This window comes from Agelaius phoeniceus, chromosome 24 (genome assembly GCF_051311805.1).
Source record: "Agelaius phoeniceus isolate bAgePho1 chromosome 24, bAgePho1.hap1, whole genome shotgun sequence".
Taxonomy (NCBI): domain Eukaryota; kingdom Metazoa; phylum Chordata; class Aves; order Passeriformes; family Icteridae; genus Agelaius; species Agelaius phoeniceus.
The window spans coordinates 6,843,474-6,914,955 of NC_135288.1; positions in this window are offsets into that span (position 1 = coordinate 6,843,474).

Consider the following 71,482-nt stretch of genomic DNA (forward strand, 5'->3'; position numbering starts at 1 on the left):
GCGTAGTAGGAGAGGAGGGAGGTGCAGAGCTCGAAGCAGCTTGCACATTTTACAGTTAACATTATCTTTTATTGGCATCCTAAAAAGAATGTCAGGCACTAGAGTGGAGGATTTTTTTTTTCTCAAATTTCTGCTTCGCTGCTATTCCATTGCAAGATTTTTATCACATCTGTGATGCCAGGAGGGGCAGGCAGTGCTCAGTGACAGAACTGGCCATTCACAAGATTTCTGGAGACCTTTTGTCACATCCTCTGGAACAAATGATGAAGATCTCAATAAAATTTCTGTTCTAAAACTGGAAATACTCTGAGAATGAACAAGGCACAGGCTTTTCCAGCTGACTCTGTAGCAGGAAGGTGCTCTCTGCTAGTCAGCCAGACCTACCAAGAGAGATCTTCCTATTGGTTTACAATCTGAAACAACTTCTGCAGTAGTTTACCAAGACTGATATTTTTAGGAGTCATCCAGGCCATGGAGTGCTACTGCTCTCCCTAAAAGGCAGTAAAGACATTTCTATTGATGTCTGGGTCAGCAGGAACGTTTTCAGTGTCCAGGCACTGCTGTCTGACCAAGGTTATTTCTCAGAGTCCAGGTAACTCTTCTCACTGACACATTTCATGTGAGAGTTGACATTGCTTCTCATTTTCACAGTGGCTCAGTTCTCTCTGGCCAAAGTTTGTGGTAAGATAAGACCTTCTAGACCAGCAGCATGAACTCTTATACCAGTAGACTGGCCTTACAGTATGTCTTCTCTTTCCTTCCATCCACCTGATTTTCCTTATGCCTCTCTTGCAGTGTGCAATAAAAATACAAAAGTACAATCACTGCCTTTGCCAAACCCACTGTAGATTAGGTAAGGACAGTTGTTCTCTAAGGACAGTTGTATTGTTCCCTCAGAAAGCAAGGGTGAGAAAGTCTACCAGGTTTTGGATGGCTTGGCTTTTCTCAATTGTGAAAAACAGTAGAGAAAACACAGCATTGTGACTTCCAGAAAAAAGCACTGATGATACCACAGTCTCAGCTTTTCAGGACACCAAAGGCAGGTTAAAATCTGTTCAGCTGATGTTGAAAGTTGTAGGGAAGAATGTTTCAGCTGGTTCTGGCAAAAAAAAAAAAGGACACAATGGGTAGCCATATCCCAGCTTTGAGAATTTAGGTGACTTGTTCTGAATCTTCTCCTTGGCTTTGGGACTTTGCATGGTCACAAGCTGGGTGTGTGGTGTAGCTGATGGAGGATTGCACCCCCAGTGCATGCAAAGAGAATAAATGTGGCTGGTCACAAAGCCAGGATGAGAGAGCAGCCACACAACGTGCCCCAGTGTCAGATAATGGCTCAACTGCAGTGGCAACACCCTGCAAAGGCCTGGTCTGGATAGGAATCTGTGCACAGGTAGCCAATCTCCTCAGACAGGTATACACCCTGTTCTGGAAGCATTGTTGGGATCTGCTGCTGATCCAGACTGCCTAGAAAGCTGGATCTGGAGGGATGGGAAACTGCAAAAGTCAGGGTTTTGGTGGGGCTTTTTTTGGTTTTTTGGGGGATTTTTTTTTGTTTGTTTTTTAAATTTTGGTTTGTGGGGGGACTTTTTGTTTTGTTTTGTTTCCATTTGGTTTGGTTTGGTTTCAGGTAGTCTGATTTTAACCCTGTAAATTCATATAATTATATTCTGATGATCTAAACACTGTGGGTCTGAAACAAGTACTGGAATTCCTTTCCAAAATAAATCCCAACAGCACTGAGAGGTCAGATCTTTCTTCTGCAGCTATCACACTGTGTTTGCATTTTGTGCTTTGTGTGTGTGTGTGCACAAATGAGAGTGCCATTGCAGTGCAGAAAAATGTGTAGAAATGTGAATGGGGGCAAGTGCCTGTACATAAGAACATGGACAGGAGGTTTTGTGTGTGTGTGCAAGAGAGGACATACACATGTCTACAAACTTCTGTTTATGTGGGAGTATATACGTGTGGTAATGTGTACATGCATGTAATTTTGTGCTTGTGTGGGACAGAGAAAGGGAAAACATGGTAAAGTCATTTGAACCTGTTTGAAGGTCGGGTCTCCCCAAGGTTATCTGCTTTTTTTCCCTTGAATCTGTAAAGTAATGGTATTCACACTCACTACTTGAGAAGTGTTTCTTTTTATAGCTCTTCCAGATGACAAATAATGCCTGTTTTTGAAGTCCTTTTTAAGTCATTGTTCCCTGGATGCAGATACCATGTTTGGGTGCAGGAGGGGAACAGAGCACAGAGCTATTTCCCCTTTCTGTCTGCAGGGAGCTTTAGTGGGACTAGTGAAATTCCAGTCAAATCATCCAAGGGGCTGCGAACTCGCAGCGTGTGAGCTGACAGGACACCCTCTCCTTCAGGCCCCACGATGCAGGCAGAGGAAAGCAGACACCCACCACAGTCCACCACAAGCTGTGATGCTCTGGGCTATGGAAGCTGGAAAATCCAGCTGAAATCAGTCATAGATTTCCTGAAGGAAACCTCCCCAAGCTGACCCATTGAGAGTAAGCTGAACTGAGACTTGTGAGTGGACAGGTGTCTGGATCAGAGCTGTCCCTTACTGGGGGCTAGGGTTGAATAAATTTTGCCCATCTTGAAATATTTTGGGCACTGTTGCCCTCTGTGGGCAGCGTGGGTGTGTGGGCAGCACACGCAGCTTTCCCCACTTCCCAGAGAGGTGCCTGATTCCCACTGGGTTTCCCAGCAGACTGACAGTGCTGCAGGCACCTGATGATACTGTTCTCTCACCACTGAGTCAGCCTATGCTCTTTTTAAAACTAGCATCCTTTTCCTTGCCTTTCCTAAGTGTTTTGGTTATTGTCTCTGTGTTCACACAACACCCAACACAGCTGTCCTGTGCCTAGAAGTTGTTGGGTGTTGTATGAGCACAGGAGTTTAGCAGGAAACAGAATTTAGTGCTGCTTCACCCAGGGACAGACAAGTTGTGCATTCCACGGAGCACTCCTGCTCCTCCCTCCTTGTGGAAGAGGTTTTGTGTGCTCATCACCAATGGACAGTGAGCTGACCCCTGTCTCTGCAATCTGGCCACTGATTTCCCCTCCTCCCTGCCCATGGGACAGCTGAGCTTTTTCTGCTGGTCAGATCCCAAGGTGTGCTAGAAGCTCAGTGTGCCTAGTGGCTATGACAGGGATTTTCTGGAATGAAAACAGAATGGGTGTCTCAGGATTTGGGCCAAAGCAAATTGCAGATACCTATGAAGATGTTCAGCTTCATATTAGAAAAAGCTCAGGAGAAATGTTTTTTGGGAAAAACAGTGAGCACATTGGAAACACAGAGAACAGAAAGGGGACAGAAAGATTCAGGAAGTAATCCAGGAGAGGACAGGGAGAAAGCTTGGTTGAATGGATAAATGGGCTGTGAGCAGGAAACGATATCTGACTTAATGTCTTAGTCAGACAGAAAAATTAGATGGTGTAAACTGATCCTTCCTGCAAGGGGTGCTGAACTTTTTTGGTGACTTTAGAAGGCCATGTTTACAGTAACTCCATCTCGTGACCATGCTATAAAGCCAGGCTCTTGGGGCAGGGAGGAAGGAGCATTTAATGAACTCACACACACACACACACACACCTGCCTACACGGGCAACCTGGCCTTGTACTTACTGGGCTTTTTTTATTATAAGATTGTACTTTGCTTTTTAACATAGAAATATAAAATATGCATGCATATGGCTTATCAAAGATGATAACATTCACAGGTAAGGGAACATAAGTCCACTTTATAGCAATAAATTATCCTCCCCACCCTTCTGGACTGATTAGCAGCTGTGTCTCACCAAAGCTTTCTAGAATTTTCCTTTTAATTTTTTACCTGAATTGTTTTCTCCATTTTAGTTGCACTCATAGGGGTATTTTTATGGAAGTGCCTGCAAGGATTCCTGACTGTTGTTCCCACTGAGCCCCTAAAATTACTGAGTCCATTTTGAGTCTGTTTGATTATCAGAGAGTGTAATTTTAATAACAAGAGGCAAAGTTTGCACTAGATTTCCATTCATCTACAGGAAGTTACCCCAGTTTGCTCTTAGGGAGTCTGAAGTTTAACATTTAGGGCTCTTCAAGTAAAGTTAGGATATGAAAATCTGGCTATAAGTCTGCTGGGCACAGTTTGATATGTGCCATTATATAACCTAAACCATTGAAACCAATAAACTATTTCAATCCATGGAAAAGCAGTGTGTCTCCAAGAGCACCAAACCAAATTTATTGGTATAGGGGTATGATTCAAGTCAAACCTTAGTTTAATAGGTAACCAGTAAAGTTGCTACAGTAATTATCAGTGCAGTTCCAGAGTAAAATTTGCCTGGTTGAACCATGCTGGTATTTATGTTGGTTCAGACAAATGTATTTTACTTTGCCATTTCAAATGCTCAGAAGTATGGTCAGGTCCTGTGTCTCAGCTGGGGAGAGGGGAACAATGAGCTGTAATAATTCAACCACTTGGGATAATCTGTACATACCCTTAGTGTACTGGAAAGCTCCAAACCTTTTCTACACATTTTCATGATGTTATTATCTACTTTTTTAAGTACATGAATCAATTGTGGACACTCAGATTACTTCATAATGGTCCCAGAGAGAAACAGTGTAATCACAGAGGATAAGTACAGTTTGCATAGAACCAAAAATCCATAGTTTTCTCCTAAATACACTGAAAGGATTATCTGGGTTTGTGAATCATGATTCAGATCTTAAGAATGTGAGATACACCCCCGAAAGCAGATGGTTCAACAGTTACTCAAAACTCTTTGATACCACTTGGGACCTTTCCAGTACTTCTGGTTAAGCAAGTGCTTGAGCTACTCCTCTGCTCTGGGGCTGCCATGTGCACTAGAGCCAAGGGACACATAAAAACGTCAGACACTTCCCACTTTAAATACCCCGCTGACTTGGCCAATATAAATGGCCCAGTCTTTTTACATCCAAAGGCTATTCCCTGATTCCTTTGGTCAAGTTTTGTATGCATTTAACTTTATCACCTTCCCTGATATCTGAATTAGAGCAAGGACTTTGGGACTGGGCCTGGGACCATTCCTGAGCTGTGGATGATGGTGGCTCCAGCATGCAGAAGGAGCTGGACTGAGCTGGGGTCACTGGGGACCTGCTGTCAGCTTCCCCCAGGACTGAGTGCATCTCATGGAGGCCGCATGGAGGCAGGTCCTTGGGTGTGCTGGGTGTGTCTGGGGCTCGGAACAAGCCCTGCACTCACACACAGTGGTGCAGTGACCTTTGTATTTCCATAGGTGTCTCAGGTACAGCTTGTTTGTGACGTTGGAGCAGGAAGGAGAGCTACCTGGAACCAGACCAAAGCAGAAACAAGCAAAGTCTGCCCAGGTCTAGTATCCTGAGAGTGCACTGAGGTGGCTGCTCTCTGCATGGCATTCCCAGGTGGAGTTAGGATGTGGAGTTGGGTGGGGTTTCCCCCCAAACTCACATAGGACCTGTAGTTCCACATACCAGCCAGCCTGGGATCCAGTACTATTCCCTCTGCTTCCTTGTTTCCTGCTGCTCTCAGATGTGTCTTTCACAAGGAAATTGAACTTACAGAGCCAGATGACACTGTCAGATCTGGGTGGCAGAAATGTGTGGCAAAGTCAGAAGTCTGGATCTGGGAACTGAGAGTGGGAGGGTGGGACATGAGCTTTTATGAAGGATCATTTTATGAAGGTGAGGAGGTTCTGCTGATATTGGTAGCATACTAGAGGACAAATGTTTCTTCCCTTTGATCTAGAGCCTGCTTCACCCTGTAGGATTTTCACAAGAGGATTTATCAGCCTGTACGTTTGTTAAGTTGAAGCCAGAAAGGGAAAATAGTCCCTTCAGTCTTTGCTAGGGGAAATTGCTCTGTGTGAAAACCCAGAGCACAATGAGAAATAAATAAATTGAAACCCAGAGCTGAGAAATAAACAATCCCAGTGGGAATAGTGTGATCACAGGAAAATAAGAACAATAAATTGCCCTTCTCTGAGGTTTCAGGGCTCTTAAAAAACATCAAATAAGTCTCATAGCTCCTTCCGAATATAGCAGCAGTGATCTTCTCCCCCCTGCCCCTTCATCCAATTTTACAGATTAGGATGTTGAGGTACAGTGACAAAACAGTTGAAATGGCAGTTGCAGTGTTTAGTACACACGTACAGCTCACAGTTTTAGAGATACCTGAGTAGCTCGATATCAGAAGAGTTTGGCTGTATTAGTACAGTGATCTGTCTGGTATAATTTTCCACTGCTTGCTGAACTTACTCAGCAGTAGCTTAGGTATCTTTAACCAGCATTGTTCTGTGCAGTGTCGTCATACTCTGTAATCCTATTCATTTATTCCTAGGACCAGTGTGATTTTCTCTCTGACCTCTTTAATATCATGGACTGAAGAATTGCCCCAGCCTCTGTTCCAGTCTGAGCAAATCAATCCAGATGGGAACTGGCCATATTTTCCTCTCTTCAAGTTCTAGATTCATTTTTCTAGAGAAAATGTTCCAGGCTCATTCTCTAATCCAGCTTCAGAGTGATGCTTCTTGGCTTTGCTACGCTGTGTAACCCCAAGCATGGCCTGTTTTTCATAAGAGTTCAGAATACGAGAAAAAATCTTCTGAAGGAGAGAGAGAAGAGATGCTATCAGCTAAAGGGAGAGGGGAGGCAGGTCCTCCTGTCCCTGGGGCCTCTGGGAGCTCAGTGTGGCTGCAGAGAAATGGGCTGGGAGGTGCATGAACCAGGCAGCAGGGAGAGTACACCTCGAATGTAGCATTGCCAAAAAGCGTGTCTGGTCTGGACTTGACGTGTGCATCAAGGGCACTGGCCTTAACCAGATTATAAACAGCCCTTGTGAAGTGCAGGTTTTACTGTTGAGACAAGCGTGTGCCGTGGTTGCAGGAGGGGGCTGTGAGCTCCTCAGAGGGCAATGGTTTGTAAGCAAACTAGCCATAAATACATCAGCCAGTGGATTAGTAAGTGGCGTGGGTGGGTGTAGGACATGTGCATACATATACATACAGACATGCATACACATGCATTTCTGTCTCTGCCAAGCTTATGCTAAGTGGTATCATTGAAACAAACTGCCAGATGAGTTAGGATCTTTGGGTGAAAGTGTGTATGTTTGAAAATATGGCAATAACAACATTTCCTTTGAACAGACCACTGGGTAAAGCTACCATTGCATTGCAGACGCTCACCGAAGAGCGGCTTCGATCAATCTGTGGGCTGAATCTGGTGGAACAAGTCTACAAATGGAATTTGTTGGTGAACCCATGGTAATTACGTTGCAGCTGAAGGCAGCTTGCAGACTTGAGGCTCAACTCAAAAGTCTGAAGCAGATTTACTTATCATTACTGCTGCAAAGCCCCCCTTGCTTTGAGTTGGTTCCTCACTGCTCTGAGAAGAGGGAAGAGGTAAATTTGGAAACAGAGGGATAAAGTTTATTGCCTAAAAATCAGCATTTTAGGTTCCCTCATTACTTGCGAGCAGTGACTTTCATTTTTGAACACAGATTATAGAGAAATGCTGTTCTAATAGAAAAGAAATCACAGATTTCAAAGGGAGAGGAAGACCCTGGGTGTACTACAGAAGAGCAGCATGCAAAGATGTGATGCAGAGATACAATACTTAAAGAAAAAAGTAGTGAGCGTCTATGGGCTTGATCCAAATGCCTACTCAAACTGATTAGAGTCCTTCCCCAGACTTCAATGGGATCAGGCCCCTGATATTTCATAAACACAGATATATATTTAAAATTATTTGAGAAAGTTAAGATGATAGAGAGATTGTCAACTTCCAGCAGTGGTGGTTAGATAGTGTAACACCCTCCTCCTAGGAGATGCTACATCAAGATGATCAGGGAATTATGTGCATAAAATAAATCCTCAGGCTTCAAGATAAGAACACACTGCAGTTTCTTGCCATATGGTTCAGACTAAAATTCCTTGCTAGCCCAGCTCAGATTCTCTTCCTTCTCCTTCCTGATATGTTCCAGCTGAGCTCAGCTATTCCTGGGCTGGTTCTAAGCATATTAAGAAAAATCTATGTCAGCGCCCACTGTATTTTATTTTCTGTAACCTGAGCTACGCAGGCAACCAAACCCTGGTGCTGCTTGCTGTTACACTCTGCTGGTGTCCCGGTGTCCCCGTCAGCACCTTGGCTCTGCCCATGTGCAGCCAGGAGCAGAAGAGGGAACCTCACACTGCTCTCTGGGGGACATCAGCAAAAGCTGAGCCTCCACATACAGGCAGAGCTTTGTTGTATGGGAGGTTTAATATTGACTTCAGCAGAACGCTGGAAAAACCTCAGAGGAAATAGCTGATTAGAGAAAAGTAGTAGTTTCGGTCAAAGTGAAGAGAAATCTTCTCATCCCATTGGGATAGATGATTTTGATCAATTTTTTGCAGTATGGTGTGTCTCTATTTTACACGAATGAGGGAGAACGAGGTGAGGGCGGGGGTGCGGGAAGGGAAAGAGAAAGCAGTTAATTTGACTGACTAAAGATAAAAGAATGCAAGCACCACCGAGTTTGCTGTTTATCTGGACATTGTGTAATGTTGCAGAATCAGATGTGGCTCTCTGGCTTTTGCACAGAAATGCCCAGGGAGAAATCCAGCCTTACTCCTATGAATAATGAGTTTTTTAGAGGGGACTTCCTGATGTCTTCTCCTCCCCACAAGGTATCCACTTTGCAAGCAAATTTGTGGCACTCTGGGCTTCCTAAATATTTTCCTTTGATCTGAGGAATTAATTTTTGTTTCCACCCCACCGCAGGGGCAAAAAAAGGGCATGGAAATGCCCGGGTGCCTTAGCATAGAGCCTGTCCTTTCAGGGGAGAGTATGGGTTTTTGGCAGAGGCCAGAGCCCAAAAATTCCTCCAAAGTTAACTTAATCCTTTTTGGTTGGGATGGAGGTCTGTCGTTGAGAAACAAAGGAGGGAGGAGAAAGCTGCAGAGGTTATAAGGAAGAGCAAAACCCTGGGATTGTAGAAGGTCTGTGAGGTCCCACCAGGTCTGAATTGATTAGTATTCAGTATTTATAATATCTCCATAATGGTAAAACAAAAGAAAACAAGCCCAGAGAATGCATTTTTAATCATCAATCACTGCTCTTTGTTTGTCATGAATGAGCAGCGAGGGGAAATAGTCTCCCATAATCACCTCCCTTCACATCTCCTGCCACACAGGCCTTGCTGGGTGTGCTAAAAGGGAAATAAATAAACAAGCAGCAGATCTCAAAATAAATCCCAGAGACATGGGTGCTACGTGGGTTATCAGACCCACACACAGGGGTCTTGTTGAGGATACAAAGTGAGGGAAGGACATTTACAAAGCATAAAAACAAAGACAAAGCATACTATGGCATTAAATGCAAGGAAAAAAAGGAGAATTGGAGTTACAGAGGGGCAGCAGGTGAAGGAGGAAGCTTTTCAGAGAACGATCAGTGGTGAAACAGTGAGCAATAGCATGTCAGAATAGGGATTTCTCATGGGAAATGCAATATTAGAATGGAAAGCTTGAAAAGCATCAAATCTAAAAGAATTTCAGCCTTTTCAGTATCTAAGGATCATATAAGTTTAGGATTTTCAAATGAAAAAATTATTTTTCTCAAGAATAACATTTGTGCTAGGAAAAAAATATTGAAAAGCCCATTGTTTCCATTAGGAGCCCCCAAATCCTTGTCTTATCAGGGACAGCACTGTGCTGAACTTCTCCAATGGGATCCCTGCTTTGATCTTGCAGCAGTTCTCACAGGGCCTTTATTGTAGTCCCAAACGCCTCTCGGGAGGAAGGGAAACATTATAATTCTCCCCTAATAAGTGAGATAACAGGCTTCTGGGAGGGTATAGCCCAAATTTTCTAAAGCATGGCTGGTGACTCCACACCCACTTGGCACGTTTGGATGAGCGCTCCCAGCGTGACAGGAGACCAGAGCCATCAGATCAGCCTGTAAGGAACAGACACGCTACATCTGAATCCTATTGAAAAATAATAAAAAGGTAATGACTTTGTCATTACTGGACATGGGTTTGTCTGTTGGTGAGGGGGGAGGAAGGGGAGGTTTTCTGCATTCAGGCTATAAATAACGTTTCCCATTATCCTGTGCAGTTCTCCTGCATTCCTTACACAGCCCTTGGTTTGCCTCCATCTCGCTGGGGCAGTGAGAACTCCCACACCATCCTGCCAGGCTGGCACACGCTGCTGGGAAAGGGACAGGGCCCAGAGCCCTTGTGTCTGTGTCCCAGGGCCAGCGTGACCCACGGAGACACCGAGCAAGACAGAGATAATCAAATCACCTCCTCTTGGCCGGGCACAGGTGCAGGTGGCCAAATGGAAGGGGCTCAGTTTCAGAAAAGTCCATCAATAGATGTTCCCTGATGGAAGTGTCCTGTGGTAGCTGAGAGAGGGAGTGTGGAAGGGTCATTGTCTTGTAATCGACTCAGCTCCGAGCACCAACAGCATCACCTTAAGCAATTGAGACTCGGCAGCAAACCCTGACTTTGAAGAATTTTAAACCATTTATTTAAAGGCCAAACTAAATTGCACGAGCTCTGTCTTTAACCAAATCCAGGGCCAATATTTGCACTGTTTAGTTGGAGACACTCAAAATTGCACATCTCAGTTCAGCAGGTGAGGTTTGCTGTGAAATACTGAAGGGAGGGACCTCAAGAACTGCTGTGACTTGGGACCTATCAGGAAAATTGCAGCATTTAAACTAAAGGTGTGTTTTTAAGTCAATAGCCCAAAATGTAGATGCCTACAAGGATATTTTTAAAACTGCCTTTATATAACTAGCTTGATATAATTAAGAACTGATTTAAGCTCAAACAAAATAACTCCATCTTGCACCCAAATTGAAGTCCCCACACTGAGAATTGCATCTGCTGAACTAAATTAGTCAGAAAATCAGGGCAACTTTATGCTGTAAACAGACATAGAGCTGTGGAGGATATTCCAGTTCTGTGTCCAGCTCTGCCACTGATTCACTGTGTCCCTAGGCAAGACTCTTAAGTTTTCCATCTATAAAGTGTAATAAAATCTATGTAGGTACCAGGTGATGTAGTGCCTAATTAATTAGTAAATTAATATAATGAACTTGAAGGTCTGTATCAGCACAAATGAATTGTTAATATAAATTTTTATTATTTATTGCTATTTAGTTGATTATTTTCTAACACAGACAGACAATTACAAACATACGTCACACTTGAATTCCAGTTTTATTATTGTTGTTGATTATTTATTATTGTTTCCTCCTGTATTTATTTGTTACCTTTAGTAGTCCCTCTTAGGACTAAGCCCTAAACCAGTGAATGTTACTCAGACATGGAATAGTGAAGTCACTGGGAAATTTTGGGGCAGAACCTGGGTTAAATGCAGGATGTTTCTTGTTAAGTGCCAAGCCTTTTGCTTGAACCTTCATATATATTTGAGGCAAATAAAACAGGTAAGGACAAATTCTGAGCAGGGTAAATTCTTGTTCACACTCATTTATACCAACCAAAAGCCAGTATCAGTCTGTAGACCTTTAATTAGGTCCACAAGGTTTCAATATTTATATAACATACTTGCATGCTGATATTAATCATATGTATTTCTAAGCAAAGACGTTTCAAAATGCAGAGCCTGATCCTCTTCAATATAAATAATTCTTGCCCCAGTAGTGCCAGTGTGAAGCAATGCCTTCTCTGCACAGAGGATTTGGAGCAGGGCACAATGGGGATCTAACCAATTTCTTCTTCTGAAATGGGCACATGCAAAGAAATAGTTGCCTGTGATGAAAAGGCACTTGACAAAAATGACCACATGATACTCCTTGATTACTTGTGCAACTCCAATGATAAAATATGGAAGTGGACAATATTGCACTTGCAACTGAAAAAATGCCTCCTCCTCCTCTGCAATTAGTTTTCATTTTCCATTATGAAACTAAGTAAATACACAGGCTTTTTATAGTGCATGTCTGAGTGATTTCTTCATTCTTCCAGTGAGTTGTGAAGCAGGATCAGAGGTCCTGGACAGCACCCTGCTCTGTGCTGGTTTGGAAAATGTCACTCCTGACGCCTTATGGCTCTTGGGTAGTCCACATGGGATATGAGTGACTGAGTCAGTCCAGTTTGGTAGTTTGGTGAGTCTAGACCTCATCCAGCTCCTCATTTACTAGAGATCAAGTGCCTCTTTGAGGAATTAACGTGGCATGTAGGCCCATGGAGAGCATGTCACCTGCTCCGAGTGGGCGGAACAGGGCATCTCAGCCTGAGCATTGCCATGAGCCCCAGAGCCACAGGAACTACCTCTGCATTCCTTCCTCTTCCCTTCTACTGAAAGCAGGGTGACCTGAGGACAAAGTTAGAACACTCAGCATGTATTTCTCTGCTTAAGGCATTTTAATCCATGCCCTTCTCATGTTGTTTTAGCATCATTTTTCTTGTGTGAGTAATTTTTTAAGGGTATGTAGTTTTCTCAGGCTGCACTTGCACAGCATAGCCAGATGGAGTGTTCTGGGGTATGGTGCAGGGTGTGAATAAAATACATTAACCTCTACTCTGCAGTCAAGACACAGCCTGTATGCTTGACCCACAGCTGTCCTGCATCAGTCTACATGTTGTGCTCACTTCTGTGCTGAATGACTTGTGTTACCTCCTCATGCTCACATCTCACTGCTGCCCAGCAGCTCACAAGGGGGTTTGACAGACACCATGTCCTGCCTGCCTACACAGCTACACCCACCCCACTCCACAGTGGAAATGAGGGCTTTGAGCAAAAGCAAAGCAACTTCTAGGAAGTTAGGCTTAAGAGAAATTTCTGGGTTTAACCAAGAGTTGTGGACAGCAGACAACCTAACAATGAGTTTGGATTGCTACCATTGCTAATTGCTGAATGATAAACAGCAAAAATGTGTCCTGCAAGTTCAGTCCATCGAAATTCATTTGAAATATGTAGCTCAATAGAACCAATATCTTATGGGCACTAAGCTTGCAGTGTGCAGGATGTCCTCTCCCCAAGGACAGCAACTAATGGCATCACTACATGCTATGGCAGCTAAAGAAAGGCTGGGAATGGATGAAACCTCTTTGGAGATGGAGGAGCGTGTGGAACCTGAGCTGCCAATGATCTTGTGCAACTGAACTGTTTGTTAAATGCTCGGGCAAGCAGGAACTACTGAAGATGGGAACCATAACTGTGTAGGGCTCATAGGTTTGGTAAACGCCAGCAAAGACAACCATAAGAGGAAAGGAAATGAAAGTAATGTCCAAGATTCCTTTTGGAATTTTTTTCCCACTGTTGTGTTGTATGCTTGAAACAGAAAAGAGCAAAACTGAGAGACGTTTTCCTGAGAGGTCTTTGGTTAAGGATCTTCAATCCCATGATCTGGTTCAAGTGGAATCCTGAGCAGTGGGCAAGGAACCCCCATGGGCAAGAACAAAACTGAATCTGTACTGAAGCATTCTGGCTCGCCAGATACATCTCAGTCAGCTTCTGTTTGAGGCTTATTGTTGAATTTTACATTACTGTTAGACCATACCATGGTCTTGCTGAGAAAGTAAATCGCATTTTGGAGGAAATCGGAATGAAATTGGGTGTTCAGAATTAGCAAAAGGCTTTTGAGATCGTCCTGCTGATGGCCATATTGCTCCACTGATGGGCATGTTGCTCCTTTCTTGGTCTGTGTTTCAGACCCACTTTTCTGACAGATGCAGATGCCAGCACTTTTGGTTTGGGGGCAGTATTGACACAAGAACACAAAGGACTTGTGAGGGTGGTGCCTTATTACAACGCTAAATTAGCTGGAGAGAGATTACTGCACCACTTAAAAGGAACTCCCGCAATGGTTAAATCTATAGAACATTTTCATCCACTGTTCAACACGGAAGTAAAATTGCTTTGGGTTGATGACAGGAAGATGCTGCATAAATAGTTAAGTATGCATCATTTGCAATTTGCTAAATTATATTCTTTCTATCTAGAACAGGCTGTGTAAGGTGTCATTACCTCCTGCTCTATCTGGCTGAGGAGCTGAGCACTCTGGGGCTCGTGTAGTGAACATCAGAGGGGCTTTGAGGGAGCTGTGGTCTGGAAGGAGAGGCAAAGCTGTCAGAGGCACAGCTCACAAGGGTGTCCGAGCCTCCCACCACATCCAGGGGAGCACAGGCAGAAGAGGATCTGTGGTGATCAACAGGACCACCTCAAAAACACTTGCCCAAGTGCTCCTCCTAACTAGGACAGCTCTACAGCACTTCAAAATTAGGAAACTTCCAAACAGAGGGAAGACCATTCAGTCTGCGTTCAACACCCTAGATGAGAGAAATGCAAAAACATGAACAAGAGAAAATAGTAAGTAAATGCAATTAAAAGTAACTATGCAGGTTTAATTAAAGAGCCCTATTCTCCCAACCCTTCATTCTTCAGGGATGCCTCATAAGCAAGAATTCATAGCTTGGGACCTGCTCTCTTTTACTTTTGTAAGAAGAAGTTGGGACATTTACTTTCATAAGTACATGGGTTTTAACCTGGCAGCGTGTCTCCAGCATACCAAACTCAAGAAGCTTGCTGGTTGTATTTTCAGCAATTTATAAATACTTGCCACAGTTATTAGAACAGTTTCACACAGTCCTATTTACTTTAATAATCCCACTTTCATGTCTTTTTTCTTACTGTGAACAGGTAAAAATAAATAACTACAGAATGAGAAATCCCAAACAATATGCAAATATACAAAAACTCAGATTTTGCAAAGACACCGGCACTATAAACATTATTTCCACAAAATATGTCTTTGCACTATAAGTTTGGCCTGGTTAGTAGAAGTCTAGTCTTTACAGGGACCTAAATATTTAACTCAATTGATGCATATTCCTAAACTTGACTGCTCAAAATTCATGAGTCAGACTCCACTCCTCCCTGAGCTGCCAAATCACAGGAATTTCACAAAAGCCGTTAAAAATTTATTTCTTTGGAAGTTTCCTATTTGTTCGCTGGCTTCTGAGGCTTTTGACAGCACTAGGCCACATTTCCAAGTGTCCTTGTGTAAAGGCAAGTGCTAGAAACAAATCATTCCAGGAGCTCGGAATCAAAAGAGAACACCAAATATTGGAAGACTCACAATAAAAGCTCAAGACCTGGCAGTGGTCCCACACACGCTCATGTATGTGAGTCACTTTTACTCACATGAGTAGTCACATCAAAATCAGAGGAATTAGCCTATTATTATTAGTTATTATTATTTATGTGTGTAGCAATAGCACACAGGAGTTGTGGTTATGGAGCTGGGCCACATTGTGCAAGGCACTGACAAATCCAGAGCAAAACCATGGTTTCTGCCCCAAAGAGCTGATGGTGTAAACACCAGACAAGAGGCAACAGGTGGAGACAGACACAGACAGGGAAGCACATGGGAAGAGCAAGACGCTCCTGCAAGGGCTTCTGTGTGGGTGTGCTGATGCGGAGCTCCCTGCTGCCAATGAGCAAAATTATCCAAGAGTGTTCAGGTTTGCCTTAGCTGTGGCCTAGAGCCCAAATCCTGCAAGCCCTACAGTGGAGGCAGATCCACCCCACAGACCTACTGTCTGGGCAGGCAGGCAGCTGTACCTCCAAACCCCTGTGCCGAGTGCACGGTGCCAGTGAGCCCAGGCTCCTGTAGAGGCAACCAGGGCACCACAGAAAAGATCTCTGTGGATGCTTCTGCGGAATCACCACCAGAAAATGTGCACATGCAACTGTAATGTATACTCACTGTCTCAGTGAAATGAAAGGTGGAGCTGGGGAAAGTAGTTGAACACAGAAATGTGATGCCTGCCTGTTGGAAATTCAGGTGTGTGAGAACTCTTGTCTCTGATCCTGCAAAGACATCTCCCAAAACCAGCCTAGTCTACAACGCTGCTCATAGCTTGCACATTTGTTCCTTGGCATTTTTGCTAGGATCCAGACCCGCAAAAGTTAGTCCTGTGTGCAACTGCCAGCAAAGCCAGCACAGCCAAACTGCGAAATACTACAGTTGTAGATCTGAGACAACAGTTAGCTCTAAACTTGAGGGAAATCCAGACAAAGAACATTAGCAAAAGAAAAATACTGAAGTTTAGAAGTTTGTAAAATAGCAACTGAATATCATGCCTACAAAAACCAGCCGGAGAAGGAAGCGGTACACACAACCTAGTTATTTGTCATCTCCATGGAGTTTAGTGTCAGGGAACTAAGGTGAACGGGGTCAGCAGGCTGCAAAATAGAAAATTATATAAAATTTACAGTGGTTCTCTGGGAAGGAGGACGGATGGGTAAGAGGAACCGCTGGTGCAGGAGCAGGGTAGGGGACAGGCAGCTGCGCGCGCGGGCAGGGAAATGGGGACACTTTCTCGCCTTTTCCCTTGCCAGGGGAGGGTGATCCAGTCCGTGTTTTGCAGGTGCCTCTCCCTTGACTGCCTGCCCTGCCTGCCTGGAGACCGAGTCCGCTCCGTGCCCGCTCCCTCCCGCCGCTCCCCCCTTCCCCACCCCGGGCGGGCCGGGGCGGGCGGCGGCGGGCTCCAGGCCGGGTTTTGCGCGACGCCCGCCCTCCTGTTAGAAATAGGAAAATTCAATAATCAAAGCAAAGGGGAGCGCGAGGAGGAAAAATCCGGGATCAGGGCAAGTTTGATGGCGCATGCGCGCTGCTGCCTCCATCCCAAACACACACACATTTCCCTTGACTTGGAAAGTCAACCAAAGCAGCCCCAAGTGCAGGTAAGCCCGTCCGCTCCCGCCCGGCCCCGGCCCCGCCGCCGGCAGCCCCGGGGCCGGGGCACTGCGCGGGCGGGCGGCGCTGCCCGGCAGGTGGGCAGCGCTCCGCGCTCCGAGCCGGTTCCCGTGGGGCAGTGCCCACCTCCGCGGGCAGCGGGCAGCCTCTGCGGGCACCGGCCGACAGCGGGGGCAGCGGCGGCCGCCCGGCCCCGCCGGAGGAGGGAGGTGCCGTGGGGGGCCGGCGGCGGCGGCGGCGGGGTAGCGCCGTGCCCGCTCGGCGGCGGAGCCGCGGCCGCGGCGGCGCCCGTCAATTTCCAAGACTTTGGCAGGAGCCCGGGCAGGGGACGGGGGAACACGTGCTCCCGCTCCGCGCCGAGGGCAGGTAACCGCAGCCCCGCCGCGCCGCACCACCCGAGGGTCCCGGCGAGGCACTGAGAGGTGGGAGGGGAGAGGCGGCAGCAAAGTTGGGCGAGCGGCAGCTGGAGCGCTCCGTGGACAGGGCCGGGTGCGGCGGGGCGAGCGGTGCCGGGGAACTTTCTGCAAAGTGGCCGGGCCGGGGTCGGCAGCGCTTCTCCCGGTGCCCGCAGCGGCACGGCCGCAGCCCCCCCAAGCAGGGTCGCGGTGGGCAGGGGCCGCGGCGGCCGGGAGCGCGGGTCGGGGCAGCCGGTGCCCGGCCCCCCGGGCGAAGCAGCAGGTTATTTTTACCCGGTGGTATTTGCAGAATGTGCAGCTGATTTGCCATCCGGAGCCAGGAAGTTTCCCCCTTCCGCCTCCTTCCCCTTTCCCCCTTTCTTTCCCCCGTGCGCGGCGGGGTAGTGGCGGGCGGGGGGACGGCCGACCGGGGTGGCGGCGGGTGGGGGGCACGGGCCGGGACTCCCGGGGGAGCGGCTGCCCGCGCTGGAGGCTCTGAGGACGGGGAACAGGTGTCCGAGCCGTCACTCATAAGCCGGGCCGGTGGTGGGGGGGCACGGGGAAGGCGAGGAGCGGTGGCGTGCTGGGGCCCCGGGCGCCGCCGGCCGCGGAGCAGCAGTCCCGGGGAGCAGAGGAGCAGCGAGGGGCAGCCGGGGCGCAGAGCAGAGGCGGGCTCGGCGGCGGCCCGGAGCGGCCAGCGAGCTGTCAAGGAGCTCGGGCGGGCGCGGGACTGGCGCTGCCGCTCGCCTCGGGGCCGGCGCCGTGAGCGCCTGGCCGTGCGGCGGGCAACTTGTGCGGCAAACTTTGAGGGGTGGTCTGCGGCCGGAGGCCGCTCCGAATCACGGCAGGTCGGATCGATCGACTCGAGCCCTCCTGCTCTTTCGGGTCGGAAAGGTGAAACTTCTCAGGAGCTGCACGTCCACCTTCTGTGTGCCCCCTCCCGTCCGCGCTGCACTGCACAGCGGGTCCTGGCAGCTCGCTCCCTGGAAGAGTGGCTGTCTCTCCCCAAACTTCATTGATGAATTTATTTCCTCTATTGATTTGCTGACTGTCAGGCTGGTATAATTTCTTGCGAAGGTTTCGGACCTCTCATTTCAGAAGTCCTGCCTGCTTCCCATCTACCTTTTATCTGTGTGTCGCTGCCACCTTGTTAGCTACCCTAAAGGTGGCTTGGAAGAGTTTATGGGAGAATATTGTTGAACTTCAGTAATCAAGTTTCCAGATCTTATGCCTCCTGTTTAATTTATTAGACTAGTTATTTATTCTGTTGATGATAATCTGTTGCTGGTTTCTATGGAGATGTTAAACTGATCTCTTTCAGAAATCAAACTCCATATGCACTAAAACGTTTAAAGGAGCAGCGTCCCCTTTTGTTTTCAGACTTTGTACCTTTTCAGCGCTTTTACTGGGCTCCTGTATATTTTATATATTAAAGCCTGAAGTTGAAGCTTTGAGTAAGACAGAACTTATTATGGCTAACAGAAAGTCAGGGCTTTGATCCTTTTTTTTGCATCATCATTTAAAACAGATCATTTTTCCCCCCTCATCACACAAGATAGCAGAACCCTTTCAAGATCAAAGCGTCCAGCTAAAAACTATTGTTTAAAAAAAAAAAAAAAAAACAGTAAAAGAGACAGTTAAATTAGGGGGATGTTTCCTTAATCTGCTTATTTTGTTCTAAAGATTTTTTTTTTAGCTTTGTCAACACAACAACAACAGAAACTTGTGGCAACTATATTGTTATTTTTATACCTTCCAAGTCTTTTTAAAGTTAAAATAAGTTCAAAGTCAAATATCTCCAAAGATAAAGTGCTTGTTAGGGTGTTTTTATTACTTGGTTTCTAAATGTGGAAGGTCAGAATCCAGAAAGCTACTGCATTAGAGAAGGTTTTAATAGTCTTTGTCTCATCTTAATGAGAGAGCAATCTAAAAAACATTTTCCCTGCAACGTTTATAAATTATTTCAAAGAAGTCTCTCTGCATATAACTCAGTTTTCATTATTTCTTAACTTGTCCATTGCATTATTACATGTGATTCAGTGTGATATCACTTTAGAACTGAAGTAATTGAGGTGAGAATTTTTTTTTTATGCTTAAAATTTGAGAAGTCCTGGTAAGCTGGTGTGTTGGTTAGGTTGATGCAGAGTGCACACCAGTTGTGGGGTTTTGCTCATCTTTTAGAGAAAAGTTAAAAGATTTGCAGAAAATATACTGCCAACACAATGCATGTTTAACACAGTACAAGAACCCCTTGTTGTACTTTCTTTTAGTGTATCTTCAAAATGTTTCCACTCCCTAAATGAGAGCTATTTTTCTTCTTGGTGTCCTTCTATACTGATCCTAAAAATAAAAGAATAATTCTAGAGGAAATAGTGTATGTAACCCTTATAACTCACATATATTTGTGTGTGTATATACATTAAGATTTCTCATATATATATACACATACATAAATACATACATACACATATACGGAAAACATCAAGTGGTTTATGATCTGTCCATACTAGACTTAAATATTTTTTCCTTGTAAATTGTTTCCTTTTTTTTTTTTCTCTGTGTGTGTGTGTGTGTTTGTGTGTGTGATTTGATGTGTGGGAGATCATTTAAAATTTTTTGTAAGTATTCTGTTTATTTGTTTGATTTGAATTGCAAACAGAATTGACTCTGACAAGTAAAAAGAGGAGGGGGAAAAAAGGAAACACTATGGCTTTAAACTCAGGAGTTTGCATATTCTCCTTGTATCTTTCCCCTTTGCTAATTATTGTGTTGTTTTCAGAGCAAATATGTCATATCCATGGCGACCAGGCAGGTTTATTGTCTTTCAGAAGCAATAGCTCACATAAGTAATTAATGACTTCTTTTTTTTTCCTCTGGCTTAGGTTAAACAGATCATTCAAGGAAAGTCATATCTCTCTCTCTCCTTCTCTCTCTTTTTTTTTTAGCCCAGTGACATAAGAACATGAGTTAGAACAAGAAAATACTTTAACCAAGAAGTCAACAGCTTATTTTTCCTCATTTCTTTTTAAAAGATCTAAGTGTCAGCTTTCCACACACATGACATTGTCATTCTTGCAGTTTCAGAGCGAAGCCTTTTGTACAGGGAAAAGCCACTGAAATCTGGAGTTAAGTTGGTGTTGTACAGCTGAGCAAAGTGTCTCTGGGTACATGTGGCGGGATGTTATTCTTGCTTAAGGGTTTTGCTGTGTACTGGGATTAAAAACATTTCCCTCACTTTCCCCCCCCTCCCTCCAATTCTATCTGTATTAAAATCAGTGTTAAAATAAAGGTGTGTTTTTGTATCTTGCAGATTGTAATTCAAACAGTTTCCAGGAAAGAATTAGTAATTCATTTTTATATACAGCATATATACACACATGCTTGAGCTCCACCCAAAACAATCAAGCGAACTGGAAAAAAAACCTTATTTCCTTTTTCTTTTCAAGCCCAAGCAAACTTGCACAGTAACTTTCAAAAGCTTATTAAAAATAGCCCCCCATTTTTGCAAGGAGTTTGCTGCAGGTATGAATCTTGTTCTTTCCCTTTCCAACTATGTTTCTTCCTATTAAAGCTGAATTTGCTATCTGTCCAAGCCAGAGGCTGGTTATCCACTATGATTTACTGAGGTGATGGTTGCCCCCTCCCACACTCCCCCCAGCACCTTCACCCCCGTTTTGTTTTTGCTAATTTCATTTTCAGAAGGATTTATACACAGTCCAGCTATATAAATTCCTTGGGAGATAAAAGCGACACACACTTCCATAAACAAAGGCTTTTACTTGCATCCTGTCTTCCTTTTTTTCTTAAAGTAAAAAGGAAAAAACCCTAAAAACAAAACCCCAAGCCATCTGATTGAAGCAGGTATCATAAATGCATGCTGATAATGATTCTGTATTCCACAATGCTGCAACTTTAACTTTTAAAATATGTTTCCTTTCTGGTTTGTAACATTAATCAAAGAGCCGCTTCCTTCCAAATTTCCACAGACTGGGGCTAATTAGAACCACTCGAATCATATTTTGTAAATTCCATGTGGATGTTACTTTAGGTTTCAAGATTGCGAGTGCTTCAGGTTTCGTCTGGCTAGGTACTCTTAAGGTTATTTTTATTAATGTTTCTGTCTCCCAAACCAATTCAGGGTTTCTCTCCATTTATCCCAAATAGATTTGTGGGTTCACACACAGGGGTATGTCGGAAATAGACGTTACAAGTAGGAAAAAGAAAAGCCAAGAAGGAAGGAGATTTTGCAGTGTAGTTCCAAAGAGCAACAGAGAACCTCCTAAGTAACGTGAAGCTGAGGATTCAACAGACTTGATAATTGAGCCCTTAACCTTCTGATGTCTGTATCAGAAAAACAGAGTCTAGAAGAGGGAGACAAAGAATAAAAGCAAATACTGGGTAGGAGGAAGCTGAGGAGATGACTGAAATACTGAGGTATAGTTCAGGATATGTATAGATCAGTATTACGATGTTTCCTTAGGCTCAGTTTTTCCCTCTGGTGAAATGTAGCTGGTTTAAAGGTGGCTTCGGGAGAACCTGATGTTTCCAGTGCAGCCGAGAGCCTGGCATTTCTGTGGTGTGTGCAGATGTAACTTGGAGACACTTCTCTTGGAATTTGTGTTTACGTTTCCCTCTTTCCTTTTGTTTTTGAAAGACTCACTAGTGATTTTTTTATTTTAGTCTTTATGGGAAGTTAAATATCTAGAAGTTGGAAGTTTTCAGGTTGTGATTACCAGGCTGTGCTATAGGGGTTTGAATCGAACCGCTTCGAACATCCGACAGGGTGACTGTTTCCATGCTCTGGTGTAGCATTTCTCTCCCGTACATTTGTTGTACCTAAATAGGGTATCTAAGAATTAGGGGGCAGTTGGCTTGCACAGACATCTCAAAGTTAACTTGCTTTTGGTATACAAGACTGCAGCTTCAAAGAAAAGCGAGGGTGCATCATAAATTTTGCTAAAATTAATCAACCGTTTAAGAGCTCCACATTAACGAGGTCTTCCAGGCAAGCAGCTTTCTTTTCTTCTTCTTCTTCTTTTTCATTCAAAGTCTGAGAGGTTTGAGGTAGAGGAGGGGGGAACATGAGTAGGAAGAGGAAAGGAATGGAATTTGAGGAGAAATAATAAAAACAAAAAAGGCTGGATTTGTAGAATATAAATCCTCATGTGTCCTTGATCCATATTGTCAGGGGGGTTTTTTTGGTTTTTCTTTTTTTTTTTTTCTTTTTTTTTCTTTTTTTTTTTTTTTTGGTCGGATTTGTCCTGTGTGCCTTTGACGGAAAAGGCACGTAGAGAGAGAGAGAGAGAGAGAGCGCGACAGAGGGGGAGAGAGAGACGTGTCACTGCTTTGGAGCTCATTATCATTCTTAATAAGTCTTAAGGAATAAAGAGGAGCATTGAGTGTAAATGCTGGGTAATCCTAACACTCCTCAAGGTGAGAGGAGTCTCGAGGACACAGAGAAAGAGAGTGAGGAGGAGGGGGCCACTGTGGGAGCAGGAGAGGAGATGTGGATGAAGGTGGTTTTAGGGGAGGGGGCACAGGTTAGCAGGGCTCGCGCCTCTGGGACACTTTGGATTCGTTCCACAGGGCCTATGCTGGGGCAAGTTGTCTCCAAGTTTGCGTCCCAGAGATCTCTCAGGTTTGCACGCCAGCTGGCCCTTGGGGCTGGCTTGTTGGCCTGTGAAGGCGCCGTTCTCTGTCGGAGGCCAGTTTGAGAGGAGCCGGCTGCCCACGCCGCTCGGCCGCTGCTGCTGCGGCCGCCAGCCCCGGGCCGGAGCCGTGCCCGGCCCAGGCCGGGTGCTGGCTCTGCCGTGCTGCCTCTGCCGTGCCCCGCTTTGCCGCCTGCTGCCTTGGCTCGGGGTCGCTTCTCAGTCTCAGATGCACCCCTATGCTCTGCTCCTTTCCGCGTCGGTCTGGTTGGATGTCTCAACTCCTTCTCTTCGCCTGAATTTCCTGAAGCATCTCCCTGCGCGGCTCGGACACTAGGTGGCTTAAAGCACAGGCTCGGCTCCGCGCTGCTGGCAGCTGCCAGCGTTCATTCACTCTTTCTGGTGGGCTCCCTTATTCAGACTTCAGGCTGACAGCAAAACATGGAGATGTCTTTGAGTCCGTTGTGGATTCAGATATCGCCCGACCTCCTTGGCAGTGTGTTTGCAGTCGCGTTCGGGGATCTGAGCCCTTGGAGAAGGAAGAAAGAGGGCATTGATGAAATTAAGTCAGAGGCTGGGCTTCTTGCTTTGATGATAAGGAGTCAGGAACCTGCTGGTATTGCTGAGTCCTTCCCTCTCCAGGCATATTTCACCATACCCATTCTAAAGGGTGTGTGCGTGTTCCTTTTGGAAAAAACATTTCAGGGTTGGCATCGCCCTTTTTACGGTGCTGATGTGTAATGGAAGATGCTGAGCTTCCAGTGATGCCCACTGGCCCTTCTTTCTGGTCTCTTATCTCAACTCCAGTCGCAGGCAGAAGGGATTGCTGTAATTGGGAATTTGCCTAATGCATCCAAAGCCTAAAGAAGGGGAGTGGAATAGCACTTGAATATTTTTTATCCCTCCTGCAATCTGTGTTGTCTCTCTGGTTCAGCCCTTAGCTTCTGGCTGAAGTAGGAGCTTTGCCTTCTAAAAAATTATTCAAAATACCTTGGAGCAGGTGGGAAGGAGTTTTGATCTGGTGGATGCTGAGTTTTGATCAGTTGGCAGAAGCCAAATGCACCAAGGTGGAAGTCTTGCTAAGAGCTGATTTTTCTCGGTCCAGGTGCTTGGCATCAAGTTAAAGTATTACATTGGTAATATTATTAGGTTTTCAGTTATTGTAATATTATTAGGTATTAAGTTATTAGTAATGGAACTGTGGAGCTTGCCTGTACTTGACAGAGAACTGCTAAGGAACTGTATTAGAACTGAATTCATCCTGGTTTCTCCGGTAATGTCCTTCCAGCATGCCTCAGCCCTGATCTGGAAGGAGCAGGAGGAAACTTGAATGCAGTTTTTGTGCATCATCCGTCTTTTGAACTCTTTCCTGAGACAGCTCATGAATTGTAGCAAGGAGGCTCCATTTCTTGTACAGAGGTATCTGCCTGCAATCCCTCTCACTCACTCTGTTGATGAGGTGTCAGCAATTCCCTTTCACGCGTGATTGAGCTGGTCTAGAATAGGACCTGGAGATACGAGAGTCTGTGCTCACGGGGTGAGCTCTAGAGCCATCCAGCTGCCAAGGCCTCGTGCATAATAACTGCTGCAGGAAAAGGCATAGCAGAACTGTCAGTTCTCAGGGGCCTTTGGCTCCTTGCCCGCCATGGCATTTTGGGGTGGTTTTCTCTCCAGAAGGTATCCTATTTTTGTTCTGCCACCAGTGATGCTGTTTTGAAACAGCATTGGAAACAACTCCCAGATTCTAAGCCATAGGGCTTGTCATTTCAATGACAATACAACAAGTCACCTCAGAGTTGGTCTCTGAGGCTGCTCCTGATCCTTTTGTGTGTGAACTCAGCTGGCAAGGTTGGTCTCAGTGCTGGGAGGGCAGCGCATTGTCACACGTACCATCATCCATCAGACTCAGGAAGGAACGAGGTAGATGAACTCTGCAGGTTTTTCACGGAGTTTTTTGTTTTGAATGCTATCCTTTGGAGGAACAGTGGGAACTGGAAGACTTAGGAGAGACAGTCCTTTGATGGTCTGTTTGGAGCTGTGAAGAGGGGTCTGGTTTCAGCTGTCTATTAAAATGTGTTATGTAGTGACACTTGGGAGGGGCCTGAGGAACAAGTGCTAAGAGTGTGACCCAAGAGTAAGTTTGACTGCTGGGCTTGGAGAATAGTTGACTGGAAAATGCATCCTAGAAGTACAAGATAGCTTGGTTCTGATCCCTGCTTGTCTATGAAGGTGCTGGTGGCAGCTGACTTTCACTTATGAGCCAGTTCTTTTCTTTCCTGGTTTTGCTTCTGCTTCCAATAGCAAAGGTACTGGGACATTTTATTCCTAAGCAGTATGAACTGCCAGCCCTACACCTTTCGCAGTGTGGATAGGCAGAGTTTTCTAAATAAGAAGACGTGAATGTACCAGGCATAAATGCAAACTGAGCGATGTGATCACAGCCCGTGGCCTCGAGGTATCTCCCCCCTGCCCCACTCAGCCCATGCCCATGCCAGGAAGAGAGAGGGCTGCACAGAGTCACGCTTGCCTGCGTGGTGCATGATGAGGCTGGCAAGCAGCTCCCAGCCTGGCTGCCTCCCCATGGGAGCTGTGTCTGCAGAACATCCTCTCCAGAGGGCTGCTGGTGATGAGCCCCTCCCTCCAACAGTGCCTCGGGCTGGTCCAACTTTATACCAGGGGAGCAGTGTCCTTTCACACCAGTGAGCCAGCAGAATCTCTCCCAGGGGTTATTGTAACCTCTCAGCAGCGATTTGCAAACAGGCATTCGGAGATAAAGTCTTGCTGCCGAGCTCAGGGCCAGTAGGGCAGATAAGAAATGCGGCAGGTTTATGAAAGGGAAGGTGTATGAAATGCAGCCTGCATCTCCCATTTCACTGCACTATGCCAAAACACACAGTTTCTTATTTCAGTCACTGTGATCTTTCAAGGAGGTTAATTTCCATGACGAACTCTGGGCCACGTGCTTGGAGGATTTATCTAATTAGACTGACACTTTTCTTTTTTAAAAAAGAAAATTAAGCTGCACCTTGGAGGACTTAAGTATTTTAAACTGTGGGAGCAGCAGTAGGTAGTGTGATCTCTGCTCACAGAGCAGGGAGAGAGGAAATTTCCCCTTTTCCAGTCTTCTGTTTAAGACTTCACCAAAGGTCCCCATTTACCTAATTTTCTTACTTGGTGGCTGGGTCCTAAAGAGTATTTTATCCTGCCTGAGTCCCTAAAGCCTTAGCTGGCTGTTTAACTCATGTTCTGGGCTGTTACGTATTCAGGATGGAGCAGAGGGTGAAGGAGAGACCTACTTATGCTCCTTAGCCATGTCCTAGAAAAACTGCCTCCTCCCAGGACAGTGAATGGTGTGCCTGCAGCCATGTAATGACTGAGGTAGGTGTACGTCCCTCTCACCATGCTTGGGCACCTCACGCTCCTGAATGCGTGTGCTGTGGAAGCCAGCGTGACTGTCCTTGTCTTATCTGTGGTCACAAAGAATAGTGAGTCCCAGGAGAACCCCCTGTCCCTTCATCCAGCCTTGCTGCAGTCGGATCATGTTTGGACTTCCTGCTAAAAATGCCTTTCAGACAAGAACTGGGACTGGGACTGTGCTGTAATGAAAATAGAGGATCTTGGGTTAAGGCAGTTACATGCAGGCAGGTCCTGTGCTTCCCTGGGACTGGGTATCTTTCACACTTGCAGGCACAGTGGATGATGCTGGTTTTGTTCCCCTCAGAGGGCTCCTGGAGTCCCGCTCACACTCTCTGCCTGCTGCTTTCCCATTATTTGGCAGCTCCTTGTGTTCCTGCGTGTGAATCCAGGTTCAGATCACTCCAGGTCTGGTACTGCTCCAGCTGTTTATCCTAGTAAAGGAGATGGAAGGGACATTTTCTCAGGGCACCATTTTTGCTGCACTAAACTCCGACAACTCAGACCACGTTGTCTTGCAGCCCAAGCTGGAGCAGAGTAGCATCTGTGGAGAGGGAAGTGTCCATGCAAAAGGGGCAGCATAAGAGTAGCTGTGTGACCTCTGGTGATGATACACTGAGTCCTGTGGAGCTGTTCATGGTGCAAGACTCTGCACAGAGTGAGAAAAATACAGGAGCCTCATCCAAGGGGATGGTCACTGGGCATTCCGCTGTCCCCAGCTGATACACTGAGGAATCTCTAGTGGATTGAACCTGAGATTTAATTTTAATTTGTGTTTGGTGAGTAAAGGAACAAAACCAGATATTTCCTTTCCTACCCCCCTTCCCCGCCACCTAAGCAAAAGAAAAAGAGAAAGAAAAATAATAGAACCTACCAGGCAGTCAGAGGGCTAACCAATAGGAGCTCTGTTGGCTGGGGAGCAATCGTTCTGGCTTGGTCAGCCATCCCTAACAAGTTACGGGTTGTATAAACTCCCAGCTTACAGCTGTAAATTTACTCAATTTTGAATACAGCCACAAGCTGGCTCAGCAGGATCTGAAACTCTCTGCTCCAGTAGTCCTGCTATGCTCGAAATTCACATTTGGGGGGCCCCTGCTTTAGACACATGGAACTGTGGAGTGCCAGATCATGGGCTGCATCCCACAGTGCAGCTCCAGATTGAAAGGAACCTCCCCAATATAAACCATGGTGTTAATTTATCCTTCCCTGGCATTTTGCTTCCTCACCTTGGGTGAATGCTTCTTGATCTCCATAGCTGCAGGTCCACTGCCCCTGTGCCTTTTCTGTTCCTCACCTTGGTCCAAGATGGATTCTCTTGCAGAGTGTTTGCAAAACACTGCCCAGAACAGCAGTGCCATCTCTGTTGGATGCTGTAGTAGGTGGGCAGGATTTGGTCCATACACAGTCCTGGGCCCTTCCTGCAGTGTCTGCTCAGTCCTTGCTGAAGTGGAGGCAGTGGGTATTTGCTTGAGGGACTGAGAGTGAAAGGAGAGCTCTGACTTCAGGGTTTTTTGCTGCAGAAGTGGCTGATCTCTCTGAACACCTGTGGTATTGCAAAACTGGAGACTCCTAGATAGCTGAACTTTTGGCTTATATTTGAGGCACTGAATCCTGCCACAAACAGCAGCATGTTTTTTATACTGAAAGAGAATTTAGCCCAGTCACACAGTTAACTTTGGCCACCTCTTACATGTTCAGAAATTGGACAGTTTATAGCAGCGTAGAGAAAGAGGGGCATATGCACCTGAACCCACGTGTCCTCTTACTGCTGACTACATTTCCTCCTGTTTCTAATGGGGAGGCATTTTGTCTTGGAATGAGACATCAAGTATTGTCATGTTACTCTCACTGACACCTTGGTCTTCAGCAAAAGTGAGGTGATATTTTCTGTTACCTGGAATGATCTTGGAATGTAGAGATGGCTTGAGGGATGACCAAGCCCAGACCTCCTCAACATGCATCTGGCAGCCTCTGCCCTGGGGTGCTGCCTGGCTCTGAGCCAGCTCATGTCCATCTTCAATGCAGCAGAATGGTGATGGCAGAGTTTATGGGGATAGTGTGGTTCCAAACAGGGCAAGTGTTCCCTCCCGAATTTAGCTCCCTACAAATAAATGAAAAGGAGTTGTTGCAAATAAAAGATCCAGGAGAGGTTTCCTCTCCTGTCTTCCTTGTCTCCCCTGTGGAGCTGTGCTGGCTCTGCCTCTGGCTCCCGAAGGGTTAAGGTGACTCATGCCCCTCTCACCAGATATGCTGGCAGGAACATTCATCCCAGCCACTAATTGGTGGTGTTTGCTCTGCACTTTCTCGCTCTGGTTTTGATGAAAACATTTAACCAGGAGCTTAGTGTGCAGAGGCTCCCAGCTGACAGCACTGGGCTGGCTTTACCAAGTTGTCCTTGCTGTGTGTAAATTCAGCAGCCGGGTTTAGGGGACAGACACGCCGAGCATCGCAGTTCCTGGCCCCTTGGTTCCACTCTTCAGAATGCTCTTGCCTGTGGGAATCTTTGGGTTCCAGACCCATATCTACTCTCATCTGCAGGTGCCTTTCTGTACCTAGACAGCTGCTGGCGTTGGAAGCCAGTTCAGAGCCTTGGGACGAGGCTGCAGAGGTGGGAAGAGAGGTCCTGATAGGTTCCATAGGGCCTGGTCTCACCTGAGAGCAGGGGTACGACTCGGTAGAGCTTGGGAGATCTGCTCCCAAGACCATCTGGCTGCAGTCCTGGGGGATTCTTCCCCAGAAAACAGGCTCTGACAGGCCCTGTGCCACAGAGTGTGAAGCTACTGGTTCTATTGTGTGAAGATGACCTAACCATTCTTTCCTATATCACTTGGAAGCTTGTGCAGGACTTCCCCAACACGGTCTTGCGTCGGAGTTGTTTCGGGTAATAATGACAACCTGCTCATCTATAGGTTCTTCTAAGGGGTTTCATGTGAAGAAGTCTGAGATGGTTTTAATTTTTGCCATGCAAGTGATAAAGAAGTTGCCATGTCCTTATGGAGTTAGTCTTGAGAGTGGACATGTCCAAGCTCCTGAGTTTCTGCATCACAGAACCTGTAGGCAGCTGCAGAAACTGAAACATTCCCAAGGGGAGATGCCACTTTTTCTGTGCTGCTGCTGGAAAATGCATTCAAATTTCTGCCCAAACAGGAGACTGTGACATGCAAGAAATTCATCTGACCCATCAGGGCTGCCATTGCTCTGATATTTCTTTACTTTTCTCTCCTTATCTTTGGTGATCTACCCTACGAACAACAAAACAAATCCAGATGGGAAAATTTATAAACCAGAAAATCTGGATTCCCTGTTCCTGGAAAAGCATGAGCCCTTGTTCTCAGCCGCCTCCGTGTGTCATGGGGTCTGCCATGAAGAGGTGCCAGAACTGTTGCAAGAGGCCAGGCCTGTGTCTGCCTTAAGGAAACCGAGCAGCAACGTAATACCCTGCATGAGTGTGGGTTTCCAAAGGAGACGTGCTGCTCTGGGGAAGCAGGATTTGCCCTCGTGAGAGTTGTTCAACAAAGGCATTTGTTCTCTTTCTGTCCATTTCAAGACCTTGCTCACATCACGCTGAGCTGATTATGTCTATTGAGGGAAATTTTCTGCCTCTTCCCTGTCCCTGACTATTGATAGTCTGGAACTAAATACATATGTCTCATTAAACACAAAAAGAGCCATGCCAGGCCACCGCTGCACAACGTGCTGCCTGTTATCAGCCTGGAGAAAGGGAGCAAACAGGTGTAGGATAACAGTGCAACTGAGAGAGACCAAAGTGCATCATAAAATAAACAAACAGCCAGTGCTCCAGATCCCCCAAATGCACCGTGTAGTTCCAAGGGTCTGCAGTGTGCTTTAGAACATGCTCTGAGCAAGTACCCGCTTGGGGCATCGTTTAATTTGCAGCCAGAAAAAAGGGGTTGATAATTTTCTGCATTGTAGGGGTGTCTGGAAGCCCTGTGCCCCTTCTGTTGTGCTTGGGGCCACAGGAGCACTGGGAGCTCCCTGCCTCCAGAGCTTACAGTGCTGGGGAAAGAGGCCACTTACAAGATTGACCAGCTGTGGGTCTGACTTGGATCGTGAAATCAAAAAAAGTAGGCCTGGATGAAGTACTAAAGAAGGCATCTGAGCCATCCCTTACCATAAGTAAAGGCTGTAACTTTTTACCGTGACCTTCACAACCTTTACTGTTCTCAGGGAAGAGCCCAGTCTCTGTGGTGTGACAGTCTTTCCTCCTAGGATTTCTTAGGTGAGGATATTTGTACCAGGATTTTATTTACTTTCTTTGCACCTCTCCGTGCTATGTGAATCTTCTTGTTGTCCCTTGTGCTTTGGGGCTGGCAGAGCTTGCAGTGGTGCTGCTGGTATTTTTCGTTGCATTTAGTGAAGCAGTGGCTTGGCTTACTGTACCCCAGCAGCAGCCAGCGCTTTAGTGACTCAGCCCTTGGAATTATGCTTACCCAACAATACCTTTTGTCCTTTGCCCAAAACTTCTGGCCAAGAAAAAGGGAAAAAGGAGGAGGGAGAAAAGAAAGAAAAGATAAAATTCTGCATGTAGTTGTCCTTTCATCACAGGTGGTGCCAGTTGGTTTTTGCTTTATTTGTACAGGGTGGAGAAAAGAGAAAAAGAAAACAAGGTGGAACTCAGACAAGGCCCAGGAAATGTTTGAACCTGACAACAAACTTCCTTTGTTCAGGGGAGCAGGGGAAAGAGAACAGAAAAAAGGGACAGAAGACCAGTTGAAACCAACCTTAGCTCTTGGGCAGGTTTCTTTTTCCTACTCTTTATTGTTTGGGGTCTTTTGTATTGCTCGGTGTCTTGTGATAATTTTGTTTGCACAAGGGCTTTTGTGTACTGCCTTCTAGAAGGTGGACAGATGAAAGGTTTCCTGGGGACACATTTGTTATTTGGATGGGGAGGATTTGTCAGTTGTTCTATCATTTATCTATCATTATCTATCATTTATTCATGCTTTGCATGATCCTTCTCCTCCAGCCATGAAGATCAAGATGGCTAGAGGGAAAGCATGAAGGACCATACTTCTCAGGAGGAGAGACAGATGAGCAATTTAGGGGCTAGGCAGACAAATCCTGATTAAAATGCAGAAACCAGAGGGTTTTGTTGAGGAGAAAACGAAGAGAACCATGAGGGCAGCTGTAGGGATACTGCCTAGGAGACCCCTGAGTGCCACCAAGTGCTGTGTCATAGACCACCCTTTTTTTTTTCAGGTTGGCACAAAATCTCTTAATGAATCATCTTGCAATGTTATTCTTCAGAAAGAAGAATTGGGAGTTGTGAGATAGCTGCCCAAGGGGCACTGGAAATTAGAGTGATCTGCTGCTGTGTGGCACAAAATGGATTCTGGTGGGGTTGGGTTCAGCAGGGCCATCACATCCAGTTCATTGGTGGCACAGTATGGTATGATCAGGGCCATGCAGCACTCTTGGAACTTGGTTGGAGCACGTAGAGGTGTTTTTCCATGCAAACAGGTGATGACAGCTCTCTCTGTCAGGCACCTGGCAGTCCATGTGTGTTACAGCTGGCCTGGGCTGGGGTGACACTCGAGGGATCTGTTTCTCTCAGGAGATGCTGCTCTCCTCCCCAGGAGGCTGCCTGGTACCTTCCCAAATTGCCCTGTACTTCTTAGCTGTTGACTGCGTGGTGTTGTAGTGGTCTGGCAATGCTAGAATGACTGGGCATGAGGAGACTGGGGTGAAAGGCTGTTCAGTCCTTTCTTGCCGAGCTTAGAAATACGTTACACAATGCTCAGTTAATCTCTGTTATCTCATTTGGGTATCACAGAACATTCTGTCAAAATGAGTGAACAAAGTTGTGGATATCACCTGTATTGCAGATGCTGGCCATGCTCTTCAAAGAAAGATTAAATATTTTGACGTGTCTTAAAGTGCGGAGGTGTCCAACTTCCAGTACACAAAAAAGGAAGAAAGAGGAGCCAAGAGTTAAGGTCTCTCTCTGGAGCTGGACTGATGTGGGACTTTCCTGTGGTGTTCTGTGGAAGTCTTTCTATTCTTTTGATAATGGCCAAATCACTGCCATGCCTACTATGTTAAAGCATCAAGAGATGCTGTCAATTAAAACTTGCCCTGATGCTGGGGAAATGGATTTCCTGAATTGTATTAGTAGGAATATGAGCCTTTCTTTCCAGTGCAGGTTCCCTCTGACTTTGATCAGACAGCCCTGGAGCTGCTCTTTTCCTGACTTTACCTCTAAGCCTGGGCTGCAGGACACAATCCCAGTTAGCTCGAGAGCAGAATCTGAATTCAGTGGGCCCTAGGTGAAAGCTGGAATACTTCCACTACAAAACAGGCTATTTCAGTTTTACACCAAGAGCAGCTGCATTCTGACTTTGGTCCTCAGTCTTTGCCTTAGTTATCTGTACAGTGGAGATAATAAAAATTGCCTGCAACACAGCTTGTAGCTGAGAAATAAGGAACAGTTTCCAGAGCCGGATTGACAGCAGCTGTAGCACACAGGCTGTATTTTTGACGCTGGTGTATTTGTCTGGAGTTTAGAAATTAGGGCCTGAGTGAGACTCAGAAGGGCAGGTGAAGACACTTGCTGAACTCTCTCTTCAGAGATGTTCCACAGAAACTTGCTCAGGGGTCTCAAGGGAAGAGGCTGGTACTGGGGTGCTGGCAGCAGGAGTGGCCGTGGCGAGTGAGCAGCTTTTCTGCCGTCCATTCCAAGCACAGGAGGGACTGTGGGGAATGATTTCAAAGCCACCACTATGGAGATTAAGGGGATGAGAATGTAAATCTCAAGTAAAAAGGTAATTGAATGTAATAGCAAACACTGCTCGGTCTATGTTAATTTTAGCTCTTCCCCTGGATACAAGGCGCTGTATTAGTGTTTTATTACCATTTTGTTTGCACTAATAAAATAGTAAAATTTATTTCAAGGAAGTTGAAGGATGGTTTTACAATGCAAATTTGAAGAAATTGGACTTTTCATTTACACCACTGCTATTTTAAACCCTGAAGGGTGTAAATTAGCCTTCTGTGCCTGGGTGAAATCCACTGCTTCCACAAGCAGGGGGAGGATTTGGTGTGGGGGAGAAGAGAACAAAACCAAATCATCTGAATATTTCAGAGAGACAGAGATATCTGATCAGGAGAGAGAGAAAAAAATCCAACTGCCTGTGCCCATTGAGTGGAAGGGCTGGAGCAGAGTGGGGAGAGCTGATGAGGAGCTGGTTTATGCTGGTGAGCAGCTTCAGCTGCCATAAGCATCAGGAAAGGGCAGAACAGGGCATGGAGGTTGCAGTGGACATGGTGTACCCTGCCCCGTGCTGGCCAGGTGGTTCCTCTGGTGAAGGAGGTGCAGCAGCTGGAGCTCCTCTGATTGCCAGGTCCTGTCAATGCCAGATGGTTCCTAGAAGTGTGAAAGCCTAGGGCAGGTTTTGCATTCCGGCCCAGGGGACCCACACTTCCCATGCTGCCTGTGCCTCGCTCTTGCTTGGCTGTTCACCTCCCTGCCTGCCTCTGCTTCCCCACTGAGTCATGGTGCTGCAAGAGAAGGTGCCTGCAACCCAAGAGAGACTGGTTCAGTGGCCTCCTCCTTCACCCAGAGCTCCTCTGTGGCATGAAATAGAAAGGGATGGGCTGATTATCTGGTCCCTTTCACCTTTGTAAAGTTGTTTACAACGGTGCTGTTCTCATCACACTTTTGCCAGCTCTTGGCCTTGACATAAATGCATGCTATAAAGGCTGAGCCACACAAAATCAGGTCCAAAGAGCCTTGTTTGGTTCCAAAGGTCCTGCACTGAGCTGACCATATATCTCCTGGAGGGGGGTGTCTTGGGGTGTAGAAGCATCCAAACACGGCAGCTTTCTTAGACTTACACTGAGTTTCTGCAACAGGTCTGAAAATCTCATGGGGTAGCTTTGAGGCCTTCATTCTTCTTGTGCAAAGGAAGATGTGGAACAGGAGTTGTAACATCCCTGTTTTCAAATTCCAGATGTTCCATTCCCCTGCTGGGGAGGGCTTTGAGTTACTGTTTTATAGTCATGTTCACCTTGCCTGTACCTCAGTCTTCAGACAATACTAGCTTTGAAGGGAGCCATGCTGAGTTTCTCCTGCATGGGAGAACTGAGATATTTTTTCTTAATCTCGAGTGTAATTGTACATTTGTTCATTGTCCTGAGATGGTTGTAAGAAGCAAGCCTATGTATTGTATTATGTACCTCTCCAACCCACATCAGGCTTTTTACAGTGACAGAGGTACCGATTTGGGGATGAAGCCCTCTGAGAACCCTTTTCCCTCTGCTATCCAGCAGACTGATGGGCACTGCTTGTTCCAAGGCAGTTTCTGTCCAGCACTGTTAGTGATTTTGCATCCAGCCCAGTCACACTGCTGTGGGCTGCTGCTTCTGCGGGATGGAATCGCTCAGGTTTGCCCGTTTGGTGCCTGGCTGCCTGGCCCAGCTGCTGCCCTGCATTCTTGGCCAAGTGGTACTGAGTGAACTGGAGAAGAAAAACCTGCTCCGGTGATCTGATTTTGCAGAGAGGGTAGATCTCCCAGCCCTCCTTTGGACTATGAATATCGTGTGTTAATTTTATCCTCAGGAGGCCTTTCAGGAGGGAAGCCACTGTTTACCCCATGCGATGGCTGGATAGGCCTTTGGCTTGTTACTATTTATGGTCTGGATAGCAGCAAATCTACCAGGAAAGTTGAGGCCAGGCTCCAGGCCCTTTGTCTGTTCGGCTGTGCCACTTCTTCTAGTGTCTGGGCATCAAAGAAAGCTCTCAAAAGTTTAACCCTCTTGCAAGTTCAGCTTACAGCACAGTCACCAGCCATGGGTGGTATCAGGCAGCCCTCTGAAACTCCCTGCCCTGCTTCTTTGGTGGGTGTAGCAGAGGCTGAGCCAAGACTGAGGGCGTTACCAAAGAAAGCAAAGACTTATTTTTGGCATTGAAATGGTTTCCTATTCCAGGCGAGTCTGGGGAGCAGCTTGGTTGTGTACCCAAGGATTTAAACAGTGCATTAAGCAGAGGGGTTACACTCCGGGTGGATTTCAATCAAAAACTATAATTACATCAAATAGCAAACGGAAATGGAAAAAGGGGATTACTGACTCGACCCTGAGTGCTGTTGGCTGCTGAACCTGCTCCATTATTTACACCCCCTCTATTGCCTGAGGTGGGGCGTGTATGTGTGTAGGCAGTAAGGCCCCTCCTCCTTTTTACATTTCCTTCATGCATCTGATGAAGTCAGAGTCCCTGTGCTGGTATCAGTGCTTGGAGGAAGATTGGAATTTGCATGATTTAGATTTGGGACTTTGCAGGGCAGGTTTGATCTCCCTGGGCAACTCTTCCTGGCTCCAGGCAGGAAGAACTGCTCTGCTCAGGCAGTCGTGGGAACCCCCAGGCCTACAACCTTTCTCTCTTTTTCTGTTTTGCTATCAGACCAGTGTTTTGGACTCATACCTGCTCATCCTTAAGAAAACTGGAAAGCTCCAGACTGCAAACAGGAAGTTCTTTCTAACCTAGAGAGCTGTGTTTAAAACTGCCTTTGAGGTAGTAGAATCATTCTGTGCCTGCGTTCAGACTCCCAGAGACTCTGTCTTGTTTGGTATGGCCAAGCCAGTGCTACCTAGCTGGGGAATTTTCCATACACCTGCACTCACAGTTCAGGCTCCCAGGTTTGCTCTCTGGTTCGAGCTGCTTCCTGCAGTGCTTCAAAATACTTTGTGAAGTCCAGTTTGTCATCTCTGCTTCTGGCACCACTGCACCTGTCACCTGCCTTCTGGTCTTTGTCTGCCTTGTTTAATTTGTCCTGTTCTCCCAGTTCCTCCTCGTGTCTCCCTTCCTTCTTGTCATCGACAAGAAGGTTGTGTCTCTACCTGTCTGTTGGACACCTGAGTGTGGAAGGATGTGTGGTGAGTGTGCTAAGATGGCTGGAACTGTGTACCAGACAGGAAGGATAAGGAATGCAATCCCCCACTGCCTTCCCAGGTCTTCTTTCTCAGGTGGTGTTCCAGATGTCTAATCCCAGGTTTCATAGCCCAGCTCCTGTTTGATGGGATATCTTCTTCTCTGCTCATTTTAAATGAGTGAGATTTTGTGCTAAAATGAAGTCTTCATTTACACTAGAGAAGAGCCTTGCTTGGTGCTGTGCTGCCACAGCATCTGCGACACCTTTGCCAGATGTGTTGCCCCTTTTTCATCTGTGGCACGTTCAGAGCTGGAGGATGTAATGTGGTATGTAGAAGAGAAACCCCAGTACATTCATGGTTGGTTTACACATGGTTTGGGAAGTACTGGAAAAGGACAGTACTCTGTCCCTGCTCTGGATAGTGGAAAATCCACACAAAGTGAGACTTTGCCAGTGCTGGCTGCACTTCTGTGGCACTGACCTCACCTTATCATGAACACCTGGGGAGGAAAGGTGCTTTGTAAATATAAGAAAATATTCTCTTCTTATAGACAGATGTTTGATTTTGTAATACAATACAGTGACCTGAAAAAAAACCCCAACCCCTATCCAAATGTAGATTTCACTGAAAATAATGTAGATACAGTAAGGAAACTCTGTTCAAAACTGAAATCCCTTGTGGCAGGTAAGGGAAAGAGTAATGTTACTGATTAGACCAAACTCTTCTTTGTTATACAAACAGGGAAAAAAATTCTTCAAGACAAAAGTATAATCTAAGACACTTTTCCAATTCATTTTTTTTTCTCCAGCATTTTGCTGGCTTTTAATTTATTTTGCATTTTTTCTGCAGTATTTATAGTGCTGATATAGTGGTCTGGGGGGATAGTTCAAGATAGGTTAAGATAGTTCCTTAAACAAACTGATTATCTCACTGTTCAAAAGAGTTACAGTGGGAAAAATACATGATGAGAGGTAAATTCTTATGTGAAATATTCTAAAATTCATCCTGATTTTAGATTTGTTTTGTTATACACTCTAGAAGATAGAAAAATCCTATCAGGAAGAATGCTGTAAGAGACACAGGAAAGCTGGACTTGTCCTACTTTGTGCAAGCTTGAATTTACTCCTCAGTGTGCAAAGTCCTGTTTCGGCAGCTGTGAATGAGCTGGAGCCAGTGGAACTCCCTAGTTCAGGGCCTTAATGGCTTTTATGATCCAACTGTGGCACTGCTGCTGCTTCCTTTTTGCCTTTCCTAACTATATTTTGGAAATGGCAGCCCATTTCTGTACCCTTGTCCTTGTGTAAACCCCGGTTACCTTTCATCAGATTATATGATCTGAGCAGACGCTAAATAGAAGGGTTTTTTTTTTTTTTAAGGGGTATCATTTGCAGGTGTGGAAATATATTAGAGAGGGTGAGGTTGAAAGAGAGGAGCAGCACGTCGAGATTCAGGCACCCATCGTGGAGAGGGGTTTAACACTTGGAGCTCTGGCTGAAGCCTTCCCAAGCTGCAGGTACTGCGACATTTGGGAGACTGGGGTCTGTGCGCTTTACAGGGCGCTTGTGTGCGAACACTTCAAGCTGCTGTGAGGTGCTCTGTTTGTTTCTCCTGAGCTCTGCTGTTGCAGCCCCAGCGGTGCTGCTGGTTCCGGGGGCTGCCTGAGGCCAGGGGAGGTGTTGTACCCCCGGAGCCGAGCTCCTGGCAGCGGGCGCCTCACCTCGGGCAGGCGATCTTCGTGCCTTACCAGTTTTATCAGCAGCCCATCCTTTTCACAGAGAAGGAAGAGAGGAGAGAAATTCCATCTGGCTCTGCTGATTCAGTGGAGTAAAGAGGTGGAATTCATTAGGAAAAAATTGTTTACGGCACAGCTTTAGCCAGAGGATCTTCCATTTTAATGTCCTGCCTTTTTATGATAGATTGTGTGAAAGACAAAGCAAGCACTAGGGGCTGTTGGTGTTTTTGTTTTTATGTTTTCATTAAAGTTTAATTGTGTGACTTGTGTGATGTAACTTCTGGAAATGCCTGTTGCAGTTGGTGGCAAAATGATTTTTGATTTGTTGTGTTTGAATCAGGTGCAGGAGTGTTAAACCTCTAAGAGGTATTCAGACATGCATGTGGAGAGAAAATATATTTATCTATAGGATAGCTTTTGATTAATGAAAGAAAGGAACTGAAACTGCTGTGAGAGAAGAATCTTCTTTATTTGAAAGCTCTTCTGCTCCATCACTTGAACAGAGAGTAAGGGTCTTTAAAATTAGTATAACTATAATTTATATCCACCATAAGGATGCTCTTTGCCTCCTGATCAGTAATGGAGCCTTAAATATAAATGGATCCTTATCTTGCAAACACTCAAATATTTTCTTTACTCATATGAGGTGTCAAAGGAAAGATTTCTATGAGGAAAATGGGGCATTTGCATAAGTACCCACAGCATCAAACAACAGAGAATTTGTATTGCATAAACAACAACAACCACATTAAAATCATACTGCTTTAATAGTTTAGAAAAAATATAACAAAAACATTGAAACTGTAATAGATGTTGCTCTCTGTATCGGTATCGATTTCATAATTTGTGTTGCCTTAATCTTGGGTGGGTGAAGATTAAGAATCTCCACGTATAGTTATGTGTGTGCAATAAGTGAGAACATCATAAGCAGCTTTCCTTTGCCCAGAGATGATTTAGGGCAGAGTGTTTTCTCTATAAAATCTGGGGTTTAGAAAAACAAAAGAGGATCTTTATGAATAAAAATCTTGAAAGGGAAATATTCAATAAACAATGAACGGGAGGAGAAAGCACTTACTTTTAAACAAGTTTTCCTAACTTCATGTTACAGACATAAGAGCAAAGTGACCTCCACATGCACATGTGAAACATTTTTTTCACACTGTCCAACACATCAGTTCCCAAAGGAAATTTGGAGCATAGGTGGTGAAAAGGAGGAGAAGGTAGAAGTTTTGTTTGTGTTCTGTAATCTAGAGCCTTTTATCTATAAAACATTTATACCTGTTTAATTTGAGGTTTGGTAGTTAAACTGATAGTTTGCACTGAAACAGCTTTTTTGGCTCAGTTCAAATTAATTGGTGACAACCTTACTTTTACTTGGATTCTGTAGAAAATAGGTAGCTCTGTATTAAACCATTACAAGTTTGTATGAGGTGTCTTCCTATATGCCTTTTTAGAAATCTGTGGTTTTGAAATACTGTTAATGAAGGATGGAAAAAAAGAATAGAAGGAAATTCAATCTGTAGAGCATTTGTGAATGAAGGTTAACATGCTCATAAAATGATGATAAAAAAATTAGCAATGGTCACCTTCAGCTTTGGTTTGTTTGAAACAGAGCTGAGCTTCATCAAAGTAAAAAGCAGTTCACTCAGATTTGGAGAAAGGAGTCTCACCTAAAACTTTCCCAGCAAATGGTAGGGCTAAACTGCTTTTGCCTAGAAAGAAGTAGGGCTTTCTTGCTTCCCATTGGGTTTCTGCTCAATGGTGAGAACTCATTTTCCCAGAAACTGTACTCAGAACTTAGGGCTGCTTCCTGATCCAGGTAAGTACTGGTTACTAAAAAGACACACACTTTTTTTCCTCCAGTTGTCATCCCTGAAAAATTTCCCCTATATTAATTTCTTCTTAGTTGCTCTATTTTTTTTAACTGATTTTTTTTTTTCAGATTTAGTAACTGTACATACTTTGTACATTTATTTTGTCTGTAAGTAGAAGCAGTTTGTTCTGGTCTGTAAATGACTGTCCAGCCCATAAAGCAGAGCAGGCAGGTCCAGAGCTGGACTCCTTCACAGGGCATCTGAACTCATGGTCTGTGTGTTGGGCTGGTACACTCAAACTGTCCTGCTATTTCAGGAGGCAGAAAACAGTTTCTTTTCTTGCTGGTCATTCTTTCCATGAGTCTTTCTCTGAACCAAATAGTAACCAAAGCTGGTCTTGGATTGATCCCCTGCTAAGCAGCTTCCCTGTTGTGGGGTGGCATCTTTAACAAAAAATTATAAATTAACCCCCCTCACAAAACACTAGTCATTAAGTGGAAATAGCACTTTCACCTTAGACTGAGAAGTTTATTTAGCAAAGAAGGGGATAACCCAGTGGTTAGAGCACAGACAGAAATTTTGTAGCTTTGACTAAATTGCTGTTTGAGTTTGGTCTGGTTACTTTAACTCCTTGTTTTCCCACCTTCACTGTGGAGCAGAGAATTCCTAGTGGCATGCCATGCAGTAAAGCTGGAATTTTGACTGGGCAACAAATACATCTGCATATATGGGGATTTTATGTCAGAAATCTGAGGATGTCTCCGAGTTCCCATGCACTTGCTCATTTTTTTCAGTGAAACAGCTCTGGCTTTTAGAACTAGCAGAAGCAATTAGATCAGTCCAGGGACCAATAGGTAGAAACATGTAATTTTAAGAAATGGATTTGTTTGTGGGGATCTCTGGGGCTTTGTATTAGGCTGGAATATCACTGCTGCAAGCGATGTCTGTAGGCACTGGGTTTGCTCTGTGCTCTGAGGACACCAGGGCTGGCTCAGCCCTGGGCTCCTCGTGCCGTCGGTGTGACAGCAGAAAGCTCTGCTGCACATCACTGGAGCACAGGCATATGGGTGAAATGGACCTATAATGCATAATTGTAACAAGTAACTAGAATACTGCCTATGCACTTCCAAAATTGGCTGGGTTAATAAAACGGGCTGATTGCTCCCTGAGGATATCAAGGGACTGGATGATATTAGTAAGGGTCACCAGTTCAAATCTGGGGCAAGTTAGCAGTGACTGCGAGAGCCATGTTACAGCCCTGCGTGCTTTTCCGTGAGTTCCTTCAGGCAGGTATCTCTATCACTGCTGTGCTGGCAGCTGGATTGAAAAGGAGGATTGCTCTGTGTGGTGCTGACACAGGTCTTCAGAGATGGCAGGCAGTGCTTTCCCAGTTCTGCTTGGCCTTTCCAGTGTAAGTTTAAAGCATGAAGCTGCTTATCCATGTTCTCTGGATTCACAGTCCTTAAGTACCACGTCTTGCAAGTATGTCACCTCATTTATGTAGTGCAAACAGCAATTAATTTGATTATTGTGTTCCATTTTTCAAAAAAGGATGGTTGATGCCCAAGTTTCCATGAGAAATTAAAGGTGGGAATATTCAGCAGTTGCTCTTTCTACCGCTGGTTGTGGAGATTCAGTCTGTCCATCCAGGACAGAGGGCATTTCTATCTTGGGAGGTAAATTACCATCACGGTGGTGCTACATCATTTTTTAAGTAATGTCTTGAGCAATAACATTGTACAAGATTCCCACCTGCACGTCTGGGTGAGCAGAGGTTTCCTGGAACTGCAGCTTATGCCTGCAGGTTGATGTTGTGCAGGGGTCCAGTGAGGGTGTCAGTACGCTCGTGTGTGTAGGAAATTGGTGGTTTCTGGCTAGGCTCTCTGCAATATCCTGCCCCTTCAAGACACATGGGAAGCTAAACAACATGACATGCTGAGAAGGAGGGCAGCTTCTGGTCAGGCACTTGTATTTTTGCTGCCTTAGCTGCTGTTATAAATTCCTCACTCTGGCCTTTCACTTCTGATATTTTTTCCCTTGGCCAAATCAAAGACGGTTTTGTTACCTCCGGCTCCCTGCAGATGCGGCAGCTTCAGGCAGTGAAATATGCTCCAGCCTTTAAAGGGAGGACAGGGAACCTGCTGCTGGGAATCTGAGATGGAGAAGGGTTCCGGGAACACGACCAAGGCTTTTGCCTTCGTTCAGCCCTGGCTGCGTCCATGTGCATGTGCAAAACCAACAAGCCTGCCAGTTGTGTGCCGGGAGGATAGATCAAGGTGCTCTGGAGAGCTGTAGGATTTACAGTGTGGACTGAAAAACACACAGCATCGTGTGTAGGTGGCACTGAGACATGATTGCCTCTCCTTGCCACTCCCCGCTTGGGCAAACAAGGTCAGCATGGCTCCTAAATTAATGCATTCTGTAATGAAATGGATAGATTTGGGATTAGTTGTAGTATTTGTGCCCAAAAGGAAAAAAAGAGAAGTAGCTGGGTTTGTTTGCACTTCCCCTGGAACTAGATATGGAGGAGTACAGTCCTAGTGACTGAACATGGATTTTTATGGTAGATATGAGAATGTTTTAGATTCCTGTAGTGTTTCTCTTCTTGTTTTTCCTATGGTGCTCAACAAAGTTGGGATTTCAGATTCTTGTTTTCAAACCATTCAAAAGCTTGAATGTACTTGTAGGACTGAGACCCAGATGACAGTGCACAGGAGGGAGAAGAGATGAGTGTTTTGCTGGAGTGATGCTATGGAGTATGCACCTGTTCTTGCTAATGATCAGTGTCTGGAATTGGACAGTACTGAGCTTGCCATGATCCCTCATTTGCAACTGTGTGGCTGCTCATGGAACAGGTGCTTCTTTGGTCTTTACTGTCAATGAAGGGCTGCAGTGCAGCACAGCAGGCTCTTGACTCAGGCAGTTCCTGGGGGAGTCCCTCCTCTTTCCCCATTAGTGACTGCCCTCATGTCTGGGAGAAGAGGAGCATAAAGTCCCCTTTTGCCTGAGAGACAGTGCCAGGGATTATGGAATTACTGTGAAGGGTTTAAGTAATTCTGTATATCTGGCTACACAAGCATCACATCCCTGTGGACCTGGTAGAGGGTCATAGGACTTATTGAGAGCTGGGAATATGAGGGATGGTCTGGAGGCTCCCTAGGGCCACAGGGTCAGGGCCCTTTGCAATCTGTAGGAAATTCCCTTACCCCCTCATGTACATCTTCAACTGCGGATCCAGCAGCTGCTGTGTGAAGTTGGAGGAAAGGGTGGAAGTTTATCCTGGAGGGCCTGCCCCTGTCAGCAGCCTTGGGTGCATGGAGGGGGGAATCTGGCCAGGGAGCAGGTGAATGCACACAGAAATGATGCTGGAAGCCAAGGCTAGTCCTGCTGATGTGGCCCTTTCTCCTGCAGCGGATCATAAAATATGGCTCAAATTTTCATTACGGCCTCTATTGATTATCTTTTGGGACAGATGAATTATAGGGAACATTAAATTAAAAAAAAAAAAAAAAAAAGGGAAATATTTGAATGAGTTTGGGAGGTCGATGCCAGAAGGGCTGACGCACCAAGCCTTACCGACATTTTCCTGCTTTGTGGATCTGCTGGGCCCTTCCCCTTGGGGGAGCCTGCTCAGGGAGCTCCCCCTGTTCCTTTCAAGTGCCCTTGGAGAGCAGCAGGCTCTGCAGTGGCCGTGGGCTCGGCCAAGGGACAGCTCAGAGGTGCAGACAATGGCTGGAAGACTTGGGTACTCTTCCAGAGTGCTGCCCCAGGCCCCAAGTTCTGCCTTCTCTGGGAGGTCACCCCAAGGACCTTCCACTTAGACAGTAATCACAAGTGTCTGTCTGGCACCTACTTTGGGATTCTTGAACAAAAGGGGAGCATGAGGGGCTGGAAAATGGCCAGGGAATGGATGGGAAAAAGCCAGGTCATTGCATTTGGTGACACATTTGGATCTGGTGTAAATATATGTGTGGAGGCCATCAGTGAATCATAAAAGTAGTGATGGGCTTTGCAAGGTTTCCCTCCTTCCCTGCACCAAAGGAAAGGTCATTGCCCTCTTCTCTCCTGTGCTGAGGGGTCAGTACTTCTCTCTGCAGGGCTCATGGAGCACGGGAACTAATTCTTGTTGGGGTTTGTGTCAGGGACCTTTGGCTTCATGTAAGAGAAGTGTCAGGATTGAATCATCCCACTGTTAGTGTGGCACACTGAAGTCAAACCAGCCAAAGAAACTTCTGGCTTCTCACCTGGCTCTGGCCAGTTCTGATTTTGAGGATGATCCTTGAATTTTGTTCCAGGGGACTTTCTGTGCCCATTCAGTTTTTCCAGGTTGTACCATATGTCACACAATGCTCTGTCCAGGAGTTGGCTTGGTAAGGTTTTGTCCTCTGCTCACTTCCCTGCCTGTGTTCCACAAGAGTGTTTGAAATCCTATAACCTGAAATGCCATCAGCACACTTTCAGCAGCTGGCAGTGGGGAATAATGGATGTTATCCCTTTGAAAAGAACCACAGTTAAGAGCACTCTTCTGTTTCCCAGTGGTAGCAGGAGAGTTCTGGAGCAGACACACAGGAGTTGGGCGGCTGTAAAATCCCTTCTCTGTGCTTTGTTCCTGGATTGTTTTCTGTCAGTCAGGCCAGCAGCCAGTGCTCCTGAGGAATTCTCTGTTTTCTTTTCTAAGACTGAGAAGAATGCAGCCAGGGTCCCTCTCCAGCCACCCACAAGACAAACATCCCCCTCCCAAATGCTCATCTCTGTCTGGACACGGGGTCCTGTGTGGCACAGTCCTCATACTCCACTGCTGCAGGGAAATGTGGGGGGACACCCCTTGTCTCCTCACCATCCCCTGCCTGCCACCACCACCGGCTGCTTCTCCTGCAGGTCAGATCTGGCACCTAAAGCACGATCTCTGCTTTTGGCACATTTTCTTGTGCTGCAAGGGTGCTGTTTTTTCACCCATGCCCGCAGATTCCCAGTTATCTGGTCACACAGCCATTTGGGTGAGTTCTGCCAATGCACTCTCTGCCAGAGCCCCTGCCCACCTGGAGGAGCACAGGTACTCCAGGTGTGCTTGGAACACCTTGTGTGCTCGTTGGTGTGTCTGTGTGACCCGTGAGATAAACTGAGCTGTACTAAGGTGTGAGCATTCCCCCTTGCTTGTGGGAGATCGTGGTGCTGGTGAGCAGCACCACCGTTCTGAGTGCTGAATGCACAGTTGCGTGTGTGCGTTTCACTTCCTTGCAGATCCTTGCTGATTTCACAAGACATCCACCAAGCTTTGGCTTCACCTGGGCAAAATGCAAAAGGTGGTGGTTTCCATGGCTCCAGAGCCTCACTCGGGCGGCACACCCTTTCTGTGTAAGCTGGCTCCCTGGAGTCGATTGTTTTTTGGCAAACAGCTTCATAAACTCCTCCAACAATTAAACTGGAAAGAAAAAAAATAACCAAACCAAACACAACAAAACCCATGCATTACGGCATGAGACTGCAGACAGGTTGAAGCAATTCCCCCACCAGCTCTACCCCACTGTCTCTGTCCCCTCGAGCCCCCGGAGCCAGGCAGGGGAGCAGCCCCAGCTGCACTTGTTGGACTTCGTTTGGGAGGTGCCTGGGCTGCCCCAACTCACCAAGCTGCAGTGAGCTAACAAACATGAAGGAAAAGGTCATGTTATTCACTTTTATTTTTTTCAAAGCTGCAAACATCTCTCTCTCTGGGAGGGGAGGCTGCACAGATGCCAGCTCAGATTAATTTAAATATTTACCAATCCCTTTTTTTTTTTTTTTTTTTTTTAATTGTGTGTTTGTGTTCTGTTTGTGTCCCATAAAATACCTGGTGTTTTGGGCGTACCCCGTTTGCAGGGTGCATGAGATCACACTGAAAAAATGCAGTGAAAAACATTTTCATGCCACGACACATCAAATAGGATTTTGAATTAAGATTAAGATTTTTTCCCTCTCTTTTTATCTCTGAAGTTTGGGTGAAAGGGTCTTCTTTTTCTGTTTCTTTTTAAAATTCTTTCACTTAACTGGGAAGAAAAAAATGTCACGGAAATCCTTTAAAAGTTACTTTTGCTTTATCTCACCATGTCAAACATCAAAGGCAGCTGTTGGTGCTGGTCAGAGCCCCCATTGGTGTGTGTTTCTGTGCTGTTTGCTGGATGGTGGTGTGTTCCAGCAGGTAGGCCGTGAGCAGGGAAGGAATCCAGAGTCTGGAAGCCAGAGCCAGCTCTGAGCTCCTGAGTGTGCGACAGCGGCTCCGCTCCTTTCCCTGCCCGTCGCTCCTGTCGGTCAGACTTGCTTTGGGTGCTGTCTTTGCTGTTTGTGCAAGCCTGGCACAGGAGCCTCGCCTTGTTCAGAGTGCTGGGCTTCTGCTGTAATGCTCCCAGGTGAGTTTCCCACTGAGCTTTTCAGGGCACTGACCCTTTGGTGGGGGTCCCAGCACCCCTGGCACAGATGCTCGTGGGTTTGTGCGCCCCCAAGGGCTGAGCATGGCCCAGGACTCAGTCTGGGCACCTTGTCCTCTTTGGTATGGGATTTTCTATATGCTTTTTGGCCATGGAGACTGAATGCTCCCCTGGGAGGGAAGTTTCCTTTGTGGATTCAAGTAATGAAAGTGATACTGGCGTTCACCCACCTCCTCTTAATTGCTTTCCATGCCCATTGGGTCATAATCTGATCCCATCTACATCTGGGAAAGTACAGAGCTGTTCTGTGGAAAAATGGAGCATCTCCAAACAGAATAGGACTGCTGGGATGAGGATCCAGCCACCTCCTCTCTAGTGAGCCAGGCTGGGCTTGGCCCAAAGCAGGAGCTTTCTGTAGGGGCTCTTGGTTTTACTGCACCTGTAAAGGATCCCAGCTCAAGCCTGCCCACTATGAACAACAGGTCTAGAACCTCTGGCTCATGAGAGACTTGGGGCCAGGGGGCAGAGGCAGTGACACCCCTGCAAGCTCATGGACCACCGGGAAGTTGGCCCACAAGCCAGGTATCAGTGCTGGGACACTGGGCACAGCTGCTTTGTTAGAAGCCTCAAGGCTGTCACTGGGGCAGGGGAGGATATTTGTGTGTGTATTTCTGTGCAAGGGGGGATTGGCACTGCTGGAATGGGAATCTTGTATTCCTGCTCTGCTGTGCAGAAGGGAAAAAAGAAGGGGAAGAATCAGAGTGGATGTGTAGGGAGGGCAATGGTTGGCTTGCCTGAGCCATTAGCCAGAATTTGAAAATGGACCTGTTACTTTTGAGGAATGTAGGGCAGTGGAGGAGAGATGTTGTGTGAATGTCAGCTCTTGCCTCAGTGTTCTAGGAAAATGTCAGAGCACAGGATGGCAAGGAGCAGTACTTACCCCACAGCTTCAACTCCACCACTCCACTCTTTGATCACTTATTACTTTGCTATTCCTTCTGCTTCTTGCTGTAATTGTTACAAAATCTCTGTGCTTTGGGAGGGGTCCAGGACTCCAGGGCCCAATTGCATCTGCCCTGATTCAGAAAGTGGGTCATGCTGCTTGGTCTGGGAAGAAGATACTCATCTTGCTTAGCATGATATTTATTAGGAGATAGAGAAGGGAATGCAACCACGCTGTTGCCTAGAAAATTGCTCTGGGGGGATAGCAAAGGACTTGTGAGGGCAGAGCATGTAAAGTTCTTGTGCATCCAGTGCCTGCTGAAGCCTTGGCGTGTTCCCTGTGCTGATATTGCCTGATTCCCTCACGATGGGATGTGGTGAGGATGGCAGGACAACGGTGGAACTGGGGGTGAGGGAAGGGATTTGTAGCAGCTCATTCAGCAGCTGCCAGGCTCTTTACATTTCTTGGAGTAGAGACTGGTGAGAGTAGAGAGAGGGGAAGGCAGTATTCAGTTTCCTCATAAGGACAAGCTGTTTCACAGTCAACCTAAACTGGTTGGGGTTTGCTGCTAGATGAGCGACCAGCACCCTCTCCAAATACTTGGCAAGGTATGACATCCCTGTAAAGGCAAAATCTCTCCTGCAGAAAGCAAGCAGAAAGCCCTGATCAAAAGCCCAGAGTAATTTACTCTGTGCTGTATCTATCTTTAATTAAGCAACAGAGAGAGGGAAACTGAGTACACAAAGCAAATTATGATGGGTCCAGCATTGTTGCAGCAGGGTCTCACAGCAGGGCCTGCCTGACTTGGGGCAGGGAGGGTGGAGGGGTAGAGGGGAGGTAGGAAAGCACAGCTGATCCTGCCAGGCTGGCTGGGCCTGTGCTTCTGCTTGCTGTGAAATCACCCTCAGGATTATCCAAAGGAAGAATTGGCAACTCGAGTAACTTGGAGGGCCGGATCCTCAACTCATTTAAATTGGCATGACTTCACTAAAGCCACCGAAACTGTACTGATTTTATACCAGGTGAGCATCTGGTGCAGAATCTGCTGAAAGAATAAGACAAAGAGGGCACAAAGCAGAGGTTAGGTAGAGCCCACTCACAAGCCTGGGGACTCTTGGGCTGTAGTGAGCGAAGGGTGGGTCAGCACATCATTTCCAAATGTCTTGGACAGCTTGGAAGGGCTCTGAATTGTTGTGGCCATGGCAAATGCCACAAAAAGCCTGCTCCCTCGGGAGGGAGGTGGACACGCCTCTTTGCCTGCACTTTGGAGCATGTGTTGTCAGGAACTGGTGAGAGTGTCGCCCTGCCAGTGTTTCCTGCTCACTGACACCTGTTGGCCTGGCCTGTCATGGACCCTAGGCGCGTTCTCATGGCTGCTCTAAGCCTGGCACATCTTTTCCTGTACATTCCAAGCCACCTGTATCCCTTGCAGCATGCAGTGCCCCTGACAAAGGCTGACCAGCAGCTGTGGCTTCAGCCTCTCACCACTGCCACCACAAGTTCTAATTTTGCCAAGCCTGTGAGATGATGGGAGGAAAGTTCTTGCTTCAGCAAAGCGCAGGAACCAGTGTCCATGTCCCAGATCATGCTCCACTGGGCAGTGTTAAGCACATGTGTGCAGAAATTGTTGGTTCCTGGTGTGGTAGGGTAATTGTTTTCCCAGCTGTGCACCTTGTTCTTAGGTGGGGGTGTTATGGGATGTACACAAGAAGGTATGCTGTCACATGTTTTTAGAGGTTGTTTGCTGAAACGCCGGGCTCTTGGGACCTGTTGGGATGCACAGAATTCCCTCCACGCACTCACATCCGGGGTGGATCTGGAAAGAGTTTTAGCAACTCCCACTGAAGCGGCTCAGGGCCGGAAGTGAAGAAGGGATAAAATATCCAGCTGAAACTCCTGTAGGATGTAATTACCTGAGCTGGAAGCTGGCCAGGACAGCAGGCATTGTGCCTCATCTGCTGGTGGTATCAGAAGCACCCAGCATTGCAGTGAAGGTGGTCAGGACCAAGGAGTGATGCTCGTGTGAGGATAGAACTGCTCCCGGGAGGCTGCTTCTGTGGGCATTCAGCATAACAGCTTTGGAGTCACTTGGTGTTTGTTTCCATGGCTGTTCTGTGCAGGCACCATGGTGCCTGTAAAATGCTCTTGGGAAGCTACAGCCCATGGATGGATAGCCTTATCCTGACGCCCATTTAAATGCTCCTGCTTTTTGGTTGAAAAGAGGAAAGAGCCTTGAACAAAAAAATCAAAAAACAAAACCAAAAAACCCACCCCAACAACAAAACAAGCAAACAAAACAAAACAAACAAAAAATTAAAAACAAACAAAAAAAAATTGCCACCACAAAAAAAACCCCAAAAAGCCTAAAAAAACCACACACAAAAAAAAAGGAAATTGACTTCCCAAAAATTACACTAAGCTAACATTGGAGGCCTGGCACAAATCCATCACAGCCAGGAAACTCAGAATTAACCAGTGCACTCCCATGGCTGCTTGGAAGGACTGTATTCCAGCAGGACAGGCCGAAGCTTTCAGACTTGGGGACTTGGGGAGGAAAGTCCTTAATGTGTCCCTGAAGGTGTTTTTGTGCACCTCCATGCATGCCAAAGACTGTCCAGCCCCCTCCTCCTCCAACCCAGCATTAGATGCAGGGGCAGCTTTATTCTTTATCTTTTGGGGAGAGGGTTAACAGCAGGCTGCTGGTGCTCAGAAGCGACACCAGTACCTGACGAGGGCTCCTTCCCCAGGACTTTTCTCCCGTGGGCTCTGTGTCGGTGGAGCAGGGATAGAGCGGCACATCAGGGACCCGCAGGCTGCTGCTGAGGCCGCTGGAGAATTTACACCCTAGCCCAGGTTGCAAGTGAGGACAAAGTTGACTCTGCTTGCATGACGCAGCATCCCATAAATCAGGGTGACTGACAGCCTCAGCTCAGCTGAGGTGGAAGGGAAGGGAGGAGAACGGGGTCAGGGCAGGGGGCAGCTCTGGGGCTGTGTGAGCAGCTGGCCCCAAGCAGGTCGCAGGAAGAGCCTCCCAGCAGAAATTGCAGCTGGGGTGGCGAGGCAGAGGCAGCCTGAGCTGGCAGAGTGAGATGGAAGGAGACTGGCAAAATACCTGCTGCCTGCTGCTCACCTTGGGCTGATGCTATCGGTGCTGAATGTTTGCAATAGCTCTTTTCACTCGTCAGTTTTGGAAAAGCATCGAACGGGCTCCTGTACCTACAGCTGTGGGGGCTGGAAACGAGAATGTGTCAAAGGGCCAGCCAAGCCTCTGCTGTCCCCAGCTGTCCTGGGTTGCCACCCTGCCTTTGCCATGAGTTTTCACAGCTTTGGGGTACTGCAGACAGCAGACCTCATGACAGAGCATTGATAGTATCTCATTTCAGAGGCTGGGGGAGGTCGGGATGTGTTAAGGCTGAAAATATTTACAGGTTTTGAAGTTGAAACACAAACAGGAAAAGCCCTTTAAAAAGTGAGTGTAGTGGATATTCAAAACAGGAATTGCCATGGAAACGCCACAATATTTGCTTAAATTGACACAAAGGTTGCTGGTTGCAGGGTTCTGACTTCTTTGGCTCCATTTTCTTTGGCCAGACACCTATCACAAGTTGATCTCAACAGCCCTCTTTTGTTTTGCTTCTTTTATTATTGTCTGATGGAAATTTAAAAAAAAACACCAACAACAGAACCCTCCAGTCTACAAATCCCACCCCACAGAAGAGCCTGAAGCTTCTGAGCTTCTGACAAAGGTTGGAGCTAGGACATTTTATAATTTTGGAAGTAAGGTAAAAGTTCTTTTATTTTAATCTGTGCATTTGTTCATTTCCTTCAATGCAGGAGTAGAAGGGAATTGTCTTAACTGTCTAGGGAGAACAAGGAGAAGGGTGAAACCTGTTGCAAAGGTAGCAGTAAAACAGCCAAGGAGCACAGGACTTTTGCAGTCCAGCTCTTAAACCAAAATTTGAGAGATTTAGCTGCAGTTCCCAGTTCTGCCTCAGATTTACCAAGTGAGCTTTGACAAGTCCCTTAATTACTGTGGGCCTCACTAAACTGCAAATAATAATTCTCCTTTGTCTCATCTGGTTGTATGTGTAACATTTTTGGGCAGGAGATTTGATGTGGGGGTGGACAAGGAGTTCTGTGCTTCTGGATCCCCCCCAAAGGAGGGATGGCAGCGCAGGCTCACGTGGGCAGGAACGCTTCACTGGCTACAGGTGGAAGTGCTTTGCTATAAGTGGCTTAGTGCTATAGGCTGCTTCTGCCACTGACTGACCTGGTTTTTTTCCCTGGGGAAAGTTGGCGTGTGTGTCCCACCGAATAGTCCGGGTGGTTTGTACCTTGGCTTTTGAGTTGCCAGTACCACGCGTGGCAGACGAGGAGATGGAGATGCAGTGTGCTCAGGAGGGCATGGAGTGCCTTGCCTTGCTGGCCTGTTGTGTGTGACCAAGGGCTCAGGTCTGTGGGTGGCTGCAGCATTTGAGGCTGGCGTCACTGCTTGTGCTCGTGATTCACCTGAGCTTTGGTACTGCTCAGTAGGGAATATTCATTTCCTTTTGAAACTCTCCTCAGGGAAAAGAGACTTCACCAAGTGAAGGGAGGCCATCTAATTCACACTGTCTTCACCTGAGACCACCTCCAAAACAAAGAACCTGACTTCTGTCCTGGCTTTGTACACTGGAATGGACCTTGAAGCCTGTGACTTCTCAATGCAAGGTACTAGCTTTTGTTCTGTGATCAAGTTGCTCTGAAGTAGGACTGGAGTGAGTGATTTTGGCTCTCCAGAGTTTTCATTCCAGTTCCTGGGAAATCTCTAGCCTATGGAGTTTGAAAGAGCAGTGGGAAGTCAGTGGCTTAGGTGGTAAATGCATGGTGGGATGTTGGTTTGGGCTGGCTTACAAGTAGGACTGGGTTTACCCCTGCCATCACTGCCCACCTCTGTACAGACACCCAGCTGGGTGCTGGTTTGAGCAGCTCTTTCTCTTCACCTCCCTCTTCCTAATGAGCTGCTGTGCAGTATTAGCAGTTGGCTCAGTAGTACGCACGGGAGTCCCCAGGGTAAATGTTGTGTGGGACAGTTTCTGATTGACTTGTTTCACAAAAGGAGTTTGAGGATGTCTGTGGTCACGGTGGGTAACTCAGAGCAGTTGTGAGGGGGTGGGACTCTGTTTCTAAAAGTTGTTTTACTTTCTTCTCTGCTTGGCTGCCATCACAGCTTCTCTGCAAAGAAAGGTATGACACAACAGTGGGATAATGTATTTCTTCTCAATGGGCTGGGGATTTGGGAGGTGCCTGGTGGCACTGCCATGCTGCTGCAGGTAGAAGGGGCTGAGGATCCTTGCTGTGTCTGGCCTTTTTGTGACAGCACGTGTGCTCTGTAGGGCACAGAGGTATTGTCAGGGGCTATCTCCATACTTTGCTGACATCATTAAATGCTGATGATGCCTGAATGAATGAAGATCAGCAACTGAAGTGCCTGAGGGGATTCTGTATCATCATCTTCCTCTATTTTTTGCCGCCACGTCATAACCGATACCTGGGCAAAGCAGTGTGTGCAGAGCTGCTGTGTGTGAGCTGAGACCTGAGCTGGAAGGGTCTGGGTGGAGGGACTGTATTGGTTTAGCAAGAGGGGAGATGAGAATAGTCACAGGACTCAGATGTTGGTCTGGGCCTCCAGCAATCCCTCTCCATTGCTGGCTGTGTGTGGCACAGAGGAATTTACTCATGTTCTAAGCACCCTAGCCCTACCTGAAAGAGCAACAGCCATGATACTCTTAGGCTCAGTAGGTCTTAGTTCAGAGCCTACAGACCTGAGTGCTTTCAGTAAGGCTGCCAGAAAAGAGTGTGCTTCAGGATGGGATAGGGGTGAGCTGTGCCTTCCCACACCTTCCTAGTTCTGAAACACCTCCAGGGTCTGGCATGCTTTATTTGGAAAGCCTGGTTTTGAACTGTTAATGTAGCAAACTCTGGCCTTTATCCCTGTGTGAGCTGCTCTGGTGCTTGTGTCCCCTTTTAGAGCAATGCCTTCCCAGGCCTCCAGAGGCAAGAGAGCTTCCCAAATAGGAGCTCTGCCTGAGGGAATAAGGTAAAGGAGCATGAAGAGCCTTGAGGTTTTACCAAATAAGACACAAATTCTCAGGTTTGACTGCAGCAGGTGAATTTTCCACCAAACACCCTTATGTGCCTCTCCAGAGAGGTCCAACATCCAGGGGGAAAAAACTGTGCTGAGGAAGCTGCCTCATAGGTTCTAGGTAATTTTTGTCATCACCAAGGAGCTTTTCCTGTGACCCCAGTCACAGGTTTCTGCTTGTGTAGCTCCTGATGTTGAAAACCCTGTGTTGTCCATCTGATCTGGACCTGGGATGAGCAGAACCTCTGAGACAAGAAAGTAAGAGGAGGAGACTGATACGTCAGGAATTCTTTAAATGCTGAAGTGATCCTTGTGGTTCAGGCTCTTGCAAATCAGTTATCCTTTTCCACATTTGTCTCCTCCCAGTACCTCCTGGGTGCATCGCTGAGTGTCCTTCAGGGGCTGCCTCCTGAGGGATAGTAGCTCATTAGTGACAGTAGAAATATTTCCCTGGACTCCAGCTGTTTTCTGAGGTCCCCGTAGTTCTGCAAACATGACTGCAGTGAAGGAGATGCATTTAGCCTTTCAGGCATGTGGCTTTGCGATCTCTCATGCTCTGGACTAGAAATCCCTGTGTTCCAGTCTTCTGCCCTAGAGCAAGTTGTATGGCTTCTACTTTCAAAACAAGCTCAATTTACTTTGGGCTACAGAGGCTGTTTGCACGTTCTCCAGAGCCCATCCCTAGGCTGTGATTGCTTTTTCACTGTTTATAAGCACAAGCTGACTGTTTAGTCCTAGAGCTATAAGGGTTGGAGGGAGTTTTCTTGTTCAGTTAATGAAGGTAGACTTTTATGCGGGGGCGGGGGGGGAAGCTAAAAAAAGTGTAGGAAAGGGATTAGAAATATCTGCTCTGTGTTTGAATTTGCAAAATATCCCCCCAGTTTAAATCCTAAAGTAAAGCTAAATTTGTGGGTTAGCTTGGACTGATAGAGTTATTTTTGCTAGGATCTTTGGGGTTACTGCATGGGCACAGCTGCGAAGGGGATGAGATGGGAACACTGCCTTCCACAGAAGTGCAGCTGGGCCAGCCCAACCAGCCCTGATGGCTCAGATCCTGAGCTGGGGAATATGAAACAGCCTTGCAAAATCATTGTGGAAATTTACCCACCTGTGTATGAAATCGACTTGCCTACCTTTGCCAGGAGGAGTTTAACTTGCCCATTAAAATACACATCTATTTATGTATTACATGTTCTGTGAGAGAAATTTTTCCCAGGCAGTTACAAAACTCCGTCTAGACTGTAAAGTGTGGCATCTGGTGGTAACATGCCATATACATATATCTGAATACAGTATCTCCTGTATCACCCTGCCTGGGAGTTAATAGCACATATCTGGATTACAGCGAGGCCTTTCCGTTTGCAGCGCCCTATCCTTGGATCAGCGCTTGGCCTTGGTTCCTGCCAGCACTGCTCTGAATGGGGCTCTGCCCTGCTTGCCTCCATCCGGGTACAGCCAGGCAGGCATTTCCATGCTGCTTGTCCTGACCTGTGGCCCCACAGCTCAGGTAGGCTGGAGGCAGCCGTTCCCAGGCGGAGCTCCTCAGGCAGGGCCGAGGAGAGGGGAGGGAAGATGTTAAAAGCCTGTCTGGGTAAGAACAGGGTTGTCACATCCATCTGCTCAGGCCCTGACGAGCAGCTGATCCATATTGTTAACATATTGCCTGCCATATGGGCTAGCTCAGCTCTTCAGGAACGCTTGGGAGACCTGACCTCTAGTGTGACAAGATGTGAGCATGAAGGACGGGTTGACAACAGCCCTTGGGTCTTCGAGTGTGAAACCATGTTTCAGCCACTTCCGCTGCCTTCCCCTGCACTTGCTGCCTCTGCCTGCCTCACTCCGTCTCTTCTGTCTCTCTGAGGATTTTTTTTCCCTCCCTCCCCTGTTTTCTGCAGCCCTGGTCTGTGCTAGATCAATGACCTTCACTCATAACCAGACTGGACAGTTCTGGCTCCCTCCCCCGGGCCTTCGATCAGATGTTTAGTTGGAAAGCTGAATGGGGGGGAAGTCAAAGGAGGGGAAAGAGGATCGTGTGCTTGGCAGGCCTCATAGCTGTCCTTACCATATCTGGTCTGGGAGTGGGACTGAAGACTGATGCACTGAGGTCCTTAGCACCTCCTGCTCACTTGGATAGCAGCGGGTGCTCGTGTAACCTTTTGATGGAGGGTGAAGTCCACCAGCGGGGTCTAAGCAGGTTGAAAGGTCTCAGATGTTCAGGAAAGGGCCTTGATGCCAGAGTTCAAGGAGAGAACACTTAAAAGGCTCTTGAGAGACATGACAGAATGAGTCAGCTTAAAAATAAAGGTAAGGGCAGCCCAAAGCCCTTGCAGAAGCCCTGCAGTGCCCAGCAGCTGGTGATTTTGCTCATGAGAGGGAGCAGTCGTTCGAGGAACAAAAGCTGGAGAGGGGTTCTGGCAGTGAGGAAGTTGGCTGAACAGGATCCCTCCCGGTGCTGAACGAGGCCTGACCACAGAGCCTGTGGTGCAGTTGGGTGCAAGCACACGTGTGTGGGTATGTGGAGCAGCCTAGCTCTCTCTAAAGAAGCCCAGGGCTTCAGTGGAGGCTGGCAGTTGCCTGGGTGACTGTCACACTGGAGACCAGCCTGCCCCAAAAACTCAGATGGATAAAGGGGTGTTCAGTACTGGAGGAGACAGGACTGAGACAGGCCCCTGTGGGTTCAGACCTCGCTTTCCCCATCACCTTCAGTCGTTTTTTAGAATTCGTGATGTCCTCGTGATGGAACTGCTGCTTATGAAGTTGGCTATCCCCTTCCTAAGGCTTCTGTCTTCACAGTTGAAATTTATGGAGGTTAAATCCTGGTCTAGGGAAGCAAGCTAGTAACTAGTTTTACTGTAAACTTCAGTGGCATTGGGATTTCAGCCTTGGCCCCTCAGGAGGGGATTAGGATGTTTCCCAACATTTTTTACCCATCAGCTCTGTCAGACCTGCAGGCATGACTCATTCATATTTTAGTGCCCCCACATAAGGGTTGCCTTGATTTTACATGTCTGTCCTGTGAAAATCGTTGTCCTCCAAAAAGCTGAGATTTTGCCCTGCTCTTCATAAAGGTTTTAGAGCAGTTTAGATGCTTTCATTTCTCTCCTTTCCATATACCTGCAATTGCACTGATCTTTAATAGTGTTTATTTGTAGAAAGGAGCCCACTGAAATATTGCAAAATAAAACACAGTGATGAGTCGTGGTTTATTTACTCAAGCTTAACTGATGTAACAAACCTGATTTTATGTTAATAATGACTCAGAAGCACAGTTGGGAGGAGAAGCCAGATCTTCTGAGTTCTTTAACCATCCAACAGTATTTCTTCCTGTCCTTAGATCCAACAGCAGTTCTCTGACCTGGGATGCAGGCAGTAGTTCTGTGGCACTGTGATGAAAAAGCTGGCTGAAAAAAATAATAATTGTGCTTTGTGAGTTTGCAGGGTTCCATTAACACTCAGGAGCACATTCAGCTCTGGTAGGCACTGCATATACTCTGTCTGTCTGTCTGTCAGGCAGCTCTCCAGCAAGCAGGGACCATGACCTGTGGAGTTCCTCAAGGAACACCAGCTGGAAAGCACTTGGAGCAGTCAGTGCTAGGTATGCATGTGAGTGTTCGAGGGAAATGCATGTTCAAAATGCAGATCATAGGAATCTGTTGATAAAACTAAAAAATTTTAAAAATGAGCAAATAGTGTAAAGTGAATGGTAGCAGTTCTCTCATGTCTTTGGCTGGGAGCTCATTCCAGAGCTGGTGCTCAGCCCATGGGCAGTGCTGGAGGTGAGGCTTATCTCACTACTTGAGCTGAATATGGAAAGGCTGTTTTAGCATATTGCCTCTGACAAATTATGTGGTAGTGCTGAGGCTCTTTTTTGCTATTACTGCAGTTATATATTAACTATTAAGAGCTACAGGTAAGCCATCTGCTGATGTACCAGAGCTGCATTTCTCGTCAGCAGAACTATCCTGATTTTTGCCAGGGCAGTTTACAATCTGTCCCAGTGTCTTTCTTGTGATTCTTGCTGAGTTTGTCTAAGCTGTACGTTGATAGAACATGCAAGAGAAAAGGGGAGAGGACAAACTAAGGTGAGTTTGAAAGTAAAATGAGCAAACAATATTGCTAGCTTTGTCCTTTCAGAAGTCAAAAGCTACTCTCCTCCTCCCTGCAATTATAAGACTTAATAATACCAAGGTTTCTATGGTTCAGCATGCACACAGATCACATTTCAGGTTGCTGTGCCCTGAAAGTGGGAGAACAGAGGGAGCAAAGGGAGGGATAGCACTGTACACACATTTGTGTACAAAACAAAAATCTTGTGTAACTTGCAAGATCTCAGACTTTAAGAAAATCATGAAGATTTACAAGGTTGACAAGAGTTGTCACATAGGAGCAATTTCTCCTTGATTACCACGTCCCTGAAGTATGCTGACCTAGAGAACAGCCTACTCAGGAACCTGGTTACCATCTTCCCTTGCCAGGGCTAGTTACAACAGGAGCTGAAGCCAGTTGCCCCAAAAGCCAGGAATGATTTTCTTGGTAGACTTGTTTTACCTGGGGCTATCTGGCAGTGGAATAGTGCAGATCCTACCTGAGCTGCTCACACATGGTATTTGTCCTCTCTCTACATCCATATTTGAGAAACTAGGAATTGGATGTCCTTGACCCCTGATAGAGGAATAAAGTGAGGAGAGCTGCCTGGCATCATCATCTGTAGCAGCACAGCCTAGGGCTCTGGCTTTCCCCCCAAGAGGCTCCTTCTTTTGCCCATGAGACTTTTGCATCCCTGGCTTTCCCAGCCCAGAGGGAGCTGCTGGACCATGAGGGGTGCTTCCCCCACCTATCCCTGCCTTCCTAGCACTCCTAACCTGTGGGAGAGTGGCCAGGGGGAAAGAACAGTTATCCTCCCCTAGAACCGGATATCCAGGCAGAGCCTGAACAAGGAACAGGGAGCAGCATTTCACATGCATTTGGAGAGCACTGAGCTCTCAGGCTTTTGGTCCAAATTTTGAGAACCCACACAATGTTCCTCCAGCAGAGTTGCCTCTCCTTTCTCAGCTGCAGAGAAAGGTGAAAGTGCTTCCCAGGACCCCACCAAGTCAGTCACCTACCAACTTCTGTCCTTGCTCTTTGAACCCCGCCGCACTGGCTGTCCTCCCATTATCCTCTTCTGCCTGCTTCTTCCTCATTCCCCTGTGCCACTTTTTATGGGTTCACCAGAAAGGAGGGGAGATTTTTCTTCCCCTTGTTTGCTTCACACCATTACTCCCATCTGTTCATCCAGGCTCTCAGTTCCTTTGTTTTTCAGAGTCATGTGGATTTGGGTGCAATTTACACTCTCTGGGATGCTCTTCTGGACAGTGCTGGTGTGGGGAGGAGGTCTGGGCTCACAGGCCAGCACCGGGGGTGGGGGAAATGTGCATCTTCAAATTAATCCAAAATTTCTCCTCCAGAAATGCTAATGGGGGGAAAGCAATTAAAGCAGCCTGGTTTTTATTAAGTAATCTGTGTTAAGAGCTTGTAATGAAGTTTAGTGCCGTTGTGACTTGATATTTCAGCTTCATCGGTTTGAGTCAAAACAATCCAAAGTGGGAAGGGAGCAGAGATGAGCTGCTCCCCAGCATCTGTAGTGCTGATTCTTGTTCCTGCTCATTCTTGCAGATTTCCAGTGTAGTGCATAGGAGACCACTCACTCTTTATCCTGTCCAGGATGAGAAACTAAGCTTTAGAATCTGCCATACAAACTGGATGGCTTCTTGTTTAAAATACCTGTTCTCAATGTGAGAATGGCCCTGGTGCCTTGGAACAGACTTTGCCTCATTTTTTGGGGTAGTGCAAACACTAAGTTTTCAATAGGAAGCAATGAGAGGACAAGGGACAGCAGAAGCAAGGTGACACTGAGGAGCAGCGAGACCCCTCAGATCAGTGCTGCATGCCTCTGAACAGGTTCATAAACCTCTCCTAACAGGGGAAAAATTTTAGCTGCCACGGGGTGAGGATGGGGATGATACCTGCCATTCCTGTCCTCTGCACCTCCAGGCCTGTGCTCACTCCACTCTGAGCAGTACGGCCCTGTTACCAGGGTGACAAACTGCTGGGGGCTGTGAGCAGCTGTGGAAGCAGCCCATCTCCTTCTCCTCTCCTTTCCCCCACTCCCAGAGAAGGCTAAAGAAAAAAAGGGACAAAGTCCCTTTAAAGAACTATATGCCAAGCCTCTGCCGTCCTGTTTTATCTGAAGTCCAACCGCATGTTGTTCCAGGGCCGATCCGCTTTAGCTAATTAATAATCTGACAGGAGCCACCCAAGGGATTAGCTGCTGAGACGAGCTAGACCAAACCCCCAGCAAATGAGCCCCATGCTCCCTGGGGACTGAGAGGTGACTTTGGGGGGCAGGCGGTTGCACCACATGTAGAAGGGTGTCAGAGCCCTGAAGGGGATTTATGGCATCTGGGAGGGTGAAGGAGGAGGTGAGGGGTTACAATTTATGAGATATAAACTAATAAATCAGTTAGTTGAAGAGGGGAAAGAGGGAAGCACCAAATTAAAAGATAACGTCTTAAAGGAACAGTGTAAATTGATTGTGCTCCTTGTGGCAGGGGCACCAGGAGGGTTCCCAGTGCAGACCAGTTGTAGCTCCCTCTGCACTGGCTACCTGGGAGAGAGGAAGAGAGAGACTGCCAAGCAGAAGAAAAAGGGGAGTTGATGGGGATTGAGAGGAAGAGAGATGCATCTTTTTGCAGTTTATGCAAACAGTTGATGGTTTGGCTTTTGTGGGAGAGGGCACCTCTTTTGAACTCAGAACACAGGGGCTGTGGTGCCCCTGGCCTGGGAGAGGTAAATGGGTAAGGGGGGCTTGGTTTAGGGTTAGTCATCCCAATTCAATTCCCCATTTTTGTGGGGGAACACTTCTTAAGTGGGATTAGTGGAGAGGGTCAACTTGGAGCAAGGCAAAATTACTATCAGGAAAGCTGTCTCAAGACAGTGTGATACATTTTTTTCTCCAAATTTGCCTCTTCACTAAGTCTTCAGGTGATTGTGAGGTTTGAAGTTTGCTCCTGGTTTTGTTCTGGAGCCTCATGGATGTCTGGAACTTCCTGGTGGTGAATGTCCGATTCTCTTCTGATTTCAGGAGCTGTTGTTCCTGCTGGGCAGGGCAGTGGCCTTGGGCACAGGTTTTCCCCTGCCTCTTCCACTGCCCAGTCCCAAAGCTAGTTTGCCTTTCCATACCAGTTTCTTCGGGTGCCTTGAAACCTCTCCTGGCCCACAATTCTTTCTGAGAGTGTGCCCGGGCCTCAGCTCTCTCTAGGGGCTGCTGTAATGCAAATGGTAATGCAAGATGGGATTTCCAAAAGCCGCCTTAGGGGGATTTGTAATCCCTGCCCCATGACGATGCTAGACACAAGCTAATGGAGAGGGGCCTGTGTGAGCCCTCTCTGCAGAGCCAGAGCAAACCTCTGAGTCCTTGCCAAAGGCCAAGCTTTTGGCATTGTTCCTTGCAAGGGCAGGAGAGTGTTTCCTCCATGCCCGCCCAGCCTGCAGCAGACGCGGGGCAGTGGCTGTGGAGCAGCTGCTGTCCAGGAGCCAGGTGAGCTCCTCCTGCCCCACCCCATGGCCTGCAGCCAGCCCAGGGCCCCGCATCCGGTCCCACATGAGCCACAAGCAGCCCTGAGGTGGTCGCTGCGAGCACCCCTTGGCTGAAGAGGTGTTGGGATCGTGTGGGTGTTGCCCTGGGGGAGCACAGCACGGAGCCTGCGGATTGCTCTTCCAGTGGGGCAACTGCATTAAGCCAACAAAACTCATCTGACTGCTTTGACATATTTCCATCCTGAGAGCTGCCTCGCAGCTTGCAGGGTACCCCACGCAGACATGTTGAGCTCAGGTGGCTTCTTCTTGTGATCTCAAAAGGCAGAGAGAGTGGAGAAGGAGTAGTCCTGTGCCGTGCTGGAGCTGAACTGTGACCGTGAGACACCTTCCTGGGGGGGAGAATTGCTTGGGCCTGGGCTGCCAGAGTGGTCTGGAGATCTGCTGCCAGCACTGCACCATCCCATCCCGTTCCTCATCTGCTGAGCTTGGGCAGTCTCATGGTGGGAGCGTGCGGGAAGCGCTCCTGGAGGCTGGGCTGGCAGTCACAGCATTGCAGCCTCTCGTGTACACAGCCGTGGTTTGGCCTCCCTCCTGCAAAGCTGCCAGTAGCCCACACTGCTCCTGACCAACATCATTAGTGCGGGTATTTATATTTCATTAACAACATTAAACCAAAATGGCATTAAAAGCAACACCAGTGATAAATAGCTTATTAATAAACAGGGAATGGGCTGTACCACGCACAAATTCAATCCCTTCCTAAATATGTCTCTACCACTAAAACCAGCCTTTTAACTCCTGCTAATCTGGAGAAATTTGATGGATGGTTTGGGGGTGGATGGTACTCAGATGAAGGCAGGCAGTGGGGGCACACAGTGTCCTATAATTTGGTTTTTCCTAAGGCAGCTGACTAGGGTGGGAAGATGAAGATGTCTCAAAGTGCTGTTGCATTTCCATTGTTGTGTGGGACTTGCTCAGTTGTGTTTCTAATGTAATTTTGATTGTGTTAAAACAGCAGTAGTATAGAAAGCATGAAACAAAAGAAAAGAAGAGACACTGAAGTTTCAAGTGAGTGTCTGCCTTTGATTTTAGTGCCCTCTCCTCTGTTTCTCCTACACTCTTTCACACACCTCTGCTGGTTGGACAGGACCATCCACAACAGCCACCAGCACAAAATCTCTTGCTTGCACCAGACCCAATCTCTTCCGGTGACGTCTGAGGACAGCTAGCACTGTCCTTATTCCTCCCTATGTGTTTATTCTGGGGATTAAGAATGTTAAAAATGTGGCTTTTCTTGTAAGCTTGTCAATCAGCTTATTATTTTTATTTTCTGGTTTTGTTTGCCCCCAACTCCCTATTCTGTGAAATTGCTTCCTATGCTTCTGTCCTACCCTAAGTACAAAGGCTCTTTTCTTGCTCTTCCTGCTCCCTCTTTCCACAGTAAATTAATTAACTCAGAAACTTGGATGGATCTGGAGTTGAAAGCCCCCCTCAAACCACCTCCAGGTTTCTCAGCGAGGTTCCCCTCTCCATGCACCTCCTGGGCACTTTTCCAGTGGGGAGGACAAAGTGTAAGGGCTTTGCCTTGCTTCACCATTCTCCTACCATGCAGCACAAGCTGCTGCCTCCTTTGCATCCTGGGTCCAGTTCTGGGCCCTTCGTTTAGGAAGGACATTGAGGTTCTTGAGCATGTCCAGAGGAGGACAACAAGGCTGGTGAAGGGCCTGCAACACAAGCCCTGTGAGGAACAATTGAGTGAGCTAGGGGGTGTTTAGCCTGGAGAAAAGGAGACTCAGAGGTGACCTTATCACACTCTACAGCTTCTGAAAGGTGGCTGTAGTCCAGTGGGGGTTGGTCTCTTTTTCCAGGCAGCAACTGACAGAACAAGAGGACAGTCTTAAGGGTTTCCCTTAACCCGTGCCAAGGGAAATTTTGGTTGGGTGTTAGGAAAAAGTTTTTTACTGAAAGAGCGATAAAGTACTGGAATCATCTGCCCGGGGAGATGGTGGAGTCACCATCCCTGGATGTGGCAACTTGGTGCCATGGTTTAGTTGAGGTGTTGGGGCATGGGTTGGACTTGATGATCTTAAAGGTCTCTCCCAACCCAGTGATTCTGTGATCCAGACATACTCCCCTGGTCCCAGGACATTTGGAGCCCCCCACTCTCCGTGATGCAGTGTGCTCAGCAGCATGTGCACCCTCCATCCCAGGCATGTTATCTCCAGAGGCAGCAGGGCAGCACCAGGTGCTGGGCATGCTCCTGTACCGTGCTGCCTGCCCAGGCATGCTGTGATGCAGCTTCCAAAGACTGGGCAGCTCTTGACTTAGTCATGCCCATCTGCGATACTCTCTCTGCCTGAATGGACCTCAGTGGCTTAGGCTGCAGTGTTTGCAGGTTTTAGACAGTAACTTTGTGATCTCCCTGCTTTGGACTGATATACTGACCTCTCTCTCAGCTTGCATCCTGCAAGGGCTTTTCATGGAGAACGAGCCCTTTTCCCCAGCCTGATCATGTCCAAGTTGACATCAAATATAATTTTCTGCACTTCTATTCTAAGGACAGTGGTAGTCCCGGATGTAGGATTTGAGGTGCAGCTGGCATCTTTCTGCTTCCTCCTCTCCTCATCCTTAGGTCGTTCTGACACAGGCCAGGCACAGGTTGGATGGGGAGCACAAAAAGATTGCAGAGCTGGCTGGAGTCACCTCCCTGACCTGTGTCTTCCATATGATGGAGAGCAACCAGAACACGAGACAGGGTGTCTTATCATTTGTTTGCCTGCCAGCATGGGCAGTATCATGGGTCACATGTCTCCTGGTTAGCTGAACTGTGAAGTGTGTGCCTTGGAAGAGGCATGTAAGAGAGGAAGCTCATCAGAACCTGCCTGTTCCCACTCAGCTGATTGTTGCAGGGTCTGTCCCTTAACTGACATGAGCACTAAGATAATCGGATATTCAGAGCAGGGAGGGGAGGGGAAGAGAAGGGAAAAAAAAAAACAGGCATCAAGATAATCATGATTTCCCCAGAGCCATGAAGGGAACTCAAAGGCTGATATCCAGCAGCATCTCTTCATCTCGCTCTTACCACAGCATCGAGGATAAATAAAAAGCAGCTGATGCTGCTTACCTTCTGTGGTCCCAGCCCCAATCCTGGAGCATCCCTTCCTGCAGAGAATTTGGCAGAGTAGGATCAGGCTCAGGAGGGAGAATTGGTTGTACTCAAACCCTTTTTTCTAGGGGCTTGGAAGGACTCGGAGATTGGGAGATGTGGCAGGGGAGTTGGCTGTAGCGCTGGATGAGCATCTTGACTGTGGATGGACAGAGAACACAGAGAGAACACAGGAACCTGGGATCTGCTTAACTGTAGGCAGTAGAGATTCCTACAGCCAGCAGAAACAGGAGTGGATCAGACAGAAATGCCCTGCACAATTAGTAACCATGAGTTGGCAAGGGGAAGGTCTCTGAGCTTTTGAGCTTTTCACCCTGAAGCCATTCCTGGAAATGCCCCTGAGGAAACACTATTAAACTGTCCTGTCCACTAGGAACACCACCCCTGCCCAGTGACAGCGCCAGTAAGGGTGGTGTCAAGGCTGCTTAGGACTGAAAGTGACAAAAGTGGCCTCTCCCTTAGTCCTTCTCTGTTACTGTGCTTCCTCTTCATTCTTTTGGAAGGATCTCTGTTACACATGAATTACTGTCACCTGCCAGATCTTGGGCCTTCTCTCCCCTGAATAACCAAACAAGGATGTGATGTCTTGAGCCCTGCTTTTCACTATGGAGAATAGTCCCTGTGTAAGGGACTCTTGGGTGGAAGGAAGCATAAAATTCCCCCGTCTGCTGAGGCATATGTTTCATAGGAAATTGTGACATGCTCCTGGGAGGACACTCTCTGCCACTTTGGAAGGTTATTGTGGGAGCTGTCTCACATCAGGTCTGTGTCTGAGGGCTAAGGGAGCCATGTCCTATTTCCTACACTGACAGTATGAGAACAAGCAGACCTGAACTGGTGCTCAGTGTCCAAAGGATGGCATCCCACAGGGCATGGAGCCATGCTGAGGGGGAAGATGATCTGTACCCAGCTCCCAAACTACTGCTATTAGTACCCACCCCAGCAATTCTGCAAACTCCACAAGCTGCCTGTTCCATTGCAGCTCTCTCTATGGAGTGTCTTCCCTTGGAAGGAATTTTAATCAAACTTGACTGAGGAGTGCTGAAAAACATGAGGAAGTAATTACAAATATGAATTTACAGCCTCCTGGAGTACCTCCCTCCTTCTCTCTCTTTGCATAACGCCTGTGTTTACCCTGTTTCCTACCGTTGCCAGTCTCATTCCTCAAGCCCTCCTCCACTTCATTACCTCTGTCCAAACCCCGTGTGTCAGATTTGTGACCCTCAGTGCTGCCTCAGAGAGAAGAGCAAAGGTAGAGCCAGTTCTGGGAAAGATTGTGGCCCTCACTTTTTTCTGTGAGGCAATAATAAGCCAGCAGGAGGACAGTCCCAGGAGGAAGTTGCAGGTTCCCTGAAGGAAATTGGCTGGAACAGCCTCCCTGATTGTCTGCGATTTCCCAGCTAGATAGGCCCCAGGAGAGGGGGTAGGCTGGAGCAGGGTGGAATCAGCCTGGAAATCAGGATGGGCTGGATGCTTCCTCCATAAGGTGTTATTTTCTCATGTGTGCTGTTCTTGAGAGTCCTTTCTTTTCTTTCTGTTTATTTTCATGCATGCAGTCATTACTCTGGGAAGGCTCCTAGCTTGGCTGACTGCAGGATCCATTACCAGCGCCTCGGGGTGGTCACAGGTTCCAGTGCCATTCATGGGTTATGTACTGGCCTTGTTGGCTCCTGCTCCCTGATTCCACGTTGTCCTTCCTTCGCTGCACGTGGGCCTGGAGCGAGTCTGTGTGCTGCCTGTATGGAATGGAGAGCTTCCACACCAGAGACTGTGGACCTTTTGCAGAAGGGAGAGTGAGGAGAATTGTGTGGGTGAGACACCAAGCCCAGTCCAGTTGCCTTAGGCAGGAATTAGGGGGCAAGGTGTGAACTGTGTGTGGGGGTAGCAGAAGAGCGAAGCCACTCAGTCATTTCTTCTCTCATCTTCACTTTGCTTTCCTCTGAAAGCAGTAGGAGAAATGGCTGGCAAGTTACTGGGCACTTGGAATTCCATGTGACTGTTCAGACAGTTGCCAGCCTGTGTAGGGATTAGGAAGAAATGTGATTTTTTTTTTTTTTTTGTGGAATTTAGAAGAAATGGGTAAAGTTCTATGGAGGACCCTTTACTTCCAACCTGTAGCTTGCCTTTTTTTTTTTTTTTTTGAGGGTTATGCCCTGGGGGTAATTTATTTTACTTGGCCCTAAGGGGGCCAGAGAACCAGCTGTCCCAATGCAAATAGGGGAGGGAATTCCCTGCCTTTTTGGCAGGCTCTGGTGCAGGGTTGAACAGAAGGCTCTGGAACCCCTGGGCTTACTTAGATGCGTGATTCAAATCTGAATTTGACTGGCTGGGACTCTCATCTTCTGGATAGTCAAAAGAAACCAACCCCAAATGCTTTTCCCAAATCTGCTATCAAAGAGGCTGCTACCATGGCCCTACATTGGGCTGTTTGGTGATGAAGGAGAGAAGGGGGAGTAGCATAAGTACTCCCTTGGGATCCCCTCTTACACTCTCATTTTCCTGTAACCACTTTCATTTTTTTTGGCTAATTAAAGACTCTGAGCAGTTTTCAGCCTGTGGGGTTTCTTTTATTTGGTTCCTCAGCAATTAACTTTTTTACTGAACAAAGTTTTGATTGAGCTGGGGCCCATGTCTTGGTTTAAAATTTCTCCACAGCCCTGTGAATCCATGCCCTTTCCTATCCCATCCACGGCTCAGTGCCACCTTCTCTTCCATCACTGGTAATTCTTCCCAATGCTGTCCCCTGCCTCTGTGCTTTCTTCTCCACCTTCACTCTCACCAAGCCCCTTGTTCTGCAGAGAAAAGGAGGACCCAAGAGCCTTTTTGCTCCATCTTCAGAGGGCCAGGAACCCTGCTTGTTCCAAGCTGCAGAGGCTTCTCTCTGTTCAGAGGTTTTCCCATGACATAGTCCCAATGGGCTGGGAAGAACCTGAACTGCAAGACCAGCCTGTCTGCAAGCAGCTGTGCCTGTTCTGCTCTGGTGTCTCAGGGCTTTTGTGGGCTCAGTTCCCTCCTTGCCTGGCGCCTCAGCCCTTTATCCAGCCTATCTGTCCCTTTCCTCACATCAAGAAGGGCCATGGCTCCTAGGTTCCCTTCATGGTCTGTCCAGGTGGGAGGCTGCCCACATGCCAGAATCACCTGGCTCAGAACTCACCTGCAGTGGGACCTTGCAGTGCCCCTGTGTTATCTGAGAGCCCATGCTCTGCTCTTAGAGCCGGTGCCTGTCCTCACCTGCCAGGGATTCCACTGTGGATGACCATGGTCATAAACCTGCACACTCAACTGGAGGCGCTGGCCTCCTGTCCTGAAGGGCTGATCTTTCTTAGCTCGAGCTCTTTGCCAGCTGTTCTGGCACAGCTGAAAGCGCATTGTGTCCCTCACTCTGCACCAGCTCCTCCATCACCCCTCGCCATGCAGTGAAAAGGTGGCCCCACTCAGCTTGGAAACTCTTTGCCCAGCTGTTCTTGGAGCCTGTAGCCCCCTTAGCCCCTGTCAGGATACCAAGTGTTGGACATATTTGTTGTTTTGAGGATTAATGGTTTCGGGTTGTTGTTGCCTTCCCCGAGAGCCGTTTCCTTTGCTGTTGTGCGGTGGTGTAGGCAGCTGTCCCTTTCAAGAAGGAGTGTCAGCACCAAAGTGCCGCCCCCTCCTCGGGCTGGTTTCACCCTCCCTCGCCCCCCCAGCCCATCCCCTGTGGTGGTGAGTGTGCCCACGCCAGGCAGGCACGCACGAGCTTTGGCTTGCTGGGGGAGCGCACCTGCAGCACCTGCACACACACGCCGGCGCTGGCGGCTGTGCCGGCGCTGCCGTGCACACTCCCCTTGGCACCAGCCAGGCTGTGGGGGTGTGTGCCACTGCTTCCCATCTGTCCATCCCCTGCCATGCAAGCTCCTCCTGGCATCAGCCGGTCATGGGTGTGTGCCCCTGTGCTTCCCGTCCATCCGTCCGTCCGTCCATCCATCCATCCATCCATCCATCCATCCATCCATCCATCCATCCATCCATCCATCCATCCATCCATCCATCCTCTCCCACTCATCCTGTCTGTGCCTGCGTGCTGCACCAGGCACTTCCACCCTGCACATCCAGCAGCAGGCAGGGATCTGTATAAACTTTGTTTTAAAAGGGAAAATGTTTGTCTCAAAAAAAAAAGAAAAGAAAAAAGCAAATGAAACACAAGCCTTCAACCTAACCTGTGTGCATACAGCGAACTTTCTATCATCTGTAGAAAATGCCCAACCTCAGGCCCAAATGCTGGAGGTCTGAGACAGTTGGAGTGCAGCAGGGAGAGAAACAGTGGTTTCCAAGGACTGATTAGATGGCATGCCAAGTGTATTAAATTTTGCAGACATTTTAACAGCAATATGCTAGATAGTTGGGTGTCCCCTGAGGCTGCTGGATTTTTTATATCCTTCACAGAAGGTCAAAGCCCTCTTCTGCCTGCCCCCCTCCCTCTCTCTGCTGTCTCTCTTTCATTCCTTGTCCCTTTCTCTCTGTGTCACCATCCCTCACTCTCTCTCTCTCCCTCTCTCTCTCTCTCTCTCTCTTCCCCCACCCCATCTTACTTTTTTGGTGCACTTTCTCCTTCTATGTTGCTCTGTGAATATAAAATAAAAGATCAGTTATTTGTGAGTTCCCCCATGAGTGGAAATTTGCACTCCCTGTGGTCTCCTCACACAGAGATGGGTATGCTGGGGCTTTCCCCTCTCTTTTCTGTACTTTGTTTTGGGGAAAATATGTTTTCCTCCCATCACTCCCCAAACATCAGTGCTCTCCCCCCACCCCTCCTATTTTTTTTTTATTTTTGTAGCAAAAGGAAAAAAAAAGGGCAGGAAAAGAATCCATCTGGCATATGAATAATTGAAATGGCTCAACTCTGTTCCTGTTGCTGTTTTTGCTCTCAGTTCTTCCTCCCCCGCCCCAACCATAGCATCCCCCTGGGATATGGGAGTTGGAGGTAAGGATGTATTGATTCCCTTGAGGGAGGTGGTAAGGGGGGTCAGTGTGGAGCTCATACCATTCTTCCAGAGCCCCGTCCTGAGGACAGTGTGTGGTTTGAGTGGCACAGGGGATGGGAGGGTTGCTTTTCCCTGTGTCCGTGTGAGGCCTCCCCTGGCTGGCCCAGGAGTCCTTCCCAAGGCAATTCCCAACAACAGCCCACAGTGCCATCAGCCTTTCTGCCAGACTCCAGTTGCCACAGCATGCCCCTCCGAAGTGGTGACAGATTTTGGTCTCCCCACAGCATCTCCCTCTCTGCCTGCTTGCTCCAGTGCCTCAGAGGCTTCCTGTCTGATCCCTGCTCCATGGCAGAGCTGAGCAGGATGGGGACCCGCTGTGCCAGCCCTCCCTGCAGCTCTCTGCAGCTGCTCTGCACAGCCAGTGCCTTCCCGTGGGCCAGAGCAGGGATCCCAGGGCTGATCCCTCTCCCACAGCTCCAGGACACAGCTGCTGGCAGTGGTGTAGGTCTACACTTCCACTTCCCTCTCATCCTGCTCTCTGTTGAGCACTCTGAGTGAGGTTATGGGTTAAACTTCTTAGAAGTTGTTGTAGGAGTCTTAAAAATAACATCCCTCCTTCCAGTTTAGGTTCTCCAGCGTGTGCTCAGGTTCTCCAGCTTAGCCCCAAAATGCTGGACCTGCTGCCTTTTTTGTTCCCAAGTGCTTGAGCCAGCTGGGGTACCCCTGTGCCTGGCAGCCAGGGTGCAGCTTTTGCTGTCTCTTTAAAACCATTTCGAGTAAAACCAAAGAACTTTAGGGCATTAATTCTGGATGAAGATGAGTCTCCAGATGACAGCCTGATCCATATCCTTCCCCACAAAGCAGCTTCCATTTTCCTCCTCCCTATTGCCTTCTGCCCACTCTCTCCTTCCCCTCTGTCTGTCTGTCTGTCTCATTTTCCCTGCTCCATAGAAAGGAGAAGCTGACATAAGGTGTTGAGCCTTTAAATATACGCATTGAGCTCCTTTTTTCTGTAGTTAGTGGGCTGCCTCTGATGAGTTGTATGTTTTGAAGCAGGTATTTGCTGTGTGTATTTGTGTATACTTGGCAGGTGTTGGGTGTGCGTGGTGTGTTTTTGGGGGATGTTTGTGTATTGTTGGGGAGGAGTTTATATTTAGGCTCTGTTTTTTGTGGTTTGGGTAGGTAATGTATGTATGAACGAGATGTGTGTGTTTATCAAGCTGTTTGTGTGTGCTTTTATTCTGGCTTAGTGTTTGTTGTGTGGGCACATACCTCTATAGTGTGTAGATTGTATGTATGTAGATCTGTGTATGTTTTTCCTTGTGTGAGGCCAGTGGAGGAGTTTGGGCTTGACTCATAAGGATTTTGTGTGTTTTAGGATACACACTCTTTGTATTACAATGAGTTTTGTATGTAGTGTTTGTGATGTTTGCTAATTTCATTAATTCTGGTCTTTGGAGGGATGGGCTTTGGTGAGTCTTGTGTGTGTTTGGAATGTGTTTTTCATGACTGTGCATTTACAAAATTACAAGAACAACACTGAAAAGATGTTAGAAAAGCGATCAAGGAAAATAGCCTGCTGGAATATTCAGAGGTGCAAATGTCTCATTAGGAACATTACTGGAGTGGGAGGTGTTCAGGGCCAGGAAAATTCCTACTAACTGAGAGAGATTTTAAAAAAAAAAAAAATCTTTGTTTAAAAAAAAAAACAAACCAAAACCAGGAAAAATCAGAAAAAGAAAAAAAAATTCAGATGGCATTCAAATCAGGTTCATCATATATATGCAGATACGTAGATCTTTTTCTAAAATGACTCCTACACATGATCTGAAAGTTGCATGTAAAATAATTGGTAACCCAACTCTTGGTACAAATAATTAGATATTTAGATCTAATAAAACTGGTTTGATGGGGAAATCACTTTCTCCTGTGCAGATTTCCATTTGAAGGCAAGTTTCGGTCCTTGTGTTTGTTTTTTCTGACAGTAAAACCTAGGGTTTGGCACCAACAAAAGATATTCCCTGTAAATATCTAAATATCTGTTCTCTGCCATAAACATTCAGAGATGTGCCCAATCATGTCAGAGGAGCCTATTTATGCACTTTGTGCTTTCATGTTACCTGCAGTGCACTCTGCGGGGAGGAGAAACGCAGCAAACTCTAAGCCAAGAGGGCGATTGCTGTCCCTGGGCAAAGCAGCCACATCCGTCACCAAGGCTGTGCCACAGGGGCTGGGTGAGGGCTCTGGGGCAGACCCCAGGCTAGAAGCCCCTTGCCAAGGGCAGCTGGAGCAAACGCCCAAGGTGGGCAGGGGGCTGGAGATGCTCCGAGGCTCTGACCCCCAGCACAAGGTGGGTCTGGCGTCGCTGCCTCCGGCCCGTGCAAAGGACATTGTTGGCTGCTCTGAGGCACGCTGTCAGCTGGGACACTGTCAGCTGCTTCACTCCAGCTCCTGGAGCCAGTGTGTCCCTGGGAGCTGCCGTGCTTGTTAGATAAGGAAATCCCCTCTACCTGTGCCACCAGGTGAGTGGCCCCCTTGGCATGGGAGCGGGGCCAGCAGCAGGCTCCCTGTTGGTAGCACAGGCGTTCAGCTGCCACAGGGACTGCTGAGGTGGACAGAATGATCTTCCCAGGTCTCATCCAGGAAGAAGTGTTGGCATGCAGCAAGTTGCCAGTTCTGCCTATTGATCGCTGTTAGAG